The sequence below is a fragment of the Solanum dulcamara genome, chromosome 3 (genome assembly GCF_947179165.1).
Source record: "Solanum dulcamara chromosome 3, daSolDulc1.2, whole genome shotgun sequence".
Lineage (NCBI taxonomy): Eukaryota > Viridiplantae > Streptophyta > Magnoliopsida > Solanales > Solanaceae > Solanum > Solanum dulcamara.
Genome location: NC_077239.1, coordinates 72950207 through 73022295, shown reverse-complemented (window position 1 = coordinate 73022295; position 72089 = coordinate 72950207). Strand labels below are relative to the sequence as shown.

General features: G+C 38.1%; 3 protein-coding genes and 1 long non-coding RNA gene across 5 annotated transcripts; all 4 read right to left on the bottom strand.

Moving 5' to 3' along the window:
• Positions 1-999: 999 nt before the first annotated feature.
• Positions 1000-1765, bottom strand: LOC129883665 (uncharacterized). The gene is made up of 2 exons (XM_055958284.1): positions 1463-1765; positions 1000-1362 (listed from the first exon to the last, which is right to left on the bottom strand). The coding sequence occupies exons 1-2, from the start codon at positions 1763-1765 to the stop codon at positions 1000-1002; spliced, it is 666 nt and encodes a 221-aa protein (XP_055814259.1).
• Positions 1766-15097: 13332 nt separating this feature from the next.
• Positions 15098-17460, bottom strand: LOC129881761 (uncharacterized). 2 transcript variants are annotated; one of them, XR_008765691.1, is made up of 4 exons: positions 17105-17460; positions 16157-16381; positions 15963-16072; positions 15098-15884 (listed from the first exon to the last, which is right to left on the bottom strand). It is a non-coding gene; the product is annotated as an uncharacterized LOC129881761 (long non-coding RNA). The 2 variants fall into 2 exon arrangements; XR_008765692.1 differs by having other exon boundaries at positions 17250-17460.
• Positions 17461-19535: 2075 nt separating this feature from the next.
• Positions 19536-44021, bottom strand: LOC129883664 (uncharacterized). Its single transcript, XM_055958282.1, has 3 exons — positions 43997-44021; positions 20405-20538; positions 19536-19862 (listed from the first exon to the last, which is right to left on the bottom strand). Exons 1-3 carry the CDS (start codon positions 44019-44021, stop codon positions 19572-19574), a joined length of 450 nt encoding a protein of 149 aa, XP_055814257.1. The 3' UTR covers positions 19536-19571.
• A 7927-nt stretch (positions 44022-51948) lies between these two features.
• On the bottom strand, positions 51949-53030 carry LOC129881759 (uncharacterized). The gene is made up of 2 exons (XM_055955869.1): positions 52574-53030; positions 51949-52417 (listed from the first exon to the last, which is right to left on the bottom strand). The coding sequence occupies exons 1-2, from the start codon at positions 52865-52867 to the stop codon at positions 52154-52156; spliced, it is 558 nt and encodes a 185-aa protein (XP_055811844.1). The 5' UTR covers positions 52868-53030; the 3' UTR covers positions 51949-52153.
• Between the last annotated feature and the right edge of the window lie 19059 nt (positions 53031-72089).

Here is a 72089-nt window from a genome sequence, read left to right as displayed (position 1 = left end):
AACCATCTGGATTAAGTTTGGTTCGATAAACCCATTTCACCCCTATTACATTTTTGTCTTTGGGTTTATCAACCAGCTTCCAAGTGTCATTCTTCTCTATCATACCAATCTCCTCCTTCATAGCTTCAATCCAAACTTCATGTCTTGATGCTTCTTCATAGCTATTTGGTTTTGAGATTGCAACATTACATCTTTCATATATCTCAGAAAGGGACTTTGTTTTCAAAATAGGTGAATCAAGTGAGGATTCCCCATCTGATTCTTCATCTTTTTCCAAATTTCAGAGCCAAATGATTGGATTTCAGGCAGCGGACACAAGTTCTGAAAATCTACATTATCTTTCTCAATTTTCTCCTTATCCCAGTTCCAAAAAGCATGCTCATCTACTACAACATCTCTTCTAATGGAAATACTTTTTGTTTGCAAGCTGAAAACTCTATAACCTTTGGCTTGCGATGAATAACCAATAAAGATCCCCAATTCACAATTTGGTTCAAGTTTTCTTCTTTTGACTGAAGGAACATGAGAACAGCAAATCGAACCAAAGATTTTTAAGTTCTTGGCATATGGTTTTGTTCCACTCCAAGCCTCAATAGGAGTTTTTTTATCCACAGCTTTAGTTGGCAACCTATTTAACAGATATACTGAAGTATAAATAGCTTCTTCCCAAAAGCTTTGCAGTAGTTTCTTTTCAAGCAACAAACATCTAGCCATTTCAACAACAGTCCTGTTCTTCATCTCTGAGACTCTATTTTGTTCGAGTGAATAACTTACTGTCAACTTGTGATCAATCCCCATATCTTCACAATACTTATTGAACTCATTTGAAGTATATTCACCACCATTGTCCGATTTCAAAGACTTCAGCTTACAACTACTTTGTCTTTCAACAAAAGCTTTAAATTTCTTAAAAACTGAAAATATTTGGGACTTGTTACTCAAAAAATACACCCAAGTCATCCTTGTTAAGTCATCAATAAAGAGAACAAAATATTTATTTTATCCTAAAGATGATGTCTGCATAGGTCCACACACATCAGTGTGACCTAGTTCAAGTTTTTCAGTTGCCCTCCAAGTAGCACTTTTAGGAAATGATTTACTGTGTACCTTACCCATCTGACATGCCTCACAAACTTCTTTAGACAGTGAGATCTCAGGTAATTCTTTAGTCAAGTCTTTCTCATACATAGACTTTAAAGTAGCATAGTTAAAATGCCCATATCTTTTGTGCCACAACCATGAGTCATCCATACTTGCAAAATTTGCACTATCAAACTTCCCATCTAAAGGAAAAGATTTATCCACCATTTCTACTTTAACAATCAAACTATCTTTAGAGTCAAAAACCAAACAATGTTTGCCCTTAAAAAAAAGGAACAACCTTTCGACATCATTTGGGCCACACTTAACAAGTTACATGCTAAACTAGGAACATACAACACATCATGTATAAACTTTGTACCTTGTGTAGTTTGAAAGGCAGCTGAACCCTTTCCATGTGCATCGACTGTTTCACCATTTCCCATCCTAACTTTAGCTTTGAACGACTTGTCAAGTGTGTGAAACAAGAGCTCATTTGTGACATATGACTCGTGCATCCACTGTCTATGAACCATGAGGATTTGTTGCTTGTGTTTTCTTTATGAGAAGCCATAAACAAGCTTTCTTCTTCCTTTTCCGACTCTTCAACAAAATTTGCCTGCTGTGCATGATGTTGTTGTGGCTGATTCTGCTTGACCCTGCAATTTTTCTTAATATGACCCATCTTTTTACAGAATCTACACTGAATGGATGGCTTTCCTTTGAACCAGCAGTCCTTTTCTTGATGAGGTTCTTTTACAGTGGCTGCAAGGTGGAAACTTCCCTTTCTTTGAAGATTCCTTCCATGGTTTTCCCTTTCCTACTTTATCTCTTTCCATCCTTCTATTGTCCTTCACAGGCTGCTTGCCTTTATGTTGTGCCTAAAATGCCACTTCTGGTACTTCTCCATCTCTTATACTTGATCTTTGTTCTTGGGCTTGCAACTTGTTGATCAGTTCTGCAACCAATAAAGTCTTCAAATCATAAGATTCCTCTATTGCTGAAATCTTGGACTCGAACCTTGCTGGTAAGCTTATCATCATCTTCTCCACCATCGTTGAATCTGGAAAGGTTTCACCAAACAACCTTATTTTGTTTACAATTTCCACAAGTTTGGCAGAATACTCTTTCACAGTATCTCCTTCTTTCATCCTTAACATCTCAAATTCTCTTTTGAAAGTTAAGAGCTTGACAACCTTCACTCTGTCACTTCCATCGAACTCCTCTTTTAGCTTCTCCCATGCTTCTTAGGTGTTTCACAAGTCATTCTTCTTGTGAAAATCACATCTGAAAGTGCTAAATGAAGACATGTGAGAGCCTTTGGTTTCCTTGACTTCGCATCTTCATAAATCTTCATTTGTGCAACTGTTGGATTTGGTCCAAGTGGAGGAGGATCATCTTCACTTTCTATTGTTTCCCATAGACTAAGAGCTTTGAGATAAGCCTTCATCTTTATCACCCATATGTGATAATTTTCTCCTGTAAACATAGGAGGTCCTGCACCCAAGAAGTTGTTGGATGCCATGTTACTGCTGCTCAGCTCTCACCTTAGAAGAACTGGAGAAAACCTTAGCTTTCTTGCCTTCACTGATCCCTCAAGAAGAAGGGCTTTTGATACCACTGTTAGATTTTTAAACTTATAAGAAAAAAATAAGGTTCAACTGAACTTCCTTTCATTCATATGCAATATTACAAAAGGCTTAGACACATATAGCTCTATAAGCTTTTCAAAGTAAGTAGAGTCCATACCTATCCAACCACTATTGACTTTCTTACAAAACATATTCCATAAAATAAGGACTACCTTTCCTTTACAAACTAAACATAATATTCAAAAGAGAACTATTAGACTAAAGACTACCTAGAAAAATCTCATTTTCTAACATTCTCAAAGTCTAAAAGTAGCATTGAGCTTTCAGTAAAATTTCAATGGATTCTTGCATCTAACATAAGAATCTCATTATTTGTGTTGGAGACTTGGAGAGATAATGATCATCAGAAACGGAACTAGGAATTTGAATTTATGAGTTTTAAATTATTATTTTTTTTAAAAAAGTTATTGGATCATTGTAGATAATCATTGAACATATGTTATTCATGAATAGGGTTGACGAATTAACATGAAGGTTGTTGTTTGATAATCGAATACTATTTGTGGCAGGCAAATTGGACTCGAAAGAGAGAATTTGTGTGCTTCATAAGAAAAAATAGGGTTTGGCAGTGAGCCCTAGGGAAAGGGAAATGATTCGCTAACGTGGATAGGAATATACCCGTTAGCCTTATTTAGTTGATACATATGAAATATCACATGCATTTCACTATCGATCGATGACCATAGAAATATAAGAGCTAGAAATAGTCAAGTAGGCTTAGAGTTGTTGAAAAAATGCTCAACATATTATCATCAACCTGCAACTAATAACTCAAGAAAATAATTTAGCGTGTGATTTGTTAATTCAACCCCATTGTTTCAAGTACCATGATAATCATCCTGAGATATCTTGTCACGGAAGTTTATTAAAAGGTTTGTTTCATCAAGGTGAGCAAATGAATTGAGAGGCAGATATCTACTACTAAAAAACTGCCTAAAATTTAAGGGCTAAAATTGACATTGTTTGTTGGTTATTTGAGCAAACCCGGGTGCAAATAGATGCTCTCACCGTCGTCGGTTTAAAAAGTCTCTCTCTCTCTCTCTATATATATATATATATAAAGTTTCAAAATAATATTAAACTTTAACAAGAATCTTAAGGGGTGTGGTCTACATACTCCCCCTCACTATTAGAATTGTTTTTCGAAATATCTTCATTAACTGAGGTGGGAGAACGGAGCACACCATGCTGGGCACTTCTAATCAGGCGATCCACTTGTGCGTTTAGTACCTAGACGATACTGCACATAGTGTTATTCTGAGCAATCCGTCTGACGTGAACTTCTATCAATGCACGTGTGAGTTGTTTGATCTGTTGTGATATTGCAACAATCTGAATATCGTCAATTGCCTCGATCTAACGCGAAGTACTAACTCCATCTAGTCCTAGCTGAATACGTTGCACTTAGTTCCTAGAGCATAGGATGTAGACTCCCCTTTTGTCTCCCTCCTGCTACATATTCGGTCCATATTTTAGTAGCGACATTCGATGAAGGTAGAGTTGACCAACTTTTAAACTAATCCAAACAGGCTCAAAATATTTTATATACACAAAAACTTAAAAGCCCCTTTTCTTTTCTTTTCTTTATTTTCCAAAACTCAATCTTAGTTAAAACATATAATACTACTACTAACATACATAACCAATACAGAGAACATTAAACAAGTTATCTCCTTATCTAAATCATTTTGGGTAATTAAACAGACATACAAGTTTGCTAAGATTCTTCAAGGTATGATCATAATCATCATCATACATAATCTTGTTCATCACGTGATCGATATACGTACAAAACCTGGCATTCTCTTGATAATCTCTCTCTACAAGCATATGTACAGGGGATTCTGTTTTAGGCATGGCTACTTCACTATGATTATATTACATGTACCTTGTTTGAGGCAAAAGACAAATTTTGATCTTCATGTGAAACAACTAGCTTCAATTTTGTAGCTTTAGCAGGGTCACTTACCCCTTGGCCTTGAGATTGAGTGTCTTTGGTGATGGTTTGGTTCTTTTCCATTTTAGACTAGTTTGGGAGAAGGTTGGATACAGAAGAGATGAAGATTATATATTATGAAGACTCAAGGCTAGTTTATTTAATCATGTTTCTCCTAAGATTACACAAGGTGTAAAATAGTCATTACTCATTAAGGGGGATCATATTCTTGTTTGATATTCTTCGAGTAACTGGTAAAGTTGCTGCCATGTGACCAGGAGGTCATGGGTTCAAGCTTGGAAATAGCCTCTGGCATAAATGCAAGATAAGACTGCGTATAATAGACCCTTGTGGTCGGGCCCTTCCCCGGACCCTGGGCATAGCGGGAGCTTTAGTGCATCGGGTTGCCCTTTTTTTATATATTTTTTCCTAATCAACAAGATTCCACATGGATGGTTGTTACCTATTGTATTATATTTTTAGTTAAAATGTAATACTTGTTTTAACTGTTATTTGAATTTTATTATACGGTATTGTTAAATTCATTGTTTTATATAAAAACAAAAAGTCTCACTTTTATGTAAACAATTGATTTAATGTGATAGTGTCATTACTTCTTTCCTTTTTTTTAATTCTGAAAGCCTAAAGAATCATTAGGCTACACTTTGATTATTCATATTCATACTTGAAAACAGAATCAACAGACTTTTACTATTATGTTCAACAACCAATTTCAGACCCTTTTCAGAAAATCAAGATCAGTCCGCGGTGCAATCCAAGGACACGTGTATTAATACATGGCACATGGTGCAGTGGTACATGAAACATTTTTTCATTCTATCTTGAGAGGAGGAAGTAATTTAATTCCTTGACAATAATGAGAGGTTATAATTCCTTATGGACACACAAATAACTTGTGGACTCGGATGTAACACACCGAATATTTTTCCGCCAAACCTCGAGCCATTCTTCTTGTGCGTGTAGGATTGAAATCGATGACTTATAGTTTCATATATGAGTTAGGATCAATTCCTAAATATTTGAAGTGTATTAAAGGTACTTTAGGATCATAAGGGATCTCTAACACCAAACCAAGTCTAAGGAGTTTCTATCGATTTTCCGAATGAGTTTGTATAAGGTTCAACTTCAAATGACCATAACTTTAGGTATACTAAGGGTTATATTTCCCATGACCTATCAAATTAAAGGTATTGGAGTCTTCTTTCTAATGCCACCAAGATTGCATTTTTTGGAATTCGGAGTCAAAAGTTATGACCATTTTTCTATAGACTATAACTGCAGGAATTTTAGGCCTAACGCTCCAGTGGCGCCGGCACCACTATAGCGCCCGAAATCAGCCTCAGTAGTTTGGGTGCTGGCGCAGCGCGCCAGCTATAGTGCCAGCAGGGTTTTTAGCCCATTTTCCAGATTTTTGATGAAGGGCAACTTTGACATTTTCCCTAAATGTATATACACAAACTTAGACATGTTTGGGGGTTATTTTTTTAGTCTTTCACCTCCCAAAAACCCTAATCTTCATCCTCTTCTCTCTCAAATCATCTCCAACAAGATTTGCCCTAAAAAATTCAAGGATTCAAGCTTCCTATTAAAGACCTAACAACAAGGTTTCTTCAAAATCTACTCTAAGGTATGTAAGGCTAACCTAAGATATGGATTGAGTTCTTCCATATGCGTCATAGATGTGTTGGATGAAAATGGTGAAAAGCTTGAACCTTCTATGAATGTTTTCTTGATATGAAATGGATTGGAGTCCAATGTGACTACATGATATGTGATTTGCATAATTTGATTTGATTGGAGTCTTATGAGTATAAATGATTGTTTGAGAAGGAGTTTTAAATAAATGATTTGTGAATATTTTTGCATAAACTATTTATACACTATTTTGAGTTTAAAGAATAATTATTTTCATCTTTGATTTAGAAAGAGTTTAAGCATGATTTGAGTTTGAAAAGTCTCTTAATTATTATTTTGAGTATGAGTATTTGGACTATAAATGAGTTGACAATTTTTACATTAAAATATCTATTTTGAGATTGAGTTGTGTAGTTAAAAACTATATTTTAAATGCATTCATCGAGTTGAGATTGTATCAATTTTAAAAAGAAGAGTTTGATGGTTTGAGATGAGTTGATTTGAAAGAAGGTCCAATGAGGCCAGAATTGATTGAGTTTTGAAAAGAGTCCAATGAGACTAAATGAGTTGATTTGAAACTAAGTCCTAAGAGACTAAATGAGTATTTTGAGTATTTTACTCACTTGATAGATATGTTCATATTGAGTCTTGGGAGGAGTATTAAACACCGAATTGGGTAAGAGTATAGTCCATACTCGAATCCCATAAACTACGCTGCCAATGTAGGAAGGGATTGGACCGTTAAAGTTGGATGTTTCCCATTTTATTATCCTGAAATGATAGGACTTGATTGATTGATGGATCCATGATTGGTTGATTTGTTCATGCCCTGGCAAGGTATGGACGGACGTGGAAACGATGTGGCTCATTGTGCATCACCTACTTATAGGTGGTGGGATTGTTTTCGGTTAGATAAACTCCCAAATTGAGTGGATTGTGCATGATATGATTGGTTTGATTGAGATTGTTGATGATTGAGTTGGATTGTATAACATTACTAAATTCTAATTTGCATATTTATTGAGTTGAGTCCTTTGACTTGATTGTTGAGTTGATTGTATATGATTGGATTGGATTAGATGATATGTGATTGGATTTCACATGATTGGATTGGATTGGATTGGATTAGATGATAGGTAATTGGATTGTACATGATTGGATTATATCTGATGAAATATGATTGGATTAGAGTTGATGGTATATGATTGGATTGCATATGATTGGATTGGATTGGATTGGATATGATTGGATTGGATCAGATTGTATATGATTGGATTGGATCAGATTGTATATAATTGGATTTGACCGATTGTATATGATTGGATTGGATCGGATGATATATGATTGGATTGGATCGAATTGTATATGATTGGATTGGATTGAATGATTTGATTGAATTGTATCGTACATGATTGGATTGGATTGGATGGTATACGATTGGTCTCTGTCTAAACTGTGTTCTTACTTTAGACTTATGATACCTTGATTGAGTCTCTCTTATCTTTTTGACTTGAGATATTTGAACCGGTATTATTCTACCTTGAGGTATGTTTCATTCTGCCATATTACATACTCGTACATTCCACGTACTGACGTCCATTTGGACCTACATCATTTCATGATGCAGAGACATGTTTAAGAGATCATCAATAGGCGCACCGTTGAAGATCTGTTCACACTCAGCTTATTGGTGAGTCCTCCCCTACATTCGGAGGATACCACTTAAGTTATTCTTACGTCGAGTTAGTCTTTTCATTCTGATTTGAGGTAGCCATGAACTTGTCATTGACAACAATTAGATAGTAGTGATAGAGGCTTCATAGACTAGATAGTGATGGGTCAATTGAGTATTTTATTTTCTTGAATTATTCTTTTCAAACAATTTAACGACATAGATTGGAGTTCGATTTGTTAGTCCATGGCCTTTATTATTTGAGTTAGATTGACGATTTGAGTTGCCCACTAAATTATTTCTTTATTTTAAACTTTTCGCTGATTGATCGATATGAATGGATGTGTGATTGGATCAAGTGGTTCGCTTGGGGACCAGCAAGGGTTTTCGAGTGTCGGCCACGTCTAGGGTACCCTCTCGGGGCGTGACATCGGAATATTTTTTTCTGCTTCTTCTAAAATTCTGTTCAAGTATTTCTTTTAGTCTGTCTTCTGATTATAAACAGAAACTGGTTGTTATGTTATTGCTTTGAACACAGTATAATAACAGGCTTGAGGGTATAGAGGTCGAGCATTAGGATAGAAAGTTAGTAGTCGAGCGTATTTCATTCTCTTTCTTAAAGTTTAATATTATTCTTTTGTTTCCCTGAATTTTAGATTGCTAGCACCACCTATTGTTTCGTCTCGGCATCTTATTATCTTGTTCTTAATTCTGTTTGTTGCTATTGCATCTTTTTCATTGTTTGTTCAATCGAGGGTCTTTTGAAAACAACATTTCTTTATTCTCAAGGATAGGGGTAACACATGCATATCGACATGTGGGATTACACTGAGTTTGTTGTTGTTATCTTTGCTTATTATCTGGTAATACTTCTATTTTATTTGTTCCCTATTTTTCTTGTATATTTATCCTTCAAATTATTGATGTATGAACCGTTCTTCCATCAAATATTCAACTTTTTTTATTCAGTTCCCCCCTCCTTATCCTAAGAAGTCTTTGTGGAATAACTTCGATGAGAAGAAAAAAGAATGCGTTAAGAGACATTATATAACGACTAAAAATAATACAATCTATCCAACTATTATATTTATCAAAATAATACAGTATAATACAACATAACATAATAGATTATGTTAAAGAACAATGTGTTAGAACCATATTCCAAACAAAGTGTGTGTAGACTAAAGTACAGTGGGTTCTTGCTTTGTAAAAGAATCTCATAGTTATTGGTTTGGGAGTCTCTGGGAGTCTCTGTCTATGATGCCAACAGGGTAGACCCCTTCTTTTGGGGCATGATGAAACTAAGGAATTTGAGGGCACCAATATGTCGAAATCACTTTTTTCCAAAATAATGTTTCTTGGAACTTAATCATGTGAACGTTACTCGTTTGGTGTGAATTGTTTAATTTCATTGAGACTAAAATTTCAAACAGATATTCCTCATGGGCCAAGATTCCACACAAGGTTTAAATAGTCATTAAGGAGAATCATATTCTCCTTATTAATAACTTTCCCTATACTTTTCCTAATTAACAAAAGATGAATCATACATATGTTGATGTAATCATCAATAGTAAGTTAAAATTGTTAAACTAAGCACAACCGAAAGCTCTGTAATCAAAAAGAAAGTTAACAGGGAAGAAAGGAAAAGAAGAGAAACTATGAAACTGTTTGCAAAGAAAAATGTCTTGATACTTTATTCCATATGTTGAGTGGCCTTATAAGGCTTACATATTTTTAGGAATCATATTCCCATTAAACCACTTCTCCTAAACTCTAGGAAAATAAATCTGCACTACTACAATTAAAAATACCACGACTTAACCAAATAACAAAGTAACAACTAAAACCTAGAAAATAGCTACGGCCAGTGACTTAGTCAAACTAGAAAAATCAGCTGATGTTGCACGACTTTAACACCTCCTCTCGACATCAGCTCTCGCCTTAGCCATGACTAGCTGCTGACAGAAACTTTCAAAATTATTGACACTTAAGCCTTTGTGAACAAGTCTGCAACTTGTTTCTCTATGTTAATATGCTCCAAGTCGATCTCTCCTTGTAATACATTTTCCCTGATGAAATGGTAATGTATTACACATGCTTCGTCCTTGCGTGAAAAACAGGATTTTCAGCCAAACTAATCGCTGACTGATTGTCACAGTACAAGGAAACTGCATAGCCAACTGGTTGCTGTAAATCCTTCATCAACCGCATAAGCCATATACTTTCTTAAGCTGCAACTGCTGCTGCCCGATTCTCTGCTTCTGTTTTTGACAATGATACTGTTGGCTGCCTTTTGCTACTCCAAGAAATCGCTCCAGCTCCAAGCTTAAATACAAAGCCAGGAGTTGAATGACGGGTATCATGGTCTCCTGCATAGTCAGAGTCACAGTAATCGACCAACTTGCATTCTTCACCTTTCTTATACAAAAGACCATAACCAATTGTACTTTTTACATATCTTAGCATTCGCCGAATTACCTCCATATGGTGTGTTAAAATTGACAAGATTCAAGATAGTCTTAATGTAGAAACTTGGTAGGTGAAAGTTAAGTGAAAGTTTGGTAAACTTAGTAGGTGAAAGTTTGGTAAACTTTGACATTTTGAAAAAATGTGATGTCATGGATGACATCAAGAGCCAAAAAAAAAATTATTCCTATAAATAGGTAGCTCTTGATTCATTTGAAACACACCTCAAAATCATTTCTCTCTTGTCTTCTCATATTCTAAGGCATTTGCAAAATACATTAGAAGTGTAGAGAATTGATAGAGCAATTCTCTTAGTTGTATTTGGGATTTCTTCCCTTTCTTTGTTAATATAAAGGCAGTTGTTCTCTGGTGGACGTAGGATCATTCTGGTCCGAACCATGTTAAATATTGTTGTTCTTTATATTTTCACGTTTTCGCTAACATGATGCTTCTTTGGATTGTGCATGTAGCGACTCATCACACCAACCGCAAAGGAAATGTCAGGCCAATTCTGAGTTAAATAAATCAGACTACCTACCAATTGTTGATACATCGTCACATCTTCTAAATCTTTTCCTTCATGCGCACACATCTTGGCATTTGGTTCAATTGGAGTTGCAATTGGCTTGCACTCCAACATTCCAAATTTCTTCAGCAAGTCTCTAGAATACTTTTGCTGATGAAGAAAAATTCCTCCTTGAGTACGATCAATCTCCAGACCAAGAAAATGATTAAGCTGTCCAAGTTCTTTCATATGAAATCGAACAAATAAATTTCCCTTTGTTTGGAGAATTTCTTCTTCATTATCACCAGTCACAATCAAATCGTCGACATATACTAACACTATGGCTAGATTCCCTCTATCTACTTTGACAAACAAACTTGAATCTGTAGATGTAATAAAGTAACCACTTTGAGTTAAAAATTCAGCAATTTTACTGTACTAGGCCCTTGGCGATTACTTTAAACCATAGAGCACCTTCATGAGCTTACAAACATAGCATGGGTGTTCTTGATTCTGGAAACCCATTGGTTGAGCCATGTAAATCTCCCGATCCAGCTCCCCATGTAGAAATGCATTTTTAACATCCATCTGCCATAAATTCCAATCTTTGCTAGCAGTAAGTGCAAGTAAGACTCGCACAGTTGTAAACTTTGCCACTGGACTGAAAGTTTCATCATAATCCAAACCATATTCTTGAGTAAATCCTCGAGCTACTAAACGAGCTTTATGCCTCTTTATTAATCCATTTGTGTGGCGTTTTATTTTATAAACCCATCTGCAAGATATAGGCTTCACATCTTTTGGCTTCGGAACAAGTTCCCATGTTTGATTTTGTTCTAAATGCAGCAATCTCCTCCTCCATTGCTCTAGTCCACGCTAAATTTTGAGCTGCTTCTTCAAAGTTTTCAGGTTCTTTTCCAGATTCATCTTCTAGTGTTGCTACATTGGCATAGTTTGGATTTTGCCTCTGAATCCATTCTGACCTTCTCGTCTGAGATTGTGGAGCTGTTGATATTTCTCTATCACTTGCCTCGCTGCCTTCACATAGTGGCTGGTGAACAACTAATTGATCAAAATTATCAGTCACACCTTGTTCAATATTGTCATCTCCACTTGATTGAAAATAAGTAATTTCCAACTTATTTTTCAGATCAGTTTGATCTGGTAATATCTCCTTTTCCACAGACCACCATGAAGAGGTTTCATCAAATACCACATGTCATGATGTATAACACCTTCCAGTTGTAGGCTCACAACATTTCCATCCTTTTCTTTGATTATCATAGCCTATAAAAATACATCTAACAGCTTTCTTGTCCATTTTGCTACGTAACTGATCAGATATGAAGACATAGCACACACATCCAAATACTCGCAAATAACTGACATTAGCTTTCATATTCCACAACTTCTCAAAAAGTGAAAGAAAATTTAACCTTTGTTGAGGAAGTTTGTTGATTACATATGCAGCAGTCCTCATTGCTTCTGCCCAAAATCTTCCTGGACCATTCTTGGCATGTAACATAGTGCAACATATTTCTGCTAAATGCCTATTCTTCCTCTCTGCGATGCCATTTTGCTGCGGCGTGTAGGCACATGTATAATGATGACGGATTCCACATTCCCTTAAGTACTGAGAAAACTTAATTGAGTTGTATTCCCCTCTGTTATCTGTTCTTAAACAATGGATTTTCTTACCCTCTTCTCCCTCAACTGTTTCCTTGAACTGTTTAAACTTAGAAAAAGAATCAGATTTTTCTTTCATAAAGAAAACCCAAACGTACTTAGAGAAATCATCAATAAAGGTCACCATGTACTTCATTCCACCAATTGATGATTGCTTGACCGGTCCAAACACATCAGAATGAACTAGTTGTAGTGGTTCATCAGCTGTAAATTTGGACTCTTCAAATGGTAACTGATGAGCTTTACCGTATTGGCATCCTGAACAAATGATGTCTGTTCTTACTTCAAGTTGAGGAAGACCATTGATCATTGACTTCTTCATCATCACACTTAGCTTGGAATAACTCACGTGACCCAATCTCATATGCCATAAATGATCAGTCTTATTATTTTTCATCTTTTCTACATATGCAGACCCTGCAAACATCACATAGACTGACTCTAGTCTACGCCCCTTCATAATTGGATTTTCTAAGTTCTTGAGATCCAGATATATCCTCACATCATCAGGAACAAACAAAACGTAGTTTCCACATGTTGTTAGTTGTGACACTGAGAGCAAGTTTTTCTTCATACCAGGAACGTGATAGATATTTTGAAGTGACATCTGGTTGGCCCCTTGTTGAAGAGAAGCTGCCGTCTTACCAATATGAGCTATTGGTAACCTCGAATTATTGGTTGTCACCACAACTGGACTTCCCTTGTACACTGATGGATTTTGCAACTTTTGTTTATCACCCGTCATATGGTTTGCACAACTTAAATCAACGGTCCAGTCATTCTCATGATCAATTTATTCAGATATTGTCGCTAAGTGCTAAATCCTCCTCTTCTATAGCAAAGAATGCTTCAACATCCCAAAAATCTTCACTTTTCTCATTTGAATTAGAGGTGGGAGCGTTACTTTCTACAGGCTGTTTCTTGAACCAAGAATCCTTTTCCATATGACCCTTCTTCCCACTATTTCCTTCGAATCTTCTATCATTCTTTTGATTCTTTGGAACTCCCCTTGAGCAAAATTTTCCATCTCCCTGAAAATTCTTCTTATTAGACCCACCAGCAGCTTGATGCTTGATGTTCCTGCTTTTGTTGGTGTAGAGGGCTTGTTCCTCATTCTTCACCGAAAGTCCTGCCATGGCTTCTTGGCCAGCAAGCAGATTTTCAAACTCAACGAGTGATGGCTGATTTGGCCATCCCTGTACAGCAGCAACAAAACCTCTATATTCAGGTCTCAAACCATGGATAATAATTCTTTTTACCTTGGTTTCCCCAATTGACGCTGTTGAATCCAAATCTAAAATTTTACGGCATATCATCTTGACTTTGTGAAAGTACTGGGCAATTGTCATATAACGTTGCTCTGTTGATAATAACTCGTTCTCCAAAAGCTGCAGCCTCTCATGTTCTTCTTTGAGAAAAGTGCAGCAAGTGTGTCCCACGCTTCTTTCAGCATTTTAGAATCACGAACATGCTCCAACACATCTTCGTCGATTGTTGTTTTGAGTGCAAACATTACTTTGCCTGCTTTGATCTTCCACTTCCGCAATGTTCCATCTGCATCCTCTGCCTCTGGTTGTCTAACTTCACTTCCTTTGACAACTTCCCAAAGATCTTGCCCTTGCATATAAGACATTGTACATGTTGTCCATGTATTATAATTCTGGTTATTGAGCTTTTTGACTCCGCCAATTACATGGAGATCATTCATTGTGTTGGCTCTGATACCAAGTGTTAAACTAAGCACAACCGAAGTTCTGTAATTGAAAAGAAAGTTAACAGGGAAGAAAGGAATAGAAGAGAAACTATGAAATTTTTGCAGAGAAAAATGGCTTGATACTTCATTCCATACATTGAGTGGCCTTATAAGGCTTACATATTTTTAGGAATCATATTCCCATTAAACCACTTCTCCTAAACTCTAGGAAAATAAATCTGCATTACTACAATTAACCAATGACTTAGTCAAACTAGAAAAATCAGCTGATGTTGCACGACTTTAACAAAAATGCATATATTACTTAATTATGGTGTAGTAATAAAAATGTAAGTTAAGATATGTATTCTTTAGGTTAATGTAAATATTAAATACGGATAAATTTTTATTGTACATTAACTATTAAGAAAGTGAAATTTGGTAAAGCTTTAATTGAAAATCATCACCAAACATAAAGGAGAAGCATCAGATACTATGTTCTCCAAGTCTAAAAGTAGCATTGAGCTTTCAGTAAAAAGAAAAAATAGGGTTTGGTTGTGAACCTTAGGGAAAGGGAAACAATTCGCTAACGTGGATAGAAATATACCCGTTAGCCTTATTTAGTTGACACAGATGAAATATCACATGCACTTTACTATCTATCGATGACCGTAGAAATATAAGCATTAGAAATATTCAAGTAGGCTTAGAGTTGTTGACAAAATGCTCAATATAGTATTATCAACCTGTAACTAATAACTCAAGAAAATAATTTAGCGTGTGATTTGATAATTCAACCCCATTGTTACAAGTACCATGATAATTCATCCTGAGATATCTTGTCACAGATGTTTATCAAAAGGTTTGTTTCGTCAAGGAGAACAAAGGAATTGAGAGGCAGATATCTACTACTAAAAAATGCCTAAAATTTATGGGCTAAAATTGACATTGTTTGTTGGTTATTTGAGCAAACTCGGGTGAAAATCAATGCACTCACAGTCATCAGTTGAAAAAGTCCAAATATATATATATAGAGAGTGTTTCAAAATAATGTTCAACTTTAACTAGAATCTTAAGGGGTGTGGTCTACATATCCCCCTCACTATTAGAATTGTTTTTCGAAATATCTTCATTAACTGAGGTGGGAGAACGGAGCACACCATGCTGGGCACTTCTAATCAGGCGATCCACTTGTGCATTTAGTACCTCGACGATATGCACATGGTGTTATTCTGAGCAATCCATCGGCGTCAACTTCTAGCAATGCACGTGTGAGTTGTTTGATCTGTTGCGATATTGCAGCAATCTAAACATCGTCAATTGCCTCGATCTAAAGTGAAGTGCCAACTCCATCTAGTCCTGACTGAATACGTTGCACTTAGTTCCTAGAGCATAGGACGTAGACTCCCTTTTTATCTCCCTCCCGCTACATACTCGGTCCATATTTTAGTAGCGACATTCGATGAAGGCTGAGTTGGCTCGCTCAGGACTTAACGAGTCTCATTGTTCTCAGACAAGCATTTTAGATAAACAACCTACATATATACAAATACAAGTTATTATATACATATAGATTCATATTATTACTTTGTACTAAAAAAATTCAAATTTACATAAGCTTCTTGAGCCCTTGCCTCGACCCATTGATCCACATTCTTCTTCTTTTTATATGTGTAGCCCGAAAGAGCTCATCTTGAATCAGTGCACACCCTAAAATTTTGGCCTGCAAAGAAAATGTAATCAACGTAACTCAAAAAAATTAACTTTATATAAACATAGGAAATAGAAGGTTAAAAATACTACTTACCAATTCGATCCCTAGCTATATCCCCGTGACTCTTAGCTTGTTCAAACTTAGCTATAAATTTTGGAGTTCTACAATAAGTTTGAGTTCCTCATAAAGATGATGTAGAAACCAATCAGATTTCTTTTTCTTTTCATGAGCAGAACCAGTCGGACATCCTGAAACTGCCCTTTCTCTCGAAAGTCATGAAAATAATTTGTTCTACTTTGAAAGCCAAGTACACAATGTCTGCAAATAAAGTGAGTAGCGTTAGAAGATACATTATGACTAAATAATGCAAAATTTACTAAAAAATAATTAAATTATATACTTTAGATTCATTAAACAGAGTCTGTCGTATCCTGTTTGGGATTCCATCTCAAAATGGATATGGATGACGACACAGCCTTCTAATGCTCTCATTATTAAGATCATGTCCATTATCTTTTGATGGATGAAAGCTACAAAAAAGATAATAAACATGTTCTCATAAAGAATAAAACCTAATGAATTTTGAAAAACAAATTTACCCAATCTTGTAGGAGACATAAGGCAATGGTGGAGAAGCATGCATATGGGGATAACATGAAAGGCCATGACCTGAAGCATCACTAGAATCTATATATAGGTCTCTTAGATGCTTTCGTACTATCCTTATCGGATTTACTATTCTTTATTTTACGACCTTGATCACCATCACCTGATGATATTTGCATACAAGTTTACATTAACATATATAAAAAAAAATTACAAATATTAAATAAAATTATTTTAAAATATTTAACCAGTATACTTGTCATCATTCTCTCATTCTTTCTCCTTGCTTAAATTAGAAGCCACTTCTTATTTTTTTCTCCAAAATTCAATCTTTGTTAAAACATATAGTACTACTACTAACATACATAACCAATACAGAGAGCACTAAAAAAGTTATCTCCTTATCTAAATCATTTGGTAATTAAAAAAACATACAAGTTTGCTAAGATTCTTCAAGGTGCTAGCCTTGAGCCCTACAAGCAATAGCTGTAGTTCTGGTTGCTATTTTTGATTTGGGATTTCTGGGAAAATATTGAAAAGATGAACTCAAATTCAGTGCTTTGAAAATCTTTTCACATACCCTTTGGCCTTGAGATTGAGTGTCTTTGATGATGGTTTGGTTCTTTTCCATTTTAGACTAGTTTGGGAGAAGGTTGGATGAAGAGGAGATGGAGATCATATGTAGTCTAGTTTATTTAATCATGTTTCTCCTAAGATCCCACGAGGTGTAAAATAGTCATTACTCATTAGGGCCTTAGGGGATCATATTCTTGTTTTTTCCTAATTAACAAGATTCCACATGGATGGTTGTTACCTATGTATTGTATTGTGTGTTGGTTTTAAATACAAAGTTTGCTCTCACTGTTATTTAAATTTTATTATTATCATATTGTTAAATTCATCATTATGTAATGGCAAAAAATTATAACTATTGATTTTGTGTGATCTCTTTGTTGTCGTAACTTAATTTTATTCTTATCTTATATTTGTTTATTACTCCATTTGTTCACTTTTATTTCTTCACTATATTAAAAATATATTTTTACTTGTCACTTTTAGCATACCAAGAGAAATTTTTTTCTTTTCACGTTTTACCCTAAATATTAATTACTTATTTTTCAAAATGTAAGACTAAAGAAGTATCTAATATTTTATCCGTACCTTACTTTTTGATAGATTTATCCTTTAAATTATTGATGTAGAACATTCTATTATAATAACGAGAAAAAATATTATCTATTTTAAGTATTATATTTATCAAAATAATATATTATAATACAATACAATAAAAAAAATAAAACAACTTGAAACAACCATCCAAACAAAGTGCGAAGACAATGGGTTCTACTTCTTGCTTTTGTGAAAGAATCTCATAGTGATTACTTTTGGAGACTATATGAGTCTATGATGCCAACAGTATAGTCTGTAGACCCCTTCTTTCTTGGGCATGACGAAACTAAGGATTAATGGAGGACAGCAATATGTCGAAATCACTTTTTTGCAACACAATGTTTGGTTATACATTGAATTGATTTTCCATTATTATTTTTTTGATGATGAACTTTTCTAGGTTAAAAAAATTCCCCACTCACAAAATTTCGATGTAAATGCATATTTAAGTGTAATTTTAATGGCGTGAATTGCAAAATCTCGTAAATTAACAAGATTTCACGCGTTTACCTAATAGAAAAATCAAAAGGGTGTAGAGAGATAAAATTAGGTGTAAATAAACTCAATATTGATTCGCAATCAACAACATTTTCACTATCATCTAGGTTAGCAATGAGTCGAAGAATGCCGTGTATTGATGGGTATTGAGACCCCATATCGACTATCATGAGGTCCTTTTTTGTAGTTAGTGCAATCATAAGTTTTTTTATCATTTTCGCGTAGTGCAACACATTCGTTTCGAATAAAGAGATTCACTAAAAAAAATCAATAATCAAATTCCATTTCTAGCTTAACTTCAAATATTATTCTTTTTTTCATCACATTTTTTTATGTTTAAACGCCTATTAAATAGTCACATCCTATGTGTAGTCTAAAGCTTAAAATAAGACTAAATACTCAGCATCCAAATATCGAATAATTTTATCCACTAAAGCTTGAACAAATGAGAATAAATCACCTAATATATAGTTTTTAATACACCCTTCATCCATTTTGACTTGTTCATGTTTGACTTGACACACTCTTTGAGAAACAATAAATAAAGGGATAATTTTATTATAGCATTCCTATTAATTAATTACATATAAGTCATCTAAATGTTGGAAAATAAATAATTTTTAATAACAAGAATAAAATAGACACAAAATGATAAATTATAACTTGATTTTTCAATTAAAACTAGTAAAGTTAGACAATTATTTTTAGTATACTGAATAAGTAAAGATAAACGGGAGGAGGGGAATAGCTTGTTAGAATTTAAATCTCAGAACCCGTGGTTCTCAAACTTGTTTCATTGTTTACTAGACTATACCTTTAATAAGTGTTGCAATTAAAGTTTACTACTAATGAACTCAATGGATGGATGGAATGCTTCAAATCTGTTGATAAGTTGAATTTATGTTTGTATGACTATCAAGATATCAATGAAGATCACATACTTGAAAAGTATATATGTATGTCTCATAAATTAGCACAACAAATTAGTAATGAAAGTCATTCTTATAAAACCAAACATTAAAAGGCTTCTTTCCTTTTTTCCAAGATTCAATCTTTTCTAATACAAACACCAAGTACAACAAAAATCAATATATATATATATATATATATATCACCCAATAAATTCTTTTCCTTTATTTAACCAAAGCATAGAAAACTATACATATAATTTTGCAAAATGTTGTTCAAGCATCTCCTTAATTGTTCCCCATCAGCAGGCAAGTTGTGTGTAGTTCTAATTAATCTTGAACTTGGAACAGTGAGTGACTTTATCATCATCAAAACTAGAAATACTTCTCATCTTGTTTTTGACATGATCAATATAATTAGAAAACCTGTCATTATGATCTTTAGGACCTTCATTTATCTCATGATGATGCACTATAGTGATCTTGTTCTTTATAGAGGACTTGTTCACACCTTTCATAGATTCAGCCGCCTTATTAAACTTGTGCGTTGCGCTATCATCTCCTGCAATGTGATTATATTCTACAAGGACATGTTCAGACATAATATAATTAACTAACTAATTAGAAGTATATGGAGAGAAAAAAAAAACTTAATTTTTGTAGAACATATATTTGATCATGCAATTTAACATGTTATTAAATCAAGGAATTAATAGACTGGCAAAAAAAATCACACATTTCTCTATGAAAGATGAAGTTTTTCTTTGAAACTAATTTTTCATGTTAATTAGTATGTTAGAATAGGTTCTTTATAACATCAAAAAAAAACAATCTAGACAAACCACGTTGATTTAAAGTAAAGGTTAGAGACACATGATCATAATAAATGGACGACAGTCAACATACCCAATGATATCCCACTAAGTGGGGTTTGAGAGGGTAGAGTGCATGCAGATCTTACCACTACCTTGAAGAGGTAGAGAGACTGTTTTCGAAATTTTTTCAAATCCAAGTAAAAGAACAAGAAGCAGAAACAAATAATATATTCAATATATAGTACCATGTTGTTAGAGGCAGTAGAAAAGTTTTGATATTTGTCTTGAGAAGGAATTTGGTGAAGGGGAATATTGGTGGATCCATATTAATCAGGAAGAAGAGCAATTGGTTTAGCAGTATACTTCCTCATGTGATGATCTATTTTTGGCTTGGTAGTAGTAGAAATGCGGTGAAATGATCGATAAGTTGGACTTATATTCACTGCTAATTTGAAAATCTTTTCACAAACTCCTTGGCCTAATTAGGTGTCACGCCCCGGGAGGGTACCCTAGACGTAACCGGCACTCAGAAACCATTTCTGGCTCCCAAGCGAACCACATAGCCTGATCGCACATCCGTTTATTCATTCAATCAGCGGAAGATTTAAAAATAAAGAAATAATTTGACGGGCAATCCAAATCAACGATCTAACTCAAGAAAGAAAGGCCATGAGCCAACAAATCAAACTCCGATCTTTGTCATTAAAATAGTTCGACAAAATAATTCAAGGAAAGAAAATACTCAATTGACCCATCAAAATCTAGTCTATGAAGCCTCTATCACTACTATCTATTTGGTGTCAATGACATGTTCATGGCTACCTCAAACCAAAATAAAAAGGGCTAACTCGATGCAAGAATGATATAAGCGGTGTCCCCCGAATGTAGGGAAGGACTCACCAATACGCTGAGTGTGTATAGGTCCTCGATGATGCTCCTATTAACGATCTCCTAAACCTGTCTCTGCATCATGAAACGATGCAGGTCCAAATGGACGTCAGTACATGGAATGTACGAGTATGTAATATGACAGAATGAAACATACCTCAAGGAAGAATATCATCGGTCCAAATATCTCAAATCCAAAAGATAAGAGAGACTCAAATAAGGCTTCATAAGTATAAAGTAAGAATACATTTGTAGACAAAGACCAATCACACATCATACCATCCAATCCAATCATACACAATATAATTCAATTAAATCATTCACAATTCGATCCCATCCAGTCATGTATAATCCGATTCAATCTAATCATGTCATATATCCAATCCAATAATATACCCTTCCATCGTACACTATCCAATCACATATCATACAATCCAATCCATCGCACATCACCTAATCCGGTCATATAGAATCAACTCAACAATCAACTCAATAATCAACTCAACAATCAACTCAAAGAACTCAACTCAATAAATATGCAAATTAAATTATGCAATGTTTTACAATCCAACTCAATCATCAACCAATCTCAATCGAACCAATCATATCATGCACAAACCACTCAATTTAGGAGTTTCTCTAACCGACAACAATCCCACCACCTATATATAGGTGATGCACAACGAGTCACGCCGTTGCTCCGTCCATTCATACTTGCCAAGGTATGAACAGCTCAAACCAATCATGGATCCGTCAATCAATCAAGTCCTATCATTTCAGGACAATAAAATAGGGAAACATCCGACAAGGTACAATCCCTTCCTACGTTGGCGGCGTAGTTTATAGGATTCGAGTATGGACTATACTCTTACCCAATTCGGTGCTCAATACTCCTCCCAAGACTCAATACACGCATAGTTATTAAGTGAGTAAAATATTTAAAATATTCATTTAGCCTCATCAAACTCTTTCAAATTAACTCATTTAGTCTCATTGAACTCTCTTCAAAACTCAATCAAATCTGGCCTCATTGGACTCTCTTTCAAATCGACTCATCTCCAATCATCAAACTCTTCTCTTTAAAAATCTATATAAATCTCAAAATTTACATTTTTAAGGAAAACAATGCTCAACTCATTTATACTCCAAATACTCATGTTCAAAATATTTAAAGGACTTCTCAAACTCAATCATGCTTAAACTCTTTTTAAATCGTAGATGAAAATAATCATCCTTTAAAACTCAAAATAGTGTATAAATAATTTATGCAAAAATGCTCAAAAAAATATTTATTTAAAACTCTTTCTCGAAAGATTATTTATTTTCAAAATATTCGTAAGACTCCAATCGACTCAAATTATGCACATCACATACCACAAAATCACATTAGACTCCAATCCACTTCATCACACAACATCGTCAAATACCATTATTCACATCGTCATCAAACATCATCATCATCACATCATCATCACATCATTGTCAAATATCATCATCACATCAATCGTCAAACATCTACTCCAAGATCCTTATTTTAGTCCTATGTTCAATTTATGGAAGCAAAAGGACATTCTTAACTATCCAATTCATTCTTTTCATTCCAATCAATACATATATACACAAAACCATCCACCTCAACTCAAGACAAATTATGACCAAAGAAATCTCATCTTGAGTTCATGTGAAGGAAACATGAATCCATACTCTCAACAAAACTCAACTCAAGAATATCGTCAACATCTATAAATCTATATACAAAGATACATTTGAAATCAATAATATGAAAGATAACTATTTAGTAACTCAAGTCATCAAAAACATCAATCAACTAATAGTACTTAAAAACATTCTATAGTTTAGGAAAACTTTCAAGAAAACCTTCTTAGAAGGTTCTACTCTTTCACAACTCCTATTCAACACATCTATGGGCATATGGAAGAACTAAATCCATATTTTAGGTTAGCCTTACATACCTTGTTTGAAGACTTGAAGAAACCTTGATGTTAGGTTTTCAATGGAAGGCTTGAATCCTTGAAACTCTTGTAGATAATCTTTATTGGAGAAGGATTTGAAGAAGAAGAGGAAGAAGAGAGAGAAAATTTCTAGGGCTTTTTAGATAGAGAGAGAAGCTGAAAATAATGGTCCAAAATGCTCAAGGATGGTGTATATATAATTTGGAAAAAGTCCAAGTTGCCCCTCTTCCAAAAATCTAGAAATTTGGGCAAAAGTCTTGCTGGCGCTATAGTGGCGCGTCGCGCCACTGCAGCGCGAAGCCAAAATATGCTTAAAACCCTGCACATCTACTAGTGATGCATCGCGCCAAGCCCAAAACTACTGATGCTATTTTCTGGCGCTATAGTGGCGTGGGGCGCCACTGGAGCGCCAAGCACAAATTTCGCCCAGGCTTGAAATTCCTGCAGTACTAGTCTGTAGTAAAATGGCCATAACTTTTGACTCCGAACTCCAAAAATTTCAATCTTGGTGGCGGTTGAAAGAATACTCAAAGACCTTTAATTTGGTAGGTCGTGGTCCACCCAGTTTATTATACACTAGGAGATATGGTCATTTGAAGTTGACCCTTATACTAACTCGTCCGAAAACTTAATCGATTGGAGTTCTTTGGACTCGACTTGGTGTTAGAGATCCCTCATGACCCCTAAACACGTCTAACACACTCCAAATACTTAGGAATTAATCCTATCCCATATATAAAACTACAAGTCCTTCGGTTCGAGTCTACACACACGTAAAGAAATGTTTGAGTCTTTGCGAAAAAAAATTCGGGGTGTCACATTAGGATTCATGACTTTCTTTGTTGATGTTTTGGTTTTTCCCCATTTTAAAGTTTCAACAACTTAACTTGGGAAATCAGTAGCTAATTTGTGATTTGAGATGGGAAAAATGAGGTTGGACAGAACAAATAAATAAGAGGAGATTAAGGAATTTTATTTAGACCTTAATCACGTTACTATTTTAGTGTGAATTGTTTAATTCCAATGAGACTAAAATTTCGAGCAGATATTCCTCATTAGCCATATTAGCAGACAAATTATCTTCAAGATTCCGCACAAGGTTTAGATATTAAGGGGGATCATATTCGTGTTAATTATAATTTTCCCCAATTAACAAAAAGATGATGAGTACATGTACATATTGATGTACTCATCAATAGTAAGTTAGAATGCATATATTACTTAATTATGGTTTAGCAATAAAGATGTTAATTAAATATATTATCACGATCCAAACCATCGGACTATGCGGGTGTAACACCCCTCAAAATTTTCCCTAAGATTCGGGCCTTCCTTGTTTACATGTGGGGCCCATCGTATTCATTTCGAAGTATGTGCTTGAGTTAAGATGAGTCCCTGAGGAATTTAAGAGCGTTGGAGGCGATGCGGGGTCATGGAGGACCCCTAGGACCGAGCTAAGTCCAAGAGATCCGTCGTGGCTAGGTTTAGGATGAGTTCATATAAGGGTCGACTTTTAATGACCCTATCTTTTGGAAGACGTCAATCCGGGGGCCCACGAACTATCAAATTAAAGGTCGTCGAGTCTTCTTTCCAACGCCACTAAGAACGTCAATTTTGGAGTTCGGAGTCAAAAGATATGACGTTCCGAAGACGAACTAGCACGACAGGGATTTCATTTTGGCCTGGGTTACAACTGCTGGGGAAATGGCCTTGGCGCTGTAAGGGCGCGACGCGCCACTATCGCGCCAGAAACATGCCTCAGTAGTTTGGTCCTTAGAGCGATGCGCCACTAAAAATGTGCAGGGTTTTTCAAGCCAAATTCCCAGAATTTAGAACAATAGGCTTGGCGCTGTAAAGGCGCGACGTGCCACTATCGCGCCAGAAACATGCCTCAGTAGTTTGGTCCCTGGCGCGACGCACCACTAAAAGTTGTGTAGGTTTTAGGCGTAATTGACCTTGGCGCTGTAAGGGCGCGACGCGCCACTATCGCGCCAAAGGCGTTTTTGCCTAATTTTCAGAATTTGGAGGAAGGGCAATTTGGGAAATTTCCCAAATTATATATACACAAGCCTTGTGTATTTTGGGGTCATTTTTCAGCCCCCACTCTCTCTCTAAAGAAAATCCCTAGCTCCTCTCTCTTCTCTTCTTCTCCATTTCCAACTAAAAAGGAGTCCAAGAGCTTCAAGACCTCAAGCTTCCATTGAAGACCAAACCGCAAGGTTTTCTTCAAATCTTCACTAAGGTATGTAAGGCTATCCAAAACATGGGTTGAGTCCACCCATGTGCCCTATTCATGTTTTGAGGATAGATGTTCATAAAAATGGAGTTTCTTGATATGGTCTAAGTTTAATGAGCTTTGTTCCCTATTTGTTTGATTCTATATGCATTGATGTTGTTGAGCTAAGGGTATTTGTCATTTTTTTTTAAATGTTGTCTATTATAAAAAAAATGTCGATTTGAAGTCTTGAAATTGTGATGAGCCTCAAATATTTCTCAAATGGATGGAGGTAATGATTGATTATATCTAGATGATGGTATATATGTGCATATAAAATTCCTTTTGAAGATATGATTGAGATTGAGCGGATAGTATGCTTGAAAGAGATTTGATTGTGATAGAGTTGATGAGTTGACAATGTTGTAATGAGACTTGTCGATGTGATTTGATTGAGTTGATTGGATGGAGTTTTATGAGCATTGAGTCTTGGGAGAAGTATCGAGCACCGAATTGGGAAAGAGTATAGTCCATACTCAAACCCAATAACTACGTCGCCAAACGTAGGGGGGATGGAACCGTTAAAGTCGGATGCTTCCCCGAGAGGTTTGTCCTGACATTATAGGACCTGGTTGGATTAGATCCATGATTTTTTGATTCGTTCATGCCCTGTCAAGGTATGAGCGAACGCGGCAACAACGTCGGTTTGTTGTACTTTTACTGGCTCATAAGTGATGGTTGTCGGTTTAGAGAAACTCCCAAATAGGTGTTGATAGTACTCTGAGTCGGATTGAGTTGATTTGTATATGATTGGTCCCGTCTAAATCATATCCTTGTTTAGACTTAGGACATTTGATTGAGTTGTCATCCCGTTTGAGTTGAGTTCCCGAGTTGATTGATTCTTCCTTGATGTTCGTTGTATTCGGCCATTTTACATACTCGTACATTCCATGTACTGATGCCATTTGGCCTGCATCGTTTCATGATGCAGAGACAGGTACTAGAGATCATCAACCGGCGCCCCGTTGAAGATCCACTTTCACTCCCAGCCAGTCGGTGAGTCCTCCTAGTTCCCGGAGGATATTGGGCCTTCTTGTACAGTTTTTGATTGTCTTTTCTTTATTTGGATTGTCGGTAGCCATGGGCTTGTCATTGGAACCTCTTAGACTTGCATAGAGGCTTCATAGGCTGGAGTGTGGAGAGATCGAGTTGTGATTTTGAGGAGTCTTATGCTATTGTCTTCTTTTGATTGTAATTGTTTGGCCTTCGGCCCTTATATTATGAAAAGTATTTCTTTAATTGAGTTTTCCGCTAAGAGAATGTACTTGAATGAATGAGTGACTGTACCAAGTGGTTCGCTCGGAGGTCAGAAATGGCCTTCGGGTGCCGGTTACGTCTAGGGTACCCTCCCGGGGCGTGACAAACATGGTATCAGAGCACAGAGTTCAAGTGTCCTAGGGAGTCTATGAAGCCGTGTCTAGTAGAGTCTTGCTTATGGGTGTGTTGTGCACCACATTTATAAGCAGGAGGCTATAGGACATTAGGAATTGTTTAACTTCTTTCATACTCTGAATTTGTGCGATGGAGTTAAACTCCATGAAACTTCCTTTCTAATTCGTGCGTTTATACGTTACAGATAATGCCTCCTAAATGTACCGCTAGCCAGAGGAATGTTGATAATGCAGGGATGCCACAGTCAGAGGCACGCCCAGCAAGGGCTAGAGGCCGACCCGCGAGATATGCAGAGGCACCTCAAGTGCCATCTACCCCACCTGCACCCACATCAGAGGCTGAATTTCGAGGGGCAAATGCAATGCTCACTCAACTAATGGCTGCCCAAAGCGGTAATCAGAGTTCGCCGACTCTCAGCTCTAGTTCCTAGGAGCCATCTGCTGCCATTAGAATTAGAGACTTTCTGAGGATGAACCCATCGACATTTACGGGTTCTAAGGTTGATGAAGATCCCCAGAACTTTATTGATGAAATGTGGAAGATTCTGAAAGCTATGCATGCTACGGAAATTGAGGGGGTCGAGTTGGTGTCTTATCAACTCAAAGATGTGGCAAACATTTGGTATAACCAATGGGAACAGGGTAGGGGTGAAGATGCTGAGCCTGCTAGGTGGGATGAGTTTGAGGGAGCCTTCCTTGACCACTTCTTTCCCCGAGAATTGAGGGAAGCGAAAGTGGAGGAATTTGTAAACCTAAAACAGGAAAGTATGTCGGTTAAGGAGTATGGCCTAAAGTTCATCCAGCTGTCCAGGTATGCTCCAGAAATGATTCCTGATGTGAGGTCAAAGATGAGGAAGTTCGTCTCCGGATTAGGGAGGCATGTGAAGAAGGAATGCAAGGCAGCATTGTTGATCTCGGATATGGATCTTTCCAGATTAATGGAGTATGCTCAACAGGTAGAGGAGGAGAAGATAAAAGACAGAGAAGAGCACCTGAGCAAAAAGGCAAGGTCATCTGGGCAGGAGAATGAGCAGAGGCAAAGCAAGGGCAACAGGTCCTTCTTCCAGAAGAGGCCTTCCACCTATGCATCATCTACCGCCAGTGCACCAATGCTGCAGAACAGGTATGATCGGTAGGGACAAAGTCGTCAGAATTTCAGGCCACAAAATTCTCAACCCCAAGCTAGCATGGGTCAGGGTGCGCAGGGGAAACCACCATATGTTAAGTGTGGTAAGCTTCACTTGGGAGAGTGCCGAGAGGGAAGGATGGGTTGTTATAAATGCGGCCAAATAGACCATTTTCAGAAAGAGTGCCCGGCATGGGAGAACAGAGCCCGGTCCTCTACCACTGCACCACCAGCTAGAGGTAATCAGAGGGGCACTACTCCAGGTACGAGTGGAGGTACAAACCGCCTCTATGCCATGGGTAGTCGCCAAGATCAGGAGAACTCTCCAAACATCGTGACGGGTATGATTCGAGTCTCTTCCTTTGATTGTTATGTATTGATGGATCCAGGTGCCACCTTATCTTTTGTGACTCCCTATGTGGCTAGTAAGTTCAATAAAATCCCTGGACGTCTTCTTGAGCCCTTTTGTGTGGCCACTCCTGTCGGTGATTCTGTCCTAGCTGAGAGAGTTTATAGAGATTGCACTGTGTCAATTCATCATAGGGATACCTTGGCTGACTTGGTTGAGTTAGACATGGTTGATTTCGATGTGATCCTTGGCATGGACTGACTTTATGTCTGTTATGCCTCTATTGATTGTAGGACTCAAATTGTCACATTCAAATTCCCGAATAAGGCTGTCATAGAGTGGAAGGGTAGTCCTATTGTGCCTAAGAGTAAGTTTATTTCATACCTTAGGGACAGGAAGCTAATCTCAAAGGGGTGTATTTATCACCTTGTCCGAGTGAAAGATGACAGCATTGAGTCTCCATCCCTTGAGTCGGTTCCGATTGTCAATGGGTTTCCAGATGTCTTTCCTGAAGTCTGCCTAGAGTCCCTCCTGATAGGGAGATCGACTTTGGGATTGATGTTCTTCCTGATACCCAGCCTATCTCGATTCCTCCATATAGAATGGCTCCGGCTGAGTTGAAGAAGTTGAAGGAGCAGCTGAAAGACTTGTTAGATAAGGGGTTCATTAGGCCGAGTGTCTTGCCATGGGGTGCTCCGGTCCTATTTGTGCGGAAGAAGGATGGGTCCCTTAGAATGTGTATCGACTACAAGCAGTTGAATAAGGTCACCATAAAGAACAAATACCCTCTCTCCAGAATAGATAACTTATTCGATCAACTCCAAGGTGCCACTTGTTTCTCAAAGATAGACTTGAGATCCGGCTACCACCAGTTGAAGGTGAGAGAATGCAATGTTCTGAAGACTGCTTTCTGGACTCGTTATGGCCACTTTGAATTTTTGGTCATGTCCTTAGGGTTGACTAATGCCCCCGCCGTTTTTATGGATCTCATGAACCGAGTATTCAAATATTATCTTGATATGTTTGTGATTGTATTCATAGATGATATTCTGGTTTACTCCAAGAATGAAGAGGAGCACGCCTATCATCTTAGAGTTGTTTTACAAACTTTGAGGGACCAGGTATTGTATGCAAAGTTCTCTAAATGTGAGTTTTGGCTTGCATCAGTGGCCTTCTTAGGCCACATTGTATCTGGAGATGGTATTCAGGTTGATGCTCAGAAAATTGAAGCTGTGAAGAATTGGCCTAGGCCCACATCTCCAACAGAGATAAGGAGCTTCCTGGGTTTGGCCGAGTACTATCGAAGGTTTGTAGAGGGATTCTCATCCATATCATCACCATTGACTAAGCTGACCCAAAAGAAGGCTAAGTTCCAATGGTCTGATGCTTGTGAGGAGAGTTTCCAGAAATTGAAGACCAAGCTGACCACTGCTCCTGTTCTAACTTTGCCCGATAGAACAGAAGGTTTTTTGATTTATTGTGATGCCTCCAGAATTAGTTTGGGTTATGTGTTGATGCAAAGGGGGAAGGTGATAGCCTATGCTTTAAGACAGCTTAAGCTTCATGAGAGGAATTACCCAACTCATGACCTTGAGCTGGCAACTGTGGTGTTTGCACTTAAAATATGGTGCCACTACCTGTATGGAGTGCATATCGATGTATTCACCGATCACAAGAGCTTGCAATACGTCTTTAGACAGAAGGAACTCAACCTGAGGCAAAGGAGATGGCTTGAGCTAATCAAGGACTATGATATGAGCATCCTTTACCATCCAAGTAAAGCTAATGTTGTTGCTGATGCTCTTAGCAGGTTGTCCATAGGTAGCACTAGCCACGTAGAGGAAGAAAGGAGGGAATTGGCAAAGGAAGTACACAGATTAGCCCAATTGGGAGTTCATTTGGAAGAGAATAATGAAGGCGGAGTTACAGTTCAGGATGGGTCTACATCCTCACTTGTGGAAGAAGTGAAGGAGAAGTAAGACCAAGATCCCATCCTTCTCCAATTGAAGGGAGTAGTACACAAACAAGAGGTAATGGTTTTTACCCAAGGGGGAGATGGTGTATTGAGGTACCAAAATAGATTGTGTGTGCCGGATGTCGATGATTTTCGAGAGAGTATTATGGCCGAAGCGCATAGTTCTAGATACTCTATTCATCCGGGTTCCACAAAAATGTATCATGACTTGAGGGAGATCTATTGGTGGAGTGGGATGAAGAGGGATATTGCGGAATTCGTTTCCAAATGCCCAAATTGTCAACAAGTGAAGGTTGAGCATCAAAGACCATGTGGTCTAGCCCAAAACATAGACATTCCAGAATGGAAGTGGGAGATGATCAACATGGACTTTATTACAGGCTTGCCGAAGTCCTGAAAGCAACATGATTCCATTTGGGTGATTGTGGATAGAATGACGAAATCAGCTCACTTCTTGGCGGTTAAGACTATTGACACCGCAAAAGATTATGCGAAGTTGTATATACAGGAGATCGTCAGATTGCATGGGGTCCCTTTATCTATCATCTCAGACAGAGGAGCCCAATTCACTTCCTAATTTTGGAAATCCTTTCAGAAGGGATTAGGTTCGAGGGTGAACTTGAGTACATCCTTCCATCCCCAGACAGATGGCCAAGCAGAGCGCACGATTCAGACATTAGAAGATATGTTGAGGGCATGTGTGCTTGACTTCAAGGGAAATTGGGATGATCACTTGCCTCTCATAGAGTTTGCATATAACAATAGCTATCATGTAAGCATTCAAATGTCTCCTTATGAAGCCTTGTATGGGAGAAGGTGTAGATCGCCCATTGGGTGGTTTGAAGTTGGTGAAGCCGAGTTGATTGGGCCCGACCTCGTTCATCAAGCCATGGAGAAGGTACGAGTTATCCGAGAGAGGCTAAAGACAGCCCAAAGTCGCCAAAAATCTTACATCGATGTGAGGAGGAGAGACTTAGAGTTTGAGGTGGATGATTGGGTGTATTTGAAAGTGTCACCCATGAAGGGTGTCATGAGGTTTGGAAAGAAGGGGAAACTTAGTCCTCGATATATTGGCCCGTACCAAATTTTAAGGCGGATCAGGAGTGTTGCTTATGAGTTGGACCTACCTTCAGAGCTAGCTTCTATTCATCTGGTATTCCACATTTCGATGTTGAAGAAGTGATTGGGCGACCCCTCGTTGGTAGTCCCCATTGACAGCATTGGAATTAAGGATAGCTTGTCTTATGAAGAGGTCCCAGTCCAGATTCTTGATCGCCAAATCCGCAAGTTGAGGAACAAGGAAGTCGCCTCAGTCAAGGTTCTATAGAGGAATCAACTTGTTGAGGAAGCCACATGGGAAGCGGAGGAAGCCATGAAGTCTAAATATCCACATCTATTCGTGCCTACCGAGGAGAATATTGAAGGTAATGACCATTTCCTTGACTCGAACTCATTTGTACCTTTTTGAGTTTTGATTGATATTTGATTGAGCATTTGATTGATTGAATGACTGAATTTTGATTGTGGTTTGTACCCCGAGTCCATTCTTGGTTGCTTTTCATTCGAGGACGAATGATCCCAAGGGGGAGATAATGTAACACCCCTCAAAATTTTCCCTAAGATTTGGGCCTTCCTTGTTTACGTGTGGGGCCCATCGTATTCATTTCGAAGTATGTGCTTGAGTTAAGATGAGTTCCTGAGGAATTTAAGAGCGTTGGAGGTGATGTGGGGTCATGGAGGACCCCTAGGACCGAGCTAAGTCCAAGAGATCTGTCGTGGCTAGGTTTAGGATGAGTTTATATAAGGGTCGACTTTTAACCACCCTATCTTTTGGAAGACGTCAATCCGAGGGCCCACGACCTATCAAATTAAAGGTCGTTGAGTCTTCTTTCCAACGCCACCAAGAACGTCAATTTTGGAGTTCGGAGTCAAAAGATATGACGATCCGAAGACAAACTAGCACGACATGGATTTCATTTTGGCCTGGGTTACAACTACTGGGGAAATGGCCTTGGCGCTGTAAGGGCGCGACGCGCCACTATCGCGCCAGAAACATGCCTCAGTAGTTTGGTCCTTGGCGCGATGCGCCACTAAAAGTGTGCAGGGTTTTTCAGGCCAAATTCCCAGAATTTAGAACAATAAGCTTGGCGCTGTAAGGGCGCGACGCGCCACTATCGCGCCAGAAACATGCCTCAGTAGTTTGGTCCCTGGCGCGATGCGCCACTAAAAGTTGTGCAGGTTTTAGGCGTAATTGGCCTTGGCGCTGTAAGGGCTCGACGCGCCACTATCGCGCCAAAGGCGCTTTTGCCTAATTTTCAGAATTTGGAGGAAGGGCAATTTGGGAAATTTCCCAAATTATATATACACAAGCCTTGTGTATTTTGGGGTCATTTTTCAGCCCCCACTCTCTCCCTAAAGAAAAGCCCTAGCTCTTATCTCTTCTCTTCTTCTCCATTTCCAACTAAAAAGGAGTCCAAGAGCTTTAAGACCTCAAGCTTCCATTGAAGACCCAACCGCAAGGTTTTCTTCAAATCTTCACTAAGGTATGTAAGGCTATCCAAAATATGGGTTGAGTCCACCCATGTGCCCTATTCATGTTTTGAGGATAGATGTTCATAAAAATGGAGTTTCTTGATATGGTCTAAGTTTAATGAGCTTTGTTCCCTATTTGTTTGATTCTATATGCATTGATGTTGTTGAGCTAAGGGGTTTCTAAAATGAGCCCTCATGAGAGTATAAGACGAAGAAGGAATGAGATGTTAAAAATGTTTTATTGATCGTATTAATCATGTAGACTTGATAAAGGGTATTTGTCATTTTTTTTAAAATGTTGTCTATTATAAAAAAATGTCGATTTGAAGTCTTGAAATTGTGATGAGCCTCAAATGTTTCTCAAATGGATGGAGGTAATGATTGATTATATCTAGATGATGTTATATATGCGCATATAAAATTCCTTTTGAAGATATGATTGAGATTGAGCGGATAGTATGCTTGAAAGAGATTTGATTGTGATAGAGTTGATGAGTTGACAAGGTTGTAATGAGACTTGTCGATGTGATTTGATTGAGTTGATTGGATGGAGTTTTATGAGCATTGAGTCTTGGGAGAAGTCTCAAGCACCGAATTGGGCAAGAGTATAGTCCATACTCGAACCCAATAACTGGGTCGCCAAACGTAGGGGGGATGGAACTGTTAAAGTCGGATGCTTCCCCGAGAGGTTTGTCTTGACATTATAGGACCTGGTTGGATTAGATCCATGATTTGTTGATTCGTTCATGCCCTGGCAAGGTATGAGCGGACGCGGCAACAACGTCGGTTTGTTGTACTTTCACTGGCTCATAAGTGCTGGTTGTCGGTTAAGAGAAACTCCCAAATAGGTGTTGATAGTACTCTGAGTCGGATTGAGTTGATTTGTATATGATTGGTCCCGTCTAAATCATATCCTTGTTTAGACATAGGACATTTGATTGAGTTATCATCCCATTTGAGTTGAGTTCCCGAGTTGATTGATTCTTCCTTGATGTTTGTTGTATTCGGCCATTTTACATACTCGTACATTCCATGTACTGACGCCATTTGGCCTGTATCGTTTCATGATGCAGAGACAGGTACTAGAGATCATCAACCGGCGCCCCGTTGAAGATCACTTTCACTCCCAGCCAGTCGGTGAGTCCTCCTAGTTCCCGGAGGATATTGGGCCTTCTTGTACAGTTTTTGATTGTCTTTTCTTTATTTGGATTGTCGGTAGCCATGGGCTTGTCATTGGCACCTCTTAGACTTGCATAGAGGCTTCATAGGCTGGAGTGTGGAGAGGTCGAGTTGTGATTTTGAGGAGTCTTATGCTATTGTCTTCTTTTGATTGTAATTGCTTGGCCTTCTGCCCTTATATTATGAAAAGTATTTCTTTAATTGAGTTTTTCGCTAAGAGAATGTGCTTGAATGAATGAGTGACTGTACCAAGTGGTTCGCTCGGAGGTCAGAAATGGCCTTTGGGTGCCGGTTACGTCTAGGGTACCCTCCCGGGGTGTGACAGTGGGCACTTATTCTAACACCTAGATAGGAGAATCCTTCTAGAAATACATGCGGAAGTTTGACAAAAAGTCATTAATAAACAAAAAGAGTAGTGAAAACACCGTAATTAAAATTTTGACTCCAAGTTTGATTACAAAAAAAACACTTTAACACCCCCAAGGATATTAGTCTAAATAGATACAAGAGCTTCTAAATATACAGAGTATAAATAAAAATAAGACACGGCTCTCCCCATAAGGAATTAAGAGTAGACGTTATTGGAGACCCATCTTCGTCTACACATATCAAACATCACTGATCCTGCAACTAGACTATGTCAAGTGGCATAGCAAACGTAGTATCAATACAAACAACACATACTCGTAGGCATCATCGGTCAATCCGATACCCACCGCATAATATAAAAAAATCAACAAGAAGAAAACATGCTCTTAAGAGATTCACCACCAAACTATATGCAGAACTCTTGTCATTCTCATTAAGCTCATTAGAGTCGTTCAAGCCTAACTCTCATTCCTACTAGTTGGTTCGCTGCCAACTCTGATATAGATCAAGAGTTAGCCTTCCTAACACATAGAAGAGTTTCCAACTACGGGTCACCATTAACTCTGTCTAACCAGCCTACTTCCTTTATACTTACACACCAACACATGGACCTAAAAAATAATTAACACCTCACTTGGAAGAGGAAAACATTTAAGGGGACCAAGGCTCACCTTTTAGTAGTGCTGGCCAGCCATGGCGGGACCTATCCCACTCTGGCGGCCTCATCATAGCGGGATTCCTCCCACCAGGGCGGCCTGCTTGGAGATAGAAACTCTGATTAGCCTCTTAATCCCATTTTAACTCATGTAGTGTCACAGGACATCAACAATACCTAACTATTAAGTCATTAATCTCACTTCACAATGCATTGACAGCTTTTCACTTGTTTACCGACAACCTCATAACTACTATACAAATGCATCTAGCACCCATAACATAATCCGAACAGGCATTCACGGGAACAACTTAGCAATTTACCATTACAGGAGAAATATACAGTTTCACAAGGTAAATCTCAATTACAACAGTCAACATAGCTACACTTGGACCTTCAGTCCTTTCATATTAACTACTACACAGGATTGGCGTGTTAAATTATGTTTGGATAAGTTTCTCTATCATCAACCATATAGTCAAGATTAATTCACAGATGATAGTATGGTTCTATCATGGAATTCATACCCAAGCCAAATATTTATCGGAATGTGACACTTGATCCAATATATATATATATATATATATATATATATATCAAAATGTGAGACCCAATCCTATATATGTGTCAAAATACAACACCAAATCCAATATATGCGTCTGTACACGACACCCAATCCAATATCAAAATCACAACCACAATAACATATCCATAATGAATATTTTACATACTTGCACAATCAAGTAACAGGTCTATTGCATGCAATTGTTCATAATTAGTCATTACATTAGTTTCATTCTATCTTCCTTTCATTAACAATATCTCATCAAGCCTTTTTTATTCAAGGCATCACTTTTGGTAGAACAAGTTCAAGATTATGGATTTCACGGTCTTGGAATTATAGACCAAACACAATAGCATATCATTCACCCAACCATAACTATTAAATGCATGGTAAACATCATAATATTACTTAATCATTATTAAGAGTCTTTCTATGATATAGTCTAAACCATAACTTACAGCTACAGGCTATCAAATAAGCACATGGCATAAGATCTATCAACACTAATGTCACACCCCGGGAGGGTACCCTAGACGTGGCCGGCACTCGAAAATTATTTATGGCCTTCAAGCGAACTACTTGGTCCAATCACACTTTCATTCAGTCACATTCTATCAGCGGAAGACTCAAATCATAAGAATACTATTCATAATAAGGCCAAAGGCCAACTACATCTCCGTTCACCAACTAGTAAAAATAAAACTAGTCACAATGAAACAATTCAGCATCATCCACACTCTAGTCTATGAAGCCTCTATCGATAATATAAGAGGTACCAATGATAAGTTCATGGCTACCATAAATCCAAAATAAATGAAAACTAACTCAAAGCTGAAAAGATAATTATGGTATTCTCTAAAAATAAGGAGGACTCACCAACTAGCTAGAAGTGAATAGATCCTCAATGGTGCGCCTGTTGATGATCTCTAGTACCTGTCTCTACATCATGAAATGATGCAGGCCAAATGGCGCCAGTACGTGAAATGTACAAGTATGTAAAATGGCCTAATGAAACAGACATCAAGATAGAATTAAATCAACTTGGAACCTCAACTCAGAAGAAGAAACAACTTAATCAAGATATACTGAGTCTAAACAAGAATATATGATTTAGACAAGACCAATTCCATACAATTCAACCCAATCCATCCCAATCCGACTCAGAGTACTATCAAGACCTATATGAAAGTTTCTCTTATCTGACAACCATCACTTATGAGCCAGTGATAGTACAACAAGCCGACTGTTGCCACGTCTGTTCATACCTTGCCAAGGTAAGAACGAATCAATAAATCATAGATCCATAACCAATCAAATCCAATTATTTTAGGACAGTAATTTGGAAAACATCTGACTTTAACGGTCCAATCTCATCCTATGTTTGGCGACGTAGTTATTGGATTTGAGTTATTACTTACTCTTACCCAATTCAGTGCTCGATATTCCTTCCAAGTCTCAATGCTCATAAACTCTATCCAATCAATTCAATCCAATCATATCGACACGTCTCATTTAGACCCTTGTCAATTCATCAATTCTATCACAATCAAACCTCTTGACCGATCGTACTATCCAATCAATCCCAATCATATTTTTCAAGAGTAGTTTAAATATGAATTTATGACAACATGTAATCCTATCCAATCATTTCTCCATTTATTTAGCAAATCTTTTGGGGACTCATCAAGACTCCAAATCATCAATTAAGGAGACTCAAAATATTTAAGTTTATAACAAAAAAATATATTTAACAACTCATATCAATCAACTCTTAGACATAACAAAATATGTATAAAAACTTATATCAAACATGAAGCATTTATAAATTTCTTCAACTTATCAATATCACATAACAAAATCAAGTTAATAGATGTATAAACTCATTAGGACATAAATCTATCAAGAAAACTCACTTCCTATGAACATTCAATCTCAAAAAAGATGTAGGGCACATGGTGAATTCAATCCATGTTTTGAGTAGCCTTACATATCTGTTATGGGTTAATTGCATCCAGGCTCGCTTCGTTACTCCTTTAAAATATTTAACACGAAAGTGATACTAAGGTTAATAACCTTTCACTTTCCAATTTCCAACTCTACCACCAAGTATCCATTTCCCTCGACTAGTTTATTACTAGTTCCGAAGTTACCGGAAATCGGATAGCATCCCCCCTATAACTTGCCCTATCCAAATTCTAGCATCCATATTCCCAAAAACAACCAGCAGCTATACACAATCAAATCAGCCCAATACGATGAAATAACAATTCTACACAACTCGCCCAAAACTATGATACCTAAATAGAGTTTTTAATCTTTATTTCGTAAAACCTTTAACCATACGAAATGGAGGGTCGTGTGGCTGAAACCAGAAGCATCCAAACTCTTTTTAGAACACTTTCCATCCCTGCAACACACAACCAAACCAGCTGCAACCACAGCACCACAATCACAACACACTACTCGACTTCGATTTAACTATAACGACTTTACTTTAGCTTATTTTTAACGTCAAGCATACTTATGTAATTTTTCCACCTCCAACCTCATTTAAGACATGTAATATACTTCATAAAAATACCATAAACTTTTATTTGAAATAAAAATCCTTACCTTGTCCAAAACTCGCCAAAACTCGCCTCGGAAGCTCCTTTAGCGCGACTGAAACTTCGTAGTTGTTTGTTATCCTTTTGGTGCTGCTCCAAATCATAAATTTACATTACTAACACCTTCATACACTCTTGGTATACCCTATATAATTAATTCACGAAACGAAATTGGAGAACTTATTTTTGTTTCTCTCAAATTCATAGCTCTCTCTCTCTATACCTTAAGGTTTCTCTTCTCTTCTCTTTTCTAGAATTTTCTTTGGATGAAGAATGAATCTTATGGGATAAGAATGACTTTTAATGATTCATCAAACATATATATAGACTATCTTAGGAGGTGACATGTGTCAACCCCTCATTGGTGACACGTGTCAAGCCCTCATTGGGCCAACGCACCCCCTCCTCCAACCATGGGCTGCCATGTGGCAGGTGGGGTCCACCTCTTTGCTCCATCTGCTTCCACGTGGCACTTTCTTTTCCTCCTCGTGGGTTCATAATCTCATCTTACTTTATGAACCTATGTAATCCTTTCTACGTAAGCTTGGTATGAACTCAAGTAGCTAAGAAGGTAAGATTTTCAAGTTGGTAGCTTACGTAAGTAAGTCGAGTCCTACGATTCATTACTTGTCCTCCAACTTCTTTCGGATTTGCATAACCATATTTCCAATCTTCCCTACTATGGGGTATCACATTCTCCCTTCTTTAGGGTTGTTTGGTAGTGTTATAGATCATCCGGCTCACATGGTGACTTCTACGAGGCCTACAAACCTTTCAAGAAACTTAAAAAGCTTAAAAAGCTTAAGAAGCTTAAGGAACTTAAGAAGCTTCCAAGGTACCAATGTACAGGGTATAATAGTAAAATACTCAAAATACTCATTTAATCTCTTTGGACTTAGTTTCTAATCAACTCATTTAGTCTCATAGAAATTTTTTCAAAACTCAATCAATCTGATCTCATTGGACCTTCTTTCAAAATCAACTCATCTCAATCATCAAACTCTTCTTTTTAAATTTGATACAATCTCAACTCAATTAATGCAGTAAATATTAGATGTATTTAAAATATAATTTTAACCTCTCAACTCAATCTTAAAATAGACGTTTTAATGTAAAAATGCTCAACTCGTTTATACTCAAAATACTCATGTTCAAAGTAATAATTAAGAGACTTCTCAAACTCAACTCATGCTTAAACTCTTTCTACATCAAAGATGAAAATAATCATTCTTTAAACTCAAAATAGTGCATAAATAATTTATGCAAAAAATATTCACAAATCATTTTTTTAAAACTCCTTCTCAAACAATCATTTCTACTCAAAATCCTCATAAGACTCCAATCAAATCGAATTATGTAAATTATATCATGTAGTCACATTAGACTCCAATCCACTACATCTCAAGCATCGTCATCAATATTACCTCTTCATCAATTATTTTACCTTTTTTAAAAAAAAAAGTAGACATCATTTACATCATCATCAAACATCTTGTTCCAAAATCCTTATTTAACTCTATGTTTAATTACATCAAACTCATAAAAAAATGCATCATCTCACTTTGAAAAAAATATTTTTATTTATATATGAAAATCGTCAATCTCAACCTCAAGACAAATTATGACAAAAATAAAATATCATCTTGGGTTCATGTGAATGAATACATGAATCCATACTCTCAATAAAACTCAACTCAAGAACATCAATAATACATATGAATTTATATACAAAACTCAATAGAAATTATAGATAACTTTAGAACTCAACCCATTGAACCTCAAAACTCAACTCAACTTGAATCAATGAAGATGTAGGGCACGTGGATGAAATCAATCCAACGTTGTGAGTAGCCTTACATACCTGGAATGAAGAACAAATCAAGGATTTGATGGCCTCTAGCCCTCCTTCTCTTCTCCAATTCTTGCTCTTAACATTCTTGGGTTTTTAGGAGAGAAAACTCCTTAGAAACTGATATGGGGCGGAAATGGTGATCCCTGATGTAGTGGTTTAGATATAGGATGGATAGGAAAGGTCCAGAATGCCCTTTTCTACAGAAAAAATTGAAAAATGAGTTCAAAACCCTACAGGCGCTATAGTGGTGCACCGCTCCAAAGGCCAAACTACTGCAGCTAGTTTCTGGCGCTATAGTGGCACCGAGCGCCACTCCAGCGCCAGGCCTGAAATCGCTGCAGTGATAGTGTATAGTAAAATAGTCATAACTTTTGACTCCAAACTTCAAAAATTACAATCTTGGTGGATTTCGAAAGAAGACTCAAAGACCTTTAATTTGATAGGTCATAGACCACATAATTCGTTATAGTTTATGAGATATGGTCATTTGAAGTTGACCTTTCTACGTTCTCATACGAAAACTTAGTCGATAAAAATTCTTTGGGCTTGACTTGGTTTTAGAGATCCCTTATGAACCTAAACTACATCTAATACTCTTTAAATAATTAGGAATTGATCCTAACTCATATATACAATTAAAAGTTATTCAGTTCGAGTCTATATGCATATGAAGAGTGGTTCGAGTCTTGGCAGAAAAAGAATTTGGGGTGTTACAACTAAGTCAGTCACATTTACCTTTTATTTCGTGACTAGCGTCACTCAAGTAATTGACAGGGAATAATCAGCATAACCGCACACAATTATTGTATAAGCCTATCCTTATATGCATTAATAGCCCATAATTCCCAAGTCTATGGATTTAGTTATGACCCAACTATTGTCTATACTTAATTTCACAAGAATCATTTGCCTACTAATAGTTTCATCAAGATTAGCATTCAAAGATAGGGTCTTTTTCACTAATCACATAATAACCATGACCCAAAGCATACAATCCCACTCTAAACAATAATTGACAATCATTTAACCATCCAAACTCCGTGCCCGAAGGCCTAGGCATGAATTCTCTTGTCAATCTACATTATATTAAGCAATGGAAACGAATTTATAACTACTCAATTGAGAAAATCTAGCCTACCTAGGCGTCATGCGGTTATAGATGGATTATAACATGATCCTTGACTTCCGAAAGGAGAAACTATGGAGATGGGCCACCTAAAATCCATAGGTTGCAGCCTTTCTCACGTTGGAATTCCCTTTCTCCCTTCTCTCCAATCCTAGAGCAGCATTTTGGGGGTTTCTAGGGTAATTTTTATTTATTTTGGCACTTATGGGAAGAAGGAGATAATAAAACTATGCCACTTTTAAGTTCTGGCCGTCGGATCCTGCCACAGTGGCTTAAATCCCGCTCTAGCGGCCCAGCACGGACAGTGCTTAGTAAAATGGGCATAACTTTTACTCTGAACTTCAAATGAGGCAATTTTGATGGCGTTGGAAAGAAGACTTATAAACCTTTAATTTGATAAGTTATGGGCTACCTAATTCATTATAGGCTGAGAGATATTGTTATTTGAAGTTGACACTAGTTTGAACTCAAGTCCAAAATAAATTGAAAAGACACTTTCAACTCAACCTTGAGATAGGAACATATTACGACCTTAATTCAGAACAAATGCATTCACATACCAAGGTATTTATCTTAACCTTATGATGAATGAGATTCGTATACCTTTACCGCAGATATTTTTAGGTAACAATGGTCTAGGTCATTACAGATATATATCTATATATATTTATTAGGTTGGTATATGTCACACCCTGGGAGGATACCCTAGACGTGGCCGGCACTCGAAAGCCATTTCTGGCCTTCAAGCGAACACATGGTCCAATCACACTTTCATTCAATCACATTCTATCGGTGGAAGACTCTATTATAGGACTACTATCCATAATCTAGGGCCAAAGTCCAAACAACTATCAAATCAATAAACAGCTAGAATAAGATTAGTCAAAATGAACAAAAAAACATTTCCACACTCTAGTTTATGAAGCCTCTATCAACAATCTAGGAGGTGTCAATGACAAGCACATGGCTACCAACAATCACAATAAAGGAAACAAAATAAAGATATAAAGAAAATCTTAGCATCCTACGGAAACTAGGAGGACTCACCAACTAGTGGGAAGTGAGAAGATCTTCAACAGTGCGTCAGTTGATAATCTCTAGTACCTGCCTCTGTATTATGAAATGATGCAGGTCAAATGGCGTCAGTACATGGAATATACGAGTATGTAAAGTGGCCGAATGAAACAACATCAGAAAGAATCAAACCAACTCGGAATCTCAATTCAGAAAGAAGAACAACTCAATCAAGTGTCCTAAGCCTAAACAAAAATATGGTTTAGACAGGACCAATCACACACAATTCAACCCAATCCGACTCAGAGTACTATCAATATCTATATGAGAGTTTCTCTTATCCGACAACCATCACTTATGAGCCAGTGATAGTACAACAAACCGACATTGTTTCCACGTTCATTCATACTTTGCCAGGGTATGAATGAATCAACCAATCATGGATCCAATCCAACAAAGTCCTATCATGTCAGGACAATAATTTTGGGGAAGCATCCGACTTTAACGATTCAATCCCCCCTACGTTTGGTGACGTAGTTATTGAATTCGAGTTATTACTTACTCTTATCCAATTCGGTGCTCGATACTCCTCCCAAGACTCAAATGCTCATAAAACTCTATACAATCAACTCAATCAAATCATATCGACAAGTCTCATTTGGAACCTTGTCAACTCATCAATTTCATCATAATCGAACCTCTCTCAATCATACTATTCGATCAATCCCAATATATGTCTCAAGAGTAGTTTAAATACGCATTTATAACAACATACAAACCTATCCAATCGTTCCTCTATTCATTTAACACATCTTTTGGGACTCATCACAACTCTAGAATTCTAAATCAATAATTCAAGATGAGCAACATATTTAAGAAAATTAACATAATTAGCATAGTCAACATAGTTAAGAAAAATCAATGAAATATGTTCAACCTCTCATCTCAATCAACTCATACCAACATGTAGCACATCACTTTCTTAACTCCACAACATCAACATAATAAAAATTAGGATAATAGATAAAAAAGACCTAGTTGGACATAAATCTATCAACCAACTCCATTTTTAAGAACAATCAATCTCAAAGAGGATGTAGGGCACATGGGTGGAGTTAACCCATGCTTTGAGTAGCCTTACATACCTTGGTGAGGACTTTGAAGGAACTTTGATGTTGGGTCTTCAATGGAAAGCTTGAATTGTTAAAGTTCTTGAAGGCAATCCTTGTTGGAGATGGATTTGAAGGAGAAAAGAGGGGATTTCTAGGGCTTTTTAGAGAGAGGAATGGACTGAAATAATGGTCCAAAAACGTCCCAAGGCTAATGTATATATAATTTGAGAAATGCCCAATTTGCCCTTTCTCCAAAAATTTGGAAAAAAATAGGCTAAAATCCCCCTGGCGCTATAGTGGCGCGCCGCGCCACTAGAGCGCCAAGTCGAATATAGGCTTAAAACTTGCACATCTGATAGTGGCGCATCGCGCCAAGGACCAAACTACTTAGGCTTGTTCCTGGCGCTATAGTGGCGCGTCGTGCCACTGCGGCGCCAAGCCCAGGTTTCCTGCTGTTACAACCTAGGCCTGAAATTCCTGCAATACTAGTCTGCCTTAGGATAGTCATAACTTTTGACTCCGAACTCCAAAAATTACAATCTTGGCGGCGTTGGAAAGAAGACTCGAAGACCTTTAATTTAATAGGTCATGGGCCACCCAGATCGTCATATTTAAAAAGGTATGGTCATTTAGAAGTTGACCCTTATACGAACTCATTCTAAACCTAGCCAAGATGAATTCTTTGGACTTAGCTTGGTTCTAGGATTCCTTATAACCCCAAATCACCTCTAACACTCTTCAATTACTTAGAAACTCATGCATACACTCTACAATAGTCGAGTTCTATCCTACACGTACACGTAGAAGGGTCCGAATCTTAGTAAAAAGTTTTGGGGGTGTTACAGTATAAATATCATAGATTTTACAGTTTTATATATAATTGTTGGTATCGTTGGGGACCTTTCTCAACTAGTTGAGTATTGTTATTCGGAGAGACTTGTGGACATACCTGATTGAGTCTTATCAGCTTCCATTTATAGCTTCATCGATTTATTGTATATATGATTTCTATTCCAGCCTTGTCGGCTTGCTAGATCTTTATCAGTTAAGTTTTTGTTGGCCTCTTCTATATGTCATTGATATTACTGTGATCTTATCGGTCTAGTTATTTTGTTTCAGCAAGTAATTGTGATAGCCTTGTCAGGCTTCGTTGTTCCCTTTTCATTATGTTTCAGCGGGTAGTTAGGTCAAATAAGATATCGAATGCCTGTCGCGCCTCACCTAATTTGGAGCGTGAGAAATTTAGTATCAACAGATAAATTTATATGGTACATCAACTATTAAGAAAGTAAAATTTGGTAAAGTTTAAATTTGACCTACGTCACAGTGCATTCGTAATAAAAAATCATCACCAATCACCATACAGAAAGGAGAAGCATCAGATACTGTACGGCCTCAAAGTCTAAAAGTAGCATTCAGCTTTCAGTAAAATTTCAATTGAAATTAGAATTTTGAATCTATGAGTTCTAAATATTTTTTTATTAAAAAAAAGTTATCATCGGATTGTTGATAAATTATTTTATATAAATTGATAAATTATTTATATAAATTAAGTGAATTTTTAACAAAATATAATATATGCATCAAAACTATTGAATTCTGTCAAATTCGTAATTGAAATGCTAGCTCCGTCTCTCACCCTCCCTGCATCCTTGGGTATAAACGAAGACGCTAAATGCACAGAAAGAATAAACTAAAAAGGCAATATTATATCCCACCATTATAATTAGTAAAGAAAGAAATACTCAGAAAACGAAGTGAAGAAAGAATAATATGATAGGTTGTTGCCACATATATTGTATGATATAATACTATATGAAACGAATACTTGCAAAATACTATCAAGTTTTTTCTTTGATTCTCCATACCTGCCCAATTAGTCTAGCTATTATATTTCTCTTTCTATATGATCCTTCCAACTCGAAGGAAGAGCGAATTTTTATTTTTGGAACCATAAATATTTTATTATTATTATTTCAGAAGTGGTTGAAAATATATGACACATGTCTTTGTGCGGGGTTTAAGAGTGAATTTTTATTTTTATTTTTATTTTAAACTAGGTAAATTTTTCACACTTTACGCGGCGTGAACTACCCCAGTTAGGTTACATATTATTACAAAAATAAGCTCATAAGTTGTCATGAAGTAACAACTTAGCAAATCTTGAAATACTGAAGATAATTTTATTGAATTCACCTAGGAATTCATCATACGTGTCAAAGTTCCCTGACTAAAATTATGTTGTCCCTCGAGAAAGCCAAATAGTTTGTACACATTACATTCAATTGGGATTCAATCATGACTGATAACAAAACATGTCTTAGTAGACGGTAATTTCCATAGTACGTTCACGCAATTTGTTACACGAATAGGCAATTAAATAGTTATTGACAAAGTATTTTATTAATCTACACACATACGTAACTTGTAGGCTATTTCATTCGCTTTGAAATAGAGAATTTTATTTTACTTCTAATTTTTCATAAAGTAATAATAGTAAATCTTGAAGTACGGAAGATACTGTTATTGAATTCAAGCGTTTAACATCATCATACTACTATAGTTAGATTTGGGGCAACCAAGCTCCATGTTTGTTAGCGTAAATTTGCATGCATAAAGTCATTCAAATACTAGATGTAAGGCGGATTAGAGTTCCTGGTGGCATGGCGTCCGCCCTTGAAGGTATAGTGCAAGAATAGCAATCGCAATAGTTAAGTAACTCTTTAAGTGGCATGTGTAGAACAAAGTAGTAATGCATCACAATCACAATAGTTAAGTAACTCTTTAAGTGGCATGTGTAGAACAAAGTAGTAATGCATCAAAAAAGATTAGTAAGTAAATAATTATGGACGTGGATTGAGAATACAATGTCTTTAGATAATATATTGAAGCTCAGTCCAATTTAGCCTTTTCAAGCTAAAGGGAACCAATGATTGAACGGGAAAAATCATAGATTTTCATTGGTTATTACTTAACTATGTTTGCTCGGACTCTTTAAAAATGGCAATGGGTGTGCGTTGAATTCTCTAAAAGTAATGTTTTTTTTAAGAATCTGATACGGGTGCGGCATCGCAAGTGATGATATAAAATTCGAAAATCATTTCTATTTTGATCATTTCTTAGATTCTGTTGAATTGTATCGAATCCATTTTCTATTTTAAAGCGAATACGATAACTTAGCTACCTAGTAAGTCTCCCACAAATATTAGCCACTTGTTCCTCTGTTTTGAAGTAGTAATCTTAGTTTTAACCTGAAAATTAAGCATGGATTAAAGGGCAATTCCCATAATGAAGCTTCATGTTATATAGGTCGCTCATCCGTTTTAGGTATATAACACAATTCAAGTGTTATGGATATCGCAAATTTGTATATGAAAATAATATTATCGGTTCGATTCAAGAAAAAAATAGCACTACTCATAAAATAAAGATAAATAAGAAAAGAGACTTGCACAACATCTAAGCATTTCCACCACTTCTTATATTTTTTTTCTGTCATAATAACACAATAGTGAATATGATCATGAGAATTAGCATAATTCAAAAGTGAAACTAAATCTGCTGGAAAATCTAAATGAAATAGATTGTCGATCCTAGTGATATTGACGTATTTATTATATCACTCTTCATCTCCTCGTATAAAGTAGTTTCCTTGTTGAAATGGCATCACAAAAGGAAAGAGGCTGAGAGGAGTACAAAAGAAACTGGCATAAATCAAGTTAAACTCCAAAATCACAAGAAACGCTAGTATTTATATACTCACTCAATAGGTAAAGTATATATTGTTGAGGGGAGGAAGCACCACAACTAAAGTTTGATATGATGAAAATAATGAAAATAAATTGGAACGAGAATTTTACGTGGAAACCCCTCTAAATGATAAAAGGGAAAAACCACGGGGTAGAAGGATCTCACTATAAAAATATGGAGTACACAGCTCTCAAATACAAGGAGAAAACAACAATTAACACTTCTCTCTTGTAAAAGGAACAACTACTAAAGAGGACACTCAAGACTACAATATTTATCTTGGTGTATAACTCTCTTTGTATTCTTACTCTCTCTTTCTGGGATGGGATAAATGAGGGCAAGAGGTCTTCTATTTATAGGAAACTAGAAACGCGTAAAATCCGCGTATTGAACCTCCCTTTTTGACTACGCGTTCAAAACGCGTTTTGTTCCTTTTTGACTACGCGTTCAAAACGCGTTTTGACTATCTTGCATTCTCCCACTTGAAGATTTAATTGAGAATCAATTAAGTCTTCACACCATCCTTTCTACCCAATTACTGCAATGTTACGTTTCTGCTAGGCCAATAGAAGATCGACACCATATAAACTTATTACTGTTGATCGACTTCGTAAACATATCTGCCAGGTTGTCATTAGTGTAAATTTTCTGAATATCCACACTGCCTTCTTCCACCTTCTCACGAACAAAGTGATACTGAACTCGTATGTGCTTTGTCCTTGAATGAAATGCCGGATTCTTTGCAAGATGCAAAGCGCTCTGACTGTCACAAAACAAAGCAATCTTCTCTTGTTTGTGCCTGAGCTCCTCCAGTAACATCTGCATCCATATTGCTTCTTTGCTAGCTTGTGTAGCTACTACATATTCTGCTTTCGTCGTAGATGTAGCCACGATAGATTGCAGTTTTGAAACCCAGCTTACAGCTCCTCCAGTAAGAGTAAACACATAATCTGTGGTGGACTTGCTTTTATCAAGATCACCTGCATAATCTGAATCAACATAACCTTTAACAGTAAAGTCTAATCCTCCATAACACATTGTAACATCTGAGGTACCCTTGATGTATCTTAGGATCCTCTTAACAGTATTCCAATGCTCTCTACCAGGATTAGCCATGTATCGACTAACCACTCCCACTGCTTGTGCAATGTCAGGTCTTGTACATACCATAGCGAACATTAAACTTCCCACTGCTGATGCATACGGTACTCGAGACATCTCCATCCTCTCTGCTTCATTGCTAGGATACATACTTGAGGATAACTTGAAATTAATAGGAAGTGGGGTAGAAATGGACTTACAGTCTTGCATCTTGAAGCGTCTCAAGATTTTCTTCAAGTAGTTCTTTTGAAAAAGCCAAATCTTCCTATTATTTCTGTCTCGGTGAATTTGCATCCCTAGAATCTTGTTTGCTTGTCCCAAGTCCTTCATTTCAAACTCCCTAGCCAACTGTGCCTTTAATTTTGTAAGACGATCTTTGTTGGGGCCTACTACCAACATGTCATCAACATACAACAGCAAAATAAAAAAATCTTTATCACCAAATCTCTTGTAATAAACACAAGGATCTGAACTATGTCTGTTGTATCCAAGGCTTATAATGAAGGAATCAAATCTCTTATACCAACATCTCGGCGCCTGTTTGAGACCGTATAGAGATTTGTTCAACCTGCAAACCAAGTTCTCTTTTCCCCGTTCTTCAAAACCTTCTGGTTGGAGCATATAAATTTCTTCTTCAAGTTCTCCATGAAGAAATGCAGTTTTGACATCTAACTGCTCCAAGTACAAGTCAAATGTAGCACACATCGCCAGGACCACTCGAATTGTTGTGAGTCGAACCACCGGAGAAAATATCTCATTGAAGTCTATACCTTCTTTCTGAGCAAATCCTTTCACCACCAATCTTGCACGATATTTCTCCACTTGATCATTACCATTGCGTTTGATCTTGTAGACCCATTTATTTCCAATGGCCTTTCTTCCTTGTGGTAATTGAACAAGATCCCATGTTTTATTTTTATGGAGAGCTTCAATTTCTTCTTGCATTGCTGCCACCCACAGAGATGATTCTTGGCCTTTCATAGCCTCGTGAAAATTTGAAGGCTCTCCATCTTCTGTTAGTAGACAATATGCAATATTACTCTCCATAGAATAATCTGAGTGCCAAGCTGGTTCTCTTCTCTCCCTAGTTGACCGTCGAACTTCTGGAGTTTCGATCTCAGCTTGCTCTTGTTCTTCGTGCTCTGGTGCTGCTTCAGAAGAAACTGGAACTTCTTCTATTTCTTCAACTTCAACTGTAGTAGTCTCTGATTTTTCTTTTGAAGTGCTACCTTCTTTTGCTTGTATCTTGTTTTCAACAAATAAAACATCCCTGCTGATTACCACCTTGCGGGCTGTGGGATCCCACAAGCGATACCCCTTGACTCCATCAGCATACCCTAAGAAAATGCATTCCCTGGATTTTGGATCCAACTTCGATTTTTCTTAGGTGTTGTACATAACATAAGCAGGACTTCCGAATATATGTAAGCGAGAATAATCAGCTGGTTTTCCTGTCCACATCTCCATTGGTGTTTTCAGATCAATTGCGGTTGATGGTGACCGATTGATCACATAACAGGCGGTTTTGACTACTTCTGCTCAGAATGGTTTTTCCAACCCTGCAGTTGCCAACATAGCTCTTGTCCATTCCAACAAGGTTCTGTTCATCCGCTCTGCTACTCCATTTTGTTGTGGAGTATATGCCACCGTGAACTGCCGTTTAATACCTTCTTATTTACAGAAGTTATTAAATTCATCACCAGTGTATTCCCCTCCATTATCTGTCCTCAAACACTTGATCTTTTTCTCGGATTCAAGTTCCACCCGCGCTTTGAATTCTTTGAAAACTGAAAAAACATCTGCCTTCCTCTTGATTGGATACACCCAACTTCTCTTGGAGTAATTGTCGATAAATGACACAAAATATTTCGCTCCTCCTAGAGACTCCATCGGTGCTTGCCAGACATCAGAGTGGACCAGATCTAGTATTTCCTTGCTTTTAGTAGAGGAACTGCTAAACTTCAGTCTATTTTGCTTACTGGTAACACAATGCTCACAAAAGGGTAGTGAAACCTTTTTGAGCCCTGGAAGAAGTTTTTGCTCAGCAAGAATCTTCAAACCTCATTCCGACATATGGCCAAGTTTACGATGCCATATCATCATTGATTCTTCAAATAAACTTGCTGACGCGGTTGATGCTTCTCCTTCTTGGTGTGTTTCACCTTTAAGCACATATAGATTTGCAGCAAGTTTTTCTGCTTTCATCACTACAAGCGCTCCTTTGGATATTCTCATGACTCCACCATGAGTCTTATATGAACATCCATTATCATCTAGTTGTCCTAAAGACAATAGATTCTTCTTCAAGTCTTTTACATGTCGTACCTCCTGGATGGTGCGTACCGTGCCATCATACATCTTTATTTTGATGGACCCAATACCAATAACATCCAAAGCATGATCGTTTCCCATGAACACAGACCCTCCTGAGATAGGATTATATTGATGGAACCATTCTCTTCTGGAAGTCATGTGCCATGTTGCTCCTGTGTCCATGATCCAGACATCAGCGAAACGTTTTCTGCCTTCATTATTTGATATTGACTCACTACATAAAATATCGCCATCATCCGAGGTACATGCAACATTCCCTTGAGCATTTGATGGCTCAGGGAGTTCACTCTTCTTCTTGAACCGACAATCTTTCTTGAAGTGCCCTTTTTTGCCATAGTTGTAGCACTTGATATTCTTCTTACTTCTTGATTGAGATCTGCCATGATTGTGACTCCCACTGGGGCCACGTTCCGTTGGTCTTCCTCTCACCATCATCAAAGCTTCAGCTTGCTGTGAACTTGCTTGTCTGTCTTCCTTATTTTTGCGCCTATTTTCTTCTTCCAAGACAGCGGCTGCAATTTCATCGAAAACTAGACTGTCTGTATTGTTCGTCAGGTTGATGATGAGTTGATCATACGAGTCAGGCAGACTTTGAAGTAGAAGCTCCGCACGTTCAGTACCCTCTATTTTGCAACCCATTGTTGTAAGTTGCGAAAATAGAGTATTCAAAGTATTGATGTGTTCAGTAACTGACATGGATTCTGCCATTCGAAGAGTATACAATCTTCTTTTTAAGAAGATTTTATTATGTAAAGACTTGGCCTCATACAACCCTGTAAGAGTATCCCATATTTCCTTCGCCGTCTGCTTTTCCGCTACACTAGACAATACTTGATCAACTAGTGCCAAGTGTAGATCAGCAACTGCGTTGCTGTCTATGTCGTTCCACTTGCTATCATCAACAAAGTCTGTGGGTCTGCCTTCAATTGCAGTTAAGCAATTGTCTTTTCTCAGTATCGCTTTTATTTTCATTTTCCACAATGAGAAATTAGTCCCATTGAATTTTTCAACATCAAACTTTGTTGTACTCGACATTGTTATTTGCTTCACACCCTTCTAGATCGTTTCTGAATATTTTTGCGAACAATCGTGACAAACTGTACCGTCACCGAAATTTACTATTCACGTGAATAGTACTGTTCACCAAATTTACTATTCACAAATAGTACTTTCACATAAAACAGACAGAATAACCGAGGGCTCTGATACCACTGTTGGGGGGAGGAAGCACCACAACTAAAGTTTGATATGATGAAAATAATGAAAATAAATTGGAACGAGAATTTTACGTGGAAACCCCTCTAAATGATAAAAGGGAAAAACCACGGGTAGAAGGATCTCACTATAAAAATATGGAGTACACAGCTCTCAAATACAAGGAGAAAACAACAATTAACACTTCTCTCTTGTAAAAGGAACAACTACTAAAGAGGACACTCAAGACTACAATATTTATCTTGGTGTATAACTCTCTTTGTATTCTTACTCTCTCTTTCTGGGATGGGATAAATGAGGGCAAGAGGTCTTCTATTTATAGGAAACTAGAAACGCGTAAAATCCGCGTATTGAACCTCCCTTTTTGACTACGCGTTCAAAACGCATTTTGTTCCTTTTTGACTACGCGTTCAAAACGCGTTTTGACTATCTTGCATATATGTATCTCTCATAAATTAGCACAACAAATTATAATGAAAGTCATTCTTATAACACCAAACATTAAAAAGCTTCTTTCCTTTTTCCAAGATTCAATCTTTTCTAATACAAAAAAGAAGTATAAGAAAAATAGATATATATATATAGCACCCAATAAATTTTTTCCTTTATTTAATCAAAGCATAGAAAATTATACAGATAATTTTGCAAACTATTGTTCAAGCATCTCCTTAATTGTTCCCCATCAGCAGGCAAGTTGTGTGTAGTTCTAATTAATCTTGAACTTGGAATAGTGAGTGACTTTATCATCATCAAAACTAGAAATACTTCTCATCTTGTTTTTGACATGATCAATATAATTAGAAAACCTGTCATTATCATCTTTAGGACCTTCATTAATCTCATGATGATGAACTATAGTGATCATGTTATTTATAGAGGACTTGTTCATGGCTTTCATAGATTCAGCCGCCTTATTAAACTTGTTCGTTGCGCTATCGTCTCCTGCAATGTGATTATATTCTACACACACCTGTTCAGACATAATATAATCAACATGTTATCAAATCATGAGGTAAAAAAAAATATCTAGACAAACAACATGGATTTTAAGAGGTGAGCGGGCGGCCGGGGCACATGATATCATAATAAATGGAGAGGCAATTCAATTAATAATCAATAGTAGTACCATGTTGGAGGCGGTAGACAAGTTTTGATGATATTTGTCTTGAGAATATGTAATTTGCTGGCGATTTAACTCAAGTTGATCAGCAATAGCAGCTGGTTTAGATATGATAGCTTTAATATTAGCTGTATCATTCCTTTGATGATCTATTTTTGGCTTCGTACTAACAGTAGAAATGCGGCGAAATGATCGATAAGTTGGACTTATATTCACTGCTAATTTGAAAATCTTTTCACAAACTCCTTGGCTTGATTGGGACTCATGACTTTCTTTGTTGATGTTTTGGTTCTTCCCCATTTCAAAAGCTTCAACAACTATACTTGGGAAATCAGTAGCTAATTTGTGATTTGAGATGGGAAAAATGGGGTTGGACAGAACAAATAAATAAGAGGAGATTAAGGAATTTTATTTAGACCTTAATCATGTGCTACTCGTTTAATGTGAATTGTTTAATTCCATTGAGACTAAAATTTCCATCAGATATTCCTCATGGGACATATTTGCAGACAAATTATCTCCAAGATTCCACACAACTCACAAGGTTTAGATAGTCATTAAGGGGATCATATTCTCCTTAATTATAATTTTCCCTAATTAACAAAAAGATGATGAGTACATGTACCGTTGATGTACTCATCAAATAGTAAGTTAAAATGCATATATTACTTACTGTTTGGCTTAACTTATTTTTTTTGGTTTATAAGTTATTTTCAACTTATAAGCTATTTTAAATAAGCTAAGCCAAACATATCCAATTATTTTTTGGGGCTTATTTTAAGCACAAAATGGTTTTAAGTTTGTCAGCCAAACACTTAAAAAAGCTAAAAACATCTTATAACCAACTTATAATTAAGTCAATCCAAACGTACTCTTAATAACGATTTAGCAATAAAAATGTTAATTAAAGATATATATCTGCATATATTTATTAGGTTGGTATAAATATCAAATGCAGATAAATTTTTATCGTACATCAATTATTAAGAAAATGAAAATTTTGGTTTAGCTTTAATTGGACCTACGTCACAGTGCCTTCGTAATAAAAAAAATCGTCACCAATCACTAATTAGAAACGAGCGGTATCAGATACTATCTATACGGCTTCAAAGTCTAAAAGTGCATTTAGCTTTCGGTAAAATTTCAATGGCTTCTTGCTTGTAACAAGAATCTCATTATTTTTGTTGGAGACTACGTATGGAACTAGAATTTTGAGTTTATGAGTTTTATTATTTTTATAAAAAAAATTATCATTAAATTATCGATAAATTATTTATACATATTAAGTAAATTAATATAATATATGTGTCAAAGCTACTGAATTCTGTCAAATTCGTAATTGAAATGCTAGCTCTGCTCATGACGATAATGCGAACACCCTGCCTGCATCCTTGACGCTGAAGGAATAGAAAGAATAAACTAAAAGATAATAATATCACACCATTATGATTTGTAAAGGAAGAAAGAAAATTAACAAAGTGAAGAAAGAATAATATTTATGCGTCATCTAATTAGGTCGATGAGGGAATTAAGTTATTGTTGGATAAATCATAGATAGGTTGTTAACCTGTGTATATGTTTGGGTACTGGGTATGAGATGATAAGTGTTATAGTACTATGTATATATGTATTTACTATGTTGTAGTTACTTGTTCATTTTTCACTTACTGGCTAGCTACCAGTGCACCGTTATTTTTGTGTATTGATACTTCAGTTGCTCTATCTTTGTTGAATACAGGACATCTTCAGGCGGCTGTTGAGAGACCTCATATAGAAAATCGTTGATTAGTCAAACTTCAAGGGTGAGTCAGTTCTTTCAAGCTACCATGAAGTCTTCTCCATCTTGGTCCTTCCTTCAAGACTTGGGCTTTCAGACAATTGTTTGTGACTTTTGGGGTTGCTGTCACGCCCCGGGAGGGTACCATAGATATAATCGGCACCCGAAGGCCATTTTTGACCTCCGAGCGAACCACCTGGTCCAGTCACTCACCCATTCAATCACATTCTCTTAGAGAGAACTCAATTAATGAAATACTTTTCATAATATAAGGGCCGAAGGCAAAACATTTACAACCCAACAAGACAATAAAATAAACTCCTCGAGATAACAGCTCGACCTGCCCACACTCCAGTCTATGAAGCCTCTATCCAAGTCTAAAAGGTGCCAATGACAAGCCCATGGCTACCAACAATCAAAATAAAAGAAATGATAACAAAACTGTACAAGAAGGCTCAATATCCTCCGGTAACTAGGAGGACTCACCAATTAGCTGGGAGTGTAAGTGGATCTTCAACGGAGCGCCGGTTGATGATCTCTGGTACCTGTCGCTGCATCATAAAACGATGCAGGCCAAATGGCGTCAGTACATGGAATGTATGAGTATGTAAAATGGCCGGAGGAAACAACATCAAGAAAGCATCAACATCAACTCAGGATCTTAACTCATATATATATATATATATATATATATGACAACTCACTCAAATGTCCTAAGTCTAACAAGAATAGTTTAGACGGGGCTAACTCATAAACCACTCAACTCGACTGACTCAGAGCACTATCAAGACCTAAATGGGAGTTTCTCGTAACCGACAACCATCACCTATGAGCCGGTAATAGTACAATAATCAGACGTTGTTGCCACGTCCGTCCATACCTTGCCAGGGCATGAACGCCTCCCTAATTATGGATACCATTGATTAGTCAAGTCCTATCATTTCAAGACAATAAAATAGGAAACATCCGACTTTAACGGTTTGATCCCAAGGGAAGCATCCGACTTTAATGGTTCCATCCCTACCTACGTTGGCGGCGTAGTTTCTGAGGTTCGAGTATGGACTATACTCTCACCCGCCTCAGTGCTCAATACTCCTCCCATGACTCCATGCTCATAAAAATCCTCTAACCATCTCAAACAAGCCCTCACGGTTAGTTTCATGTGGTACATTACCACCTCGTCAACTCGATTCTCATTTCAACTCAAATAAGTCATAATGGCAAGTCTCATTTAGGACCTTGTCCACTCGTCGATTCCATCCTCACATCAACTCAATCAAACCTCATTTATATAAACATTTATGACATCTCCTCAAGATTCAACACAACTCTATGACTTCAACTCAACAATTCAAGTAGAATAGCGCATTTAAGGAAATTGACTTAGACAACATAATCACATGGCTAAAGAGATCAACAAGACATAACAACAAGTCATCTCCATCAACTCATACTAACATGAAGGATTTTAGGGACTTCTTATCTCAACAACCTCAACACATATAGCATTAAATAAATAGGAGACAAAGTTCATACAAACATAAACCATACCAAGAAACTCTATTTTCATGAACATCTAACCTCAAGGCAAGAGTAGGGCACATGGGTGGACTCAACCCATGTTGTGAATAGTCTTACATACCTTAGTGAAGACTTGAAGAAAACCTTGTGTTTGGGTCTTCAATGGAGGACTCCAATCTTGAAGCTCTTGGGACAACTCCTTGTTGGGAATGAAGAAGAAGAAGAAGATGAAGAAGAGAGAGGGAGAGAGGAAATTTCTAGGGCTTTTAGAGAGAGGGGGGGCTGAAAAATGATCCCCAAAATGCTAAGGCTGATATATATATAATTTGGGGCAATTCCCAAATTGCCCCTTCTTAAAAGTTCTAAAAATTAAGCCAAAACGCCCTTGGCGCGATAGTGGTGCGTCGCGCCCTTACAGCGCCAAGGCCAATTACGCCTAAAACCTGCACAACTTTTAGTGGTGCGTCGCGCCAAAGACCAAATGTAACACCCCTAAAAAAAATTCCTAAGATTCAGGCCTTTTTTACATACGTGTGGGGGGCCATCGTATTTATTTCGAAGTACGTGCTTGAGTTGAGATGAGTCCCTGGTAAATTTAAGAGCATTGGAGGTGATATGGGGTCATTGAGGGCCTCTAGGACTGAGCTAAGTCCAAAATATCCGTCGTGGCTAAGTTTAGGACTAGTTCATGTAAGGGTCAACTTTTAACGACCCTATCTTTCGAAAGACGTCAATTCGGGTGGTCCATGACCTATCAAATTAAAGGTCATCGAGTCTTCTTTCCAACGCTACTAAAAACGTAATTTTTGGAGTTCGGAGTCAAAAGATATGATGATCCGAAAACGAACTAGCACGACAGGGATTTCATTTTGGCCTGGGTTACAACTGCTGGGGAAATGGCCTTGGCGCTGTAAGGGAGCGACGCACCACTATCGCGCCAGAAACATGCCTCAGTAGTTTGATCCCTGGCGCGACGCGCCACTAAAAGTGTGCAGGGTTTTTCAGGCCAAATTCCCAGAATTTAGGACAATAGGCTTGGCGCTGTAAGGGCGCGACACGCCACTATCGCGCCAGAAACATGCCTCAGTAGTTTGGTTCCTGGCGCGACGTGCCACTAAACGTTGTGCAGGTTTTAGGCATAATTGGCCTTGGCGCTGTAAGAGCGCGACGCGCCACTATCGCGCCAAGGGCATTTTTGCCTAATTTTCAGAAATTGGAGAAAGGGCAATTTGGGAAATTTCCCAAATTTATATATACACAATCCTTGTGTATTTTGGGATCATTTTCTTCAGCCCCTCCCTCTCTCTAAAAGCCCTAGTTTCTCTCTCTACTCTTTTTCTCCACTTCTAACCAAAAATGAGTCCAAGAAGCTTTAAGATTAGAGTCCTCCATTGAAGACCCAACCTCAAGGTTTTCTCCAAGTCTTCACTAAGGTATGTAAGGCTATCCAAAACATGGGTTGAGTCCACCCATGTGCCCTATTCTTGTTTTGAGGTTAGATATCCATGAAAATGGAGTTTCTTGGTATGGTACATGTTTGAATGAGTATTGTTCCCATCTTATTTAATTATTTATGTGTTAATGTTGTTGAGCTAAGAGGTTCCTAAAATGAGCCCTTATATGAGTATGAGATGATGAAGAAATGAGTTGATAAATATGTTTTGTTCGTCTTATTAATTATGTAGATTTGATAAAGTATACTATCTTCTTAAATATGTCGCCTATTATAAGAATATCGATTTGAAGTCTTGAAGATGTGATGAGTCATAAAGATTTTTCTCAAATGGATGGAGGTAATGATTGATTTTATATCTAGATGATGTACATATATGCATTTTAACACTTCCTTGAAGATATGATTGAGATTGAGCATTGAGATTAAGATTTGATTGTGATAGAGTTGATGAGTTGACAAGGTTGTAATGAGACTTGTCGATATGATTTGATTGAATTGATTGGATGGAGTTTTATGGGTATTGAGTCTTGGGAGAAGTATCGAGCACCGAATTGGGCAAGAGTATAGTCCATACTCGAACCCAATAACTGCGTCGCCAAACATAGGGGGGATGGAACCGTTAAAGTCGGATGCTTCCCCGAGAGAGTTGTCTTGACATTATAGGACCTGGTTGGATTGGATCCATGATTTGTTGACTCGTTCATGCCCCTGGCAAAGTATGAGCAGACGCGGCAACAACGTCGGTTTATTGTACTTTCACTAGCTCATAAGTGATGGTTGTCGGTTAAGAGAAACTCCCAAATAGGTGTTGATAGTACTCTGAGTCGGATTGAGTTGATTTGTATATGATTGGTCCCGTCTAGATCATATTCGTGTTTAGACTTAGGACATTTGATTGAGTTGTCATCCTTTTTGAGTTGAGATCCCGAGTTGATTGATTCTTTCTTGATGTCCATTGTATTCGGCCATTTTACATACTCGTACATTCCATATACTGACGCCATTTGGCCTGCATCATTTCATGATGCAGAGACAGGTACAAGAGATCATCAACCGGCGCTCCGTTGAAGATCCACTACACTCCTAGTCAGTCGGTGAGTCCTCCTAGTTCCCGGAGGATATTGGGCCTTCTTGTACAGCTTTTGATTGTCTTTTCTTTATCTAGATTGTCGGTAGCCATGGACTTGTCATTGGCACCTTTTTGACTTGAATAGAGGCTTCATAGACTGGAGTGTGGGAGATTGAACTGTAATTTTGATGAGTCTTAATTTACTACTCTTATTGGATTGAAATATTTGGCCTTCGGCCCTTATGTTATGAGAAGTGTTTCCTTAATTGAGTTTCCGCTAAGAGAATATGCTTGAATGAATGAGCGACTGTACCAAGTGGTTCACTCGGAGGTCAGAAATGGCCTTCAGGTGCAGGTTACGTCTAGGGTACCCTCCCGGGGCGTGACAAACATGGTATCAGAGCACAGAGTTCAAGTGTCCTAGGGAGTCTATGAAGCCGTGTCTAGTAGAGTCTTGCTTATGGATGTGTTGTGCACCACACTTATAAGCAGAAGGCTATAGGACATTAGGAATTGTTTCACTTCTTTCATACTTTGAATTCGTGCTATGGAGTTAAACTCCATGAAACTTCCTTTCTAATTCGTGCGTTTATACGTTACAGATAATGCCTCCTAAACGTACCGCTAGCCAGGGGAATATTGATAATGCAGGGATGCCATAGTCAGAGGCACGCCCAGCAAGGGCTAGAGGCCGACTCGCGAGATATGCGGAGGCACCTCAAGTGTCATCTACCCCACCTGCACCCACATCAGAGGTTGAATTTCGAGGGGCAATTGCAATGCTCACGCAACTAATGGCTGCCCTAAGCGGTAATCAGAGTTCGCCGACTCTCAGCTCTAGTTCCCAGGAGCCACCTGCTGCCATTAGAATTAGAGACTTTCTGAGGATGAACCCACCGGCATTTACGGGTTCTAAGGTTAATGAAGATCCCCAGAACTTTATTGATAAAATGTGGAAGATTCTGAAAGCTATGCATGCTACGGAAATTGAGGGGGTCGAGTTGGTGTCTTATCAACTCAAAGATGTGGCAAATATTTGGTATAGCCAATGGGAACAGGGAAGGGGTGAAGATGCTGAGCCTGCTAGGTGGGATGAGTTTGAGGGAGCCTTCCTTGACCACTTCTTTCCCCGAGAATTGAGGGAAGCGAAAGTGGAGGAATTTGTAAACCTAAAATAGGAAGGTACGTCGGTTAAAGAGTATGGCCTAAAGTTCATCCAGTTGTCCAGGTATGCTCCAGAAATGATTCCTGATGTGAGGTCAAATATGAGGAAGTTTGTCTCTGGATTAGGGAGGCATGTGAAGAAGGAATGCAAGGCAGCATTGTTGATCTCGGATATGGATCTTTCCAGATTAATGATGTATGCTCAATAGGTAGAGGAGGAGAAGAGAAAAGATAGAGAAGAGCACCTGAGCAAAAAGGCAAGGTCATCTGGGCAGGAGAATGAGTAGAGGCAAAGCAAGGGCAACAGGTCCTTCTTCCAGAAGAGGCCTTCCACCTATGCCTCATCTACCGCCAGTGCACCGATGCCGCAGAACAGGTATGATCGGCAGGGACAAAGTCGCCAGAATTTCAAGCCACAAGGTTCTCAACCCCAAGCTAGCATGAGTCAGGATGCGCAGGGGAAACCACCATATGTCAAGTGTGGTAAGCTTCACTTGGGAGAGTGCAGAATGGGAAGGATGGGTTGTTATAAATGCGGCCAAATAGACTATTTTCAGAAAGAGTGCCCAGCATGGGGGAACAGAGCCCGATCCTCTGCCACCACACCACCAGCCAGAGATAGTCAGAGGGGCACTACTCTAGGTACGAGTGGAGGTACAAACCGCCTATATGCCATGGGTAGTCGCCAAGATCAGGAGAACTCACCAAACGTCGTGACGGGTATGATTCGAGTCTCTTTCTTTGATTGCTATGTATTGATGGATCCAGGTGCCACCTTATCTTTTGTGACTCCCTATGTGGCTAGTAAGTTCAATAAAATCCCTGAACGTCCTCTTGAGCCCTTTTGTGTGGCCACTCCTGTCGGTGATTATGTCTTAGCTGAGAGAGTCTATAGAGATTGCACTGTGTCAATTCATCACAGGGACACCTTGGCTGACTTGGTTGAGTTAGACATGGTTGATTTCGACGTGATCCTTGGCATGGACTGGCTTTATGTCTGTTATGCCTCTATTGATTGTAGGACTCAAATTGTCACATTCAAATTCCCGAACGAGGCTGTCATAGAGTGGTAGGGTAGCCCTATTGTGCCTAAGGGTAAGTTTATTTTATACCTTAGGGACAGGAAGCTAATCTCGAAAGGGTGTGTTTATCACATTGTCCGAGTGAAAGATGACAGCATTGAGTCCCCATCTCTTGAGTCGGTTCCAATTGTCAACGAATTTCCAGATGTATTTCCCGAAGATTTGCCTAAAGTCCCTCCTGATAGGGAGATCGACTTCGGGATTGATATTCTTCCTGATACCCAGCCTATCTCAATTCCTCCATATAGAATGGCTTCGGTTGAGTTGAAGGAGTTGAAGGAGCAGCTGAAAGACTTGCTAGATAAGGGATTCATTAGGCCGAGTGTCTCACCATGGGGTGCTCCGGTCCTATTTGTGCGGAAGAAGGATGGGTCCCTTAGAATGTGTATCGACTACAGGCAGTTAAATAAGGTCACCGTAAAGAACAAATACCCTCTCCCCAGAATAGATGACTTATTCGACCAACTTCAAGGTGCCACTTGTTTCTCAAAGATAGACTTGAGATCCGGCTACCACCAGTTGAAGGTGAGAGAATGCGATGTTCCGAAGACTACTTTCCGGACTCGTTATGGCCACTTTGAATTTTTGGTCATGTATTTTGGGTTGACTAATGCTCCTGCCGCTTTTATGGATCTCATGAACGGAGTATTCAAATTGTATCTTGATATGTTTGTGATTGTATTCATAGGTGATATTCTGGTTTACTCCAAGAATGAAGAGGAGCACGCCTATCATCTTAGAGTTGTTTTACAAACTTTGAGGGACCAGGTATTATATGCAAAGTTCTTTAAATGTGAATTTTGGCTTGCATCAGTGGCCTTCTTAGGCCACATTGTATCTGGAGATGGTATTCAGGTTGACGCCTAGAAGATTGAGGCTGTGAAGAATTGGCCCAAACCCACATCCCCGACAGAGATAAGGAGCGTTTTGGGTTTGGCTGGCTATTATCAAAGGTTTGTAGAGGGATTCTCATCCATATCATCACCATTGACTAAGCTAACTCAAAAGAAGGCTAAGTTCCAATGGTCAGATGCTTGTGAGAAGAGTTTCCAGAAATTAAAAACCAAACTAACCACTGCTCCTGTTCTAACCTTGCCCAATGGAACAGAGGGCTTTGTGATCTATTGTGATGCATCTAGAGTTGGTTTGGGCTGTGTGCTGATGCAGAGGGAAAATGTGATAGCATATACTTCAAGACAGCTTAAGGTTCATGAGAGAAATTACCCAACTCATGACCTTGAGCTGGCAGTTGTGGTATTTACCCTTAAATTTTGGCGCCACTACTTGTATGGAGTTCATGTTGATGTGTTCATCGATCACAAGAGCTTACAATAAGTCTTCAGCCAGAAGAAACTCAACCTGAGGCAAAGGAAATGGCTCGAGCTACTCAAAGACTATGATATAAGCATACTCTACCATCCAGGTAAAGCTAATGTTGTTGCTGATGCTCTTAGCAGGTTGTCTATGGGTAGCACTGCCCATATGGAGGAGGGAAGGAAAGAATTGGCTAGAGAGGTGCACAGATTAGCCCGATTGGGAGTTCGTCTTGAAGAGAACAATGAAGGTGGAGTGAATGTTCAGGATGGGGATGCATCCTCACTTATGGCAGAGGTAAAGGAGAAACAAGTCCAAGATCCCGTCCTTCTCCAATTGAAGGGAGTTGTTCACAAACCAGAGGTAATGGTTTTTACCAAAGGGGAAGATGGTGTGTTGAGGTACCAAAATAGATTATGTGTACGTGATATCGATGATGTTCGAGAGAGGATTATAGCCGAAGTGCATAGTTCTAGATACTCTATTCATTCGGGCTTTACAAAAATGTACCATGACTTGAGGGAAATCTATTGGTGGAGTGGGATAAAGAGAGATGCAAAGGGGGAAGGTGATAACCTATGCGTCAAGACAACTTAAGCTTCATGAGAAGAATTACCCAACTCATGACCTTGAGCTGGCAGCTGTGGTGTTTGCACTTAAAATCTGGCGCCACTACTTGTATGGAGTGCACATTGATGTATTCACCGATCACAAGAGCTTGCAATACGTCTTTAGCAAGAAGGAACTCAACCTGAGGCAAAGGAGATGGCTTGAGCTACTCAAGAACTATGATATGAGCATCCTCTACCATCCAGGTAAAGCTAATGTTGTTGCTGATGCTCTTAGCAGGTTGTCCATGGGTAGCACTAGCCACGTGGAGGAAGGAAGGAGGGAATTGGCAAAGAAGGTACACAGATTAGCCCGATTAGGAGTTCATCTGGAAGAGAATAATGAAGGCGGAGTTACAGTTGAGGATGGGTCTACATCCTCACTTGTGGCAGAAGTGAAGGAAAAGCAAGACCAAGATCCCGCCCTTCTCCAATTGAAGGGAGTAGTACACAAACAAAAGGTAATGGTTTTTACCCAAGGGGGAGATGGTGTATTGCGGTACCAAAATAGATTGTGTGTGCTGGATGTCGATGATGTTTGAGAGAGGATTATGGCTGAAGCGCATAGTTCTAGATACTCTATTCATCCGGGTTCCACAAAAATATACCATGACTTGAGAGAGATCTATTGGTGGAGTGGGATGAAAAGGGATATTGCGGAATTCGTTTCCAAATGCCCGAATTATCAACAAGTGAAGGTTGAGCATCAAAGACCCTGTGGTCTAGCCCAAAACATAGAAAATCCAGAATGGAAGTGGGAGATGATCAACATGGACTTTATTACAGGCTTGCCGAAGTCCCGAAAGCAACATGATTCCATTTGGGTGATTGTGGATAGAATGATGAAATCAGCTCACTTCTTGGTGGTTAAGACTACTGACACCGCAGAAGATTATGCAAAGTTGTATATACAGGAGATCGTCAGATTGCATGGGGTTCCTTTGTCTATCATCTCAGACAGAGGAGCTCAATTCACTTCCCAATTTTGGAAATCCTTTCAGAAGAGATTAGGTTCGAGGGTGAACTTGAGTACAACCTTCCATCCCCAGACAGATGGCCAAGCAGAGTGCACCATTCAGACATTGAAAGATATGTTGAGGGCGTGTGTGCTTGACTTCAAGGGGAATTGGGATGATCACTTGCCTCTCATAGAGTTTGCATATAACAATAGCTATCATGTAAGCATTTAAATGGCTCCTTATGAAGCCTTGTATGGGAAGATGTGTAGATCGCCCATTGGGTGGTTTGAAGTAGGTGAAGCCAAGTTGATTGGGCCTGACCTCGTTCATCAAGCCATAGAGAAGGTACGAGTTATCCGAGAGAGGCTAAAGACAGCCCAAAGTCGCCAAAAATCTTACACCGATATGAGGAGGAGAGACTTAGAGTTTGAGGTGGATGATTGGGTGTATTTGAAAGTGTCACCCATAAAGGGTGTCATGAGGTTTGGAAAGAAGGGGAAACTTAGTCCTCGATATATTGGCCCGTACCAAATTTTGAGGCGGATCGGGAGTGTTGCTTATAAGTTGGACCTACCCTCAGAGCTAACTTCCATTCATCCGGTGTTCCACGTTTGAATATTGAAAAAGTGCTTGGGCGATCCCTCATTGGTAGTCCCTATTGAAAGCGTTGGAATTAAGGATAGCTTATCCTATGAGGAGGTCCCAATCCAAATTCTTGATCGCCAAATCCGTAAATTGAGAAACAAAGAAGTCACCTCAGTCAAAGTTTTGTGGAGGAATCAACTTGTTGAGGAAGCCACATGGGAAGCAGAGGAAGCCATGAAATCTAAATATCCACATCTATTCGTGCCTACCGAGGAGAATATTGAAGGTAATGACTATTTCCTTGACTCGAATTCATTTATGCCTTTTTGAGTTTGATTGATACTTGATTGAAAATTTGATTGATTAAATGACTGAGTTTTGATTGTGATTTGTACCCCGAGTCCATTCTTGGTTGCTCATCATTCGAGGACGAATGATCCCAAGGGGGAGATAATGTAACACCCCTCAAAAATTTTCCTAAGATTCGGGCCTTCTTTGCATACGTGTGGGGGCCCATCGTATTTATTTCGAAGTATGTGCTTGAGTTGAGATGAGTCCCTAGTAAATTTAAGAGCGTTGGAGGTGATGTGGGGTCATTGAGGGCCTCTAGGACCAAGAATTCGAAGTGGCCATAACGAGTCTGGAAAACAGTCTTCGGAATATCACATTCTCTCACCTTCAACTGGTGGTAGCCGGATCTCAAGTCTATCTTTGAGAAACAAGTGGCACCTTGAAGTTGATCAAATAAGTCATCTTTTCTAGGGAGAGGGTATTTGTTCTTTATGGTGACCTTATTCAGCTGTTTGTAGTTGATACACATTCTAAGGTACCCATCTTTCTTTCGAACAAACAGGACCGGAGCTCCCCATGGTGAGACACTCGGCCTAATAAATCCCTTATCTAATAAGTCCTTCAACTGCTCCTTCAACTCTCTCAACTCAGTTGGAGCCATTTTATATGGAGGGATTGAGATAGGCTGGGTATCAGGAAGAATATCAATCCCAAAGTCAATCTCCCTATCAGGAGGGACTCCAGGCAGATCCTCAAGAAAGACATCCAGAAACTCATTGACAATCGGAACTGACACAAGGGATGGAGACTCAATGTTGTCGTCTTTTACTCGGACAAGATAATAAATTCACCCCTTTGAGATTAACTTCCTGGACCTAAGGTATAAAATAAACTTACCCTTAGGCGCAACAGGACTACCCTTCCACTCTATGATAGCCTCATTTGGGAATTTGAACGTGACAATCTGAGTTCTACAATCAATAGAGGCATAACAGACATAGAGCCAGTCCATGCCAAGGATCATGTCAAAATCAACCATTTTCAACTCAACTAGGTCGGCCAAAGTATCCCTGTGATAAATGGACACAGTGAAATCTCTATATACTCTCTCAGCTAAGACAGAATCACTGACAGGAGTGGCCACACTAAAAGGCTCAAGAAGACATTCAGGAATTTTATTGAATTTACTAGCCACATAAGGAGTCACAAAAGATAGGGTGGCACCCGGATCCATTAATACATAACAATCAAAAGAAGAGACTCGAATCATACCCGTCACGACGTTTAGAGAGTTCTCTTGATCTTGGCGACTACCCATAGCATATAAACGGTTGGTACCTCCGTTGGTGCCTGAAGTAGTGCCCCTCTGATTACCTCTAGCCGACGGTGCGGTGGCAGAATGCTGGACTCTATTTCCCCCTATTGGACACTCCCTCTGAAAATGGCCCATTTGGATGCATTTATAACAACCAACCCTTCCCGCTCTGCATTCTCCCAAGTGGAGCCTACCACACTTACTGCATGATGGCTTCCCCCTCGCACCTTGACTTACACTGGCCTGGGATTGAGAACCCTAGGGTCTGAAATTGCGATGACTCTATCCCTGCCGATCATACCTGTTCTATGGCATAGGTGCGCTGGCGGTAGATGAGGCATGATTGGGAGGTCTCTTCTGGAAGAAGGACCTGTTGCCCTTGCTTTGCCTCAGTTCACCCTCAGGGCCCGCTGATTTTGCCTTCTTGCTCAGATGCTCCTCTTTGTCTTTTTTTTTCTCATCCTCCACCTGTTGAGCATACACCATTAGTCTAGAAATATCCATGTCCGAGATCAACAATGCTGCTTTGCACTCCTTCTTCACATGCCTCCCTAATCCGGAGATGAACTTCCTCATCTTTGACCTCACATCAAGAATCATTTCTGGAGCATACCTGGACAGCTGGATGAACTTCAGGCTATACTTCTTAACGGTCATGCCTTCTTGCTTCAGATTCACAAATTCCTCCACTTTCGCTTCCCTCAATTCTCGGGGAAAAAAGTGGTCAAGGAAGGCTCCCTCAAATTCATCCCATCTAGCAGGTTCAGCATCTTTAGCTCTACCTTGTTCCCATTAGTTATACCAAATGTTTGCCACATCTTTGAGTTGATAGGACACCAACTCAACTCCCTCAATCTCCGTGGAATGCATAGCTTTCAGAATTTTCCACATCTCATCAATAAAGTTTTGGGGATCTTCATCTACCTTAGAACCCGTGAATGCCGGTGGATTCATCCTCAGAAAGTCTCTAATTCTAGTGGCAGCAGATGGCTCCTGGTAACTAGAGCTGAGAGCCGGCGAACTCTGGTTACCATTCCAGGAAGCCATTAATTGAGTGAGCATGGCAATCGACCCTCGGAATTCTGCGTCTAACGTGGGTGCAGGCAGAGTAGCTGGCACTTGAGGTGCCTCCGCATACCTCGTGGGTCGGCCTCTAGCCCGTGCTGGGCGTACCTCCGATTGGGGCATCTCGGCGTTGTCAATGTTTCTCTGGCTAGCCGTACGTTTAGGAGGCATTATCTATAACGTACAAATGCATGAATTAGAAAGGAGTTTTATAGAGTTTAACTCTATCGCACGAAGTCAGAGTACGAAAGAGGTGAAACAATTCCAAATGTCCTATAGCCTCCTGATTATAAGTGTGGTGCACAACACACCCATAAGCAAGACTCTACTAGACACGGCTTCATAGACTCCCTAGGACACTTGAACTCTGTGCTCTGATACCATGTTTGTCACGTCCCAAGAGGGTACCCTAGACCTAACCGGCACCCGAAGGCCATTTCTGACCTCCGAGCGAACCACCTGGTCTAGTCACTCACCCATTCAATCACATTCTCTTAGCGAGAACTCAATTAATGAAATACTTTTCATAATATAAGGGCCGAAGGCCAAACATTTACAACCCAACAAGACAATAAAATAAACTCCTCGAGATAACAACTCAACCTTCCCACACTCCAGTCTATGAAGCCTCTATCCAAGTCTAAAAGGTTCCAATGACAAGCCCATGGCTACCAACAATCAAAATAAAAGAAATGATAATAAAACTGTACAAGAAGGCTCAATATCCTCCGGGAACTAGAAAGACTCACCAACTAGCTGAAGTGTAAGTGGATCTTCAATGGAGCGCCGGTTGATGATCTCTAGTACCTGTTGCTGCATCATAAAACGATGCAGACTAAATGGCGTCAGTACATGGAATGTATGAGTATGTAAAATGGCCGGAGGAAACAACATCAAGAAAGCATCAACATCAACTCAGGATCTTAACTCATATATATATATATATATAAATATAGGACAACTCACTCAAATGTCCTAAGTCTAACAAGAATAGTTTAGATGGGGCTAACTCATAAACAACTCAACTCGACTGACTCAGAGCACTATCAAGACCTAAATAGGAGTTTCTCTTAACCGACAACCATCACCTATGAGCTGGTGATAGTACAACAATCAGACATTGTTGCCACGTCCGTCCATACCTTGCTAGGGCATGAATGCCTCCCTAATCATGGATACCATCGATTAGTCAAGTCCTATCATTTCAGGACAATAAAATAGGAAACATCCGACTTTAACGGTTCGATCCCAAGGGAAGCATCCGACTTTAACGGTTCCATCCCTACCTACGTTGGCAGCGTAGTTTCTGGGGTTCGAGTATGGACTGTACTCTCACCCGCCTCAGTGCTCGATACTCCTCTCATGACTCCATGCTCATAAAAATCCTCTAATCATCTCAAACAAGCCTTCACGGCTAGTTTCATGTGGTACATTGCCACCTCGTCAACTCGGTTCTCATTTCAACTCAATCAAGTCATAATGGCAAGTCTTATTTAGGACCTTGTCCATTCGTCGATTCCATCCTCACATCAACTCAATCAAACCTCATTTATATAAACATTTATGACATCTTCTCAAGATTCAATACAACTCTATGACTTCAACTCAACAATTCAAGTAGAATAGCGCATTTAAGGAAATTGACTTAGACAACATAATCACATGGCTAAAGAGATCAACAAGACATAACAACAAGTCATCTCCATCAACTCATACTAACATGAAGGATTTTAGGAACTTCTTATCTCAACAATCTCAACATATATAGCATTAAAAAAATAGGAGACAAAGTTCATACAAACATAAACAATACAAAGAAACTCTATTTTCATGAACATCTAACCTCAAGGCAAGAGTAGGGCACATGGGTGGACTCAACCCATGTTGTGAATAGCCTTACATACCTTAGTGAAGACTTGAAGAAAACCTTGTGTTTGGGTCTTCAATGGAGGACTCCAATCTTGAAGCTCTTGGGACAACTCCTTGTTGGGAATGAAGAAGAAGAAGAAGATGAAGAAGAGAGAGGGAGAGAGGAAATTTCTAGGGCTTTTAGAGAGAGAGGAGGCTGAAAAATGATCCCCAAAATGCTAAGGCTGATACATATATAATTTGGGGCAATTCCCAAATTGCCCCTTCTTAAAAGTTCTAAAAATTAAGCCAAAACGCCCTTGGCGCGATAGTGGCGCATCGCGCCCTTACAGCGCCAAGGCCAATTACGCTTAAAACCTACACAACTTTTAGTGGCGCGTCACGCCAGGGACCAAACTACTGAGGCATGTTCCTGGAGCGATAGTGGCGCATCGCGCCACTGCGGCGCCAAGGCCATTGTTCTGAGTTCTAGGAATTTGGCCTGAAAAACCCTGCACAACTTTTAGTGGCTCGTCGCGCCAGGGGCCAAACTACTGAGGCATGTTCCTGGTGCGATAGTGGTGCGTCGCGCCACTGCGGCGCCAAGCCCAGATTTTCAGTAGTTGAACCCTATGCCTGAAATTCCTGTCGTGCTAGTCCGTCTTAGGATCGTCATACCTTTCGACTCCGAACTCCAAAAATTACCTTTTTGGTGGCGTTGGAAAGAAGACTCAACGACCTCTAATTTAATAGGTCGTGGTCCACCTATATTTCCGTCTCTCAAAAGATAGGGTCGTTAGAAGTCGACTCCTCATACAAACTCGTCCTAAAACTTAGCCACGGCGAACCTTCTTGGTCTTAGCTTGGTCCTAGGGACCCCACCTCACCTCCAACACTTTTCAATTACTCGGGGACTCATCCTAACTCAAGCACATATACTTCGAAATAATTGAGTTAGTCCCTACACGAATACAACAATGGTCTGAATCTTAGGAAAATTTTTGAGGGGTGTTATAGTTGCGTCCCCACTTTTTTTTCTTTACACTTGTTATTTCACTAGTGTTTTGGTATGATGACTTTTAAATTCTAGGGGTATTTTCTCATGTTTAGTGAACTGACCGAGTTTATGGGAACTCAACGCCATTTTCTTATATTTAATCTATATACATCTTAAACTGCTTATCTATTACAATTTCCGTTTAGTTTTGGGTTGTTGTAGTGGTTTTCCCACTGGAGAGTTTGTGTGGGTGTCAATTATGGTGGGTCAGGGTCGTGACAAAAACTTACCTATAATATGTATAATATATTGAATTTAAAATATATTATAATTATTTTTAATTTTTTCTCTTATTAACGGTGCTAAAATATATTATTGTATGAAAAATATTTTATTTATATATTCACCATGTGCATTGAAACATGCTTATAATATAATATATTGAATTCAAAATCTATTATAATTATTTTTTATTTTTTCTCTTATTAAAGATGCTAAAATATATTATTGTATTAAAAATATTTTAGTTATATATTCACCATGTGAATTGAAACATGCATATAATATATATATATATATATATAATATGGTAAATTCAAAATGTATTACAATTATCGTTTATATTTAATTTCTTTTATTGTGTTAGAAATATATTATAGATGTATTTACATAAAACATCATCTAATTTAAAAAATAGTAAAAACATCATTTTTGTAATATTCAATTCAAAATTAAATTTTAAATTAGGATAATTAATTATTATTTTTAAAAAAGGGAGAAAGAGAAAAAGTAAGAGAATGAGAATGTCATGCCCTGAGAGGGTACCCTAGACGTGGCCGGCACTCGAAGACCATTGCTGGTCCCTAAGCGAACCACTTGATCCAATCACACATCTATTCATTCAATCAATCAGCGGAAGACTTAAAATAAAGAAATAATTAGGTGGATAAGCCCAATCAATAATCTAACTCAAGAAAAAAAGGTCATGGGCCAACAAATCAATCTTCAATCTATGTCATTAAATAGTTTGACACGAATAATTCAAGAAAATAAAATACTCAATCAACCCATCACTATCTAGTCTATGAAGCTTTTATCACTACTACCTAATTGGTGCCAATGAACGATTCATGCTACCTCAAATCAGAATGAAAAAACTAACTCGACGCAAGAATAACATAAGTGGTATCCTCCGAATGTAGGGGAGGACTCACCAATAAACTGAGTATGGATAGATCCTCAATGATGCGCCTATTGATGATCTCTTAAACTTGTCTCTGCATCATGAAATGATGCAAGTACAAATGAACGTCATTACGTGGAATGTACGAGTATGTAATATGACAGAATGAAACATGTGTCAAGATAAAACAATACCGACTCAAATATCTCAAGTAATAAAGATAAGAGATACTCAATCAAGGTGTCATAAATCTAAAGTAAAAACACAATTTAGACAGAGACCAATCATATACAATCCAATCCAATCATATACAATCCAAGTCAATCACATACAATCCGATCCAATCCAATCATATATGATCCAATCCAATCCAATCCTATAAGATTCGATCCAATCCAATCATATACAATCTGATCCAATCCAATCATATACAATCCAATTCAATCCAATCATATACAATCCGATCCAATTATGTACAATCCAATTCAATCCAATCATTTACAATTCAATCACTTGCCATCCAATTCAATCTAATCATATATAATCCAATCACATCCAATCTAATTATATTCAATCCAATCCAATCCAATCATATATAATCAACTCAACAATGAAGTCAAATGACTCAGCTCAATAGATATGAAAATTAGAATTTAACAATGTTTTACAATTCAACTCAATCATCTACAATCACAATCAAACCAATCATATCATGTATAATTCACTCAATTTGGGAATTTCTCTAACCGATAGCTATCACCTATGAGCCAGTGATGGTACAACAAGCCAACGTTGTTGCCACATCCGTTCATACCTTGCCAGGGTAAGAATGAATCAACAATCATGGATCCATAACCAATCAAGTCCTATCATGTCAGGACAGTAATTTGGGAAACATCCGACTTTAACGACCTAATCCTCTCCTACATTTGGCGACGTAGTTATTGGTTCGAGTATGGACTATACTCTTACCCAATTCGGTGCTCAATATGCTCATATCTATCAAGTGAGTAAAATACTCAAAATATTCATTTAGTCTTATTGGACTTAGTTTTAAATCAACTCATTTAGTCTCATTGGACTCTTTTCAAAACTTAATCAATCTGGTCTGATTGGACCTTCTTTCACAATCAACTCATCACAATTATCAAACTCTTCTCTTTAAATTCGATACCATCTCAACTCAATGAATGTAGAAAATATTAGAAGCATTTAAAACATAATTTCAACTCCTAAACTCAAACTCAAAATAGACATTTTTATGTAAAAATACTCAACTCGTTTATAC

Coding starts and splice junctions, on each gene's coding strand:
- LOC129883665 (XM_055958284.1), bottom strand. CDS start 1,765: ATGGGTCATATTAAGAAAAATTGCAGGGTCAAGCAGAATCAGCCACAA. Junction 1,363..1,462: donor TGCCTTTCAAACTACACAAG/GTACAAAGTTTA, acceptor CTTTTTTTTAAG/GGCAAACATTGTTTGGTTTT.
- LOC129883664 (XM_055958282.1), bottom strand. CDS start 44,021: ATGGAAGCTGATAAGACTCAATCAG. Junction 20,539..43,996: donor AGCTGATAAGACTCAATCAG/GTATGTCCACAA, acceptor ACACCTAATTAG/GCCAAGGAGTTTGTGAAAAG. Junction 19,863..20,404: donor AGTATACTGCTAAACCAATT/GCTCTTCTTCCT, acceptor ACTTCTAATTAG/TTAGTTAATTATATTATGTC.
- LOC129881759 (XM_055955869.1), bottom strand. CDS start 52,867: ATGGGGAAGAACCAAAACATCAACAAAGAAAGTCATGAGTCCCAATCA. Junction 52,418..52,573: donor TGTCTACCGCCTCCAACATG/GTACTACTATTG, acceptor ATGTCTGAACAG/GTGTGTGTAGAATATAATCA.